This window comes from Coregonus lavaretus (genome assembly GCF_964263955.1).
Source record: "Coregonus lavaretus genome assembly, chromosome: 24".
Taxonomy (NCBI): domain Eukaryota; kingdom Metazoa; phylum Chordata; class Actinopteri; order Salmoniformes; family Salmonidae; genus Coregonus; species Coregonus lavaretus.
In genome coordinates, this window is record NC_140011.1 from 32,641,893 (window position 1) to 32,692,444 (window position 50,552).

General features: G+C 42.5%; 1 protein-coding gene across 1 annotated transcript; it reads left to right on the forward strand.

Annotated features, from left to right (window-relative positions):
• Window positions 1-10,656: 10,656 nt before the first annotated feature.
• Window positions 10,657-49,718, forward strand: tmem164 (transmembrane protein 164). The gene is made up of 6 exons (XM_084140958.1): window positions 10,657-11,838; window positions 25,471-25,520; window positions 35,970-36,036; window positions 43,059-43,137; window positions 48,548-48,648; window positions 49,292-49,718. The coding sequence occupies exons 1-6, from the start codon at window positions 11,401-11,403 to the stop codon at window positions 49,496-49,498; spliced, it is 942 nt and encodes a 313-aa protein (XP_083997084.1). The 5' UTR covers window positions 10,657-11,400; the 3' UTR covers window positions 49,499-49,718.
• Window positions 49,719-50,552: the final 834 nt, after the last annotated feature.

Below are 50,552 nucleotides of genomic sequence, written 5' to 3' on the forward strand. Positions count from 1 at the left end.
TGTGTTCATGGACTCCAAGTACTGGACAGGTGAAAACTACTCTTTGAGTTAGAATAGGCCTATTTCACAGGTATGTTTGAAAACTTTTTTGTTTTCGTTATGAATTTATCCATGGTGTGAAAGGATGGAAAAGTTATAAGGGGAAGTAGAGCAGAGGACATTGTTTAGGTTAAGGTTGCAGCTAAGTAGATTCCTCTTCTCATCTCTGTCCCTTCATCACACTGGCATGGCAGACACCATGCAGAGCTCCCTTGCAAAAGAGACATTGGTCTCAATGGGGCTCCCTTCTAAAATAAAAGTATAATAAAATCTGCACTGATCTGAAATAACTGGACAAGCCCAGTGCCTTTTAGGCAGGGTTTCCCAAACTCAGTCCTCCGGTGGTGTACGTTTTGGTTTTTGCCCTAGCACTACACAGCTGATTCAAATAATCAACTAATCATCATACTATGAATCAGCTGTGTAGTGTTAGGGCAAAAACCAAAACGTGCACCACTTGGGGTCCCGAGGACCGAGTTTGCGTTGGTGGGAAAAGTACCCAATTGTCAGACTTGAGTAAAAGTAAAGATACCTTAATAGAAAATGGCTCAAGTAAAAGTCACCCAGTAAAATACTACTTGAGTAAAAGTCTAAAAGTGTTTGTTTTTAAATATACCTAAGTGTCAAAAGTAAATGTAATTGCTAATATACTTAAGTATCAAAAGTATAAATAATTTAGAATTACTTCTATTAAGCAAACAAAACGGCACAATTTTCTTGTTTTTAACATTTATTTATCAGTAGCCAGGGGCACCCTGCAACACTCAGACATCATTACAAATGAAGCATTTGTGTTTAGTGAGTCCGCCAGATGGTAGGGATGACCAGGAATGTTCTCTTGATAAGTGTGGGAATTAGACAATTTTCAAATTCAAAATGTTCGCATTCAAAATGTAACGAGTACTTTTGGGTGTCAGGGAAAATAATGGAGTAAAAAGTACATAATTTTCTTTAGGAATGTAGTGAAGTAAAAGGAAAAGTTGTCAAAAATATAAATAGTATAGATCAGTGGAGGCTGCTGAGGGGAGGATGGCTCATTAAAATGGCTGGAATTGAGTAAATGGAATGGCATCAAACACATGGAAACCATGTGTTTGATGTATTTGATACCATTCCACTGATTCTGCTCCAGTCATTACCATGAGCCCGTCCTTCCCAATTAAGGTGCCACCAACCTCCTGTGGTATAGATACCCAAAAAAACGACTTAAGTAGTACTTGAAAGTATTTTTACTTAAATATTTACACCACTGTGAGTTTGGGAAACGCTGCATTTAGGCGTCAAATCAATCAGTGCAGATGAGAGCAAAGATACAAAGAGAGGAAGCTTCTATAGATTATTGAGATGCACTTATGATAAATCCAACCATCCTCATTCCATCCAAAAAAACCCAGAGCCATATATTATACATATTTAGACATTGTGTAGGCCTACCACTTGTACAATACTGAACAGCCAACTGAAAAATACAGCTACAGGCTACATTGAGACAGCTTTATTAACTTTTATACCAGACACCTTTTATTGTTAATATAATCCCTGATTATCATGTATGGCATGATGATGAATAAGTAGAACAAAAGTCACATTTTTTATTCCAAGAAATAATGAACCAACCCTATACTTAGTCGAAGGTGTATTTTATTAAACAAGAATACAGTTGGTATAACGGTCCATATACCTATTGAGGTGTTCTGTTTGGGCACATGCAGCTTATAACGTCATTACTGACCCAGTAATCAGATGTAGCTCTACTTTGATCACACAGACCTTACACTGAGTACTGGGTGAGCATTGGACATCTTGGTGTGAGTGACCCATGTTGAGAGTCCAGATCTATCTGGAAGATCCATCTTGAAGTTGACCACAATGGAAACAAGTCTTTTGACTTTTTGGTGTATATTATCCTTGACATTTTTGGTATATCTATCTGTTGCCTGGTGTAACATTTGTATGTGTTTTAAATTGTCAAATAAAATAAAATAACGAGTGCAGGGCTGCAGCTAATTGTCCATTTAAATATGTCCAATCTTTGGACTGTGAAAATCAAACCATTCCCTTGAATAAAAATAGATACCAATACACATATTTCACCCATGTTGACCTGCCAATTTCAAGGCAAGTGTTTGCCTTATTGATTACAAACAGCCACTTCTTGACACCCATAAAGACACAAGAATAGATCATTTATTAAACCTGCATCCAGTTTTACATCTCAGTCAACTCAGCAGGGTTGGTCTTAAGCTCCATGTCACATGTTGTGTTTTACATGCTGTTTAAAAAAAACATTATGTAAAAGTGAAAGTGTCTATAACTCTGTGTAAAAGTGAAAGTGTCTATATCTCTATGTAAAAGTGAAAGTGTCTATATCTCTGTGTTTGTATGACGAAGAGGGAAATGTCCTATTCGTTATAAGCATTCATGAGTGATGTTTATGTTTATTGGCTGGTTAATGTAAACATTAAATTGACAAAATGTGACAGTTGACAGCACAACCACTACTTCCATACTGAATGTAGGTTGTCACAATCTTATCTTTCACCTTTCTACAAATCATCTACATTTTATTCTAACTATATGGAATCAAAAACTTACGCTCCATATGGTTTCATATACCAATACCATACCAATATCATGGCCAATACTCATAAACATAAGATCCAAAGAGAATAAGCCATAGCTCATTGTTTGTTTTCAAGGTTTTGTTGTAAAGTGTGATAGTCTGTTGGGCTATACAAGAAGCTGAATATATATACCTCTGCCTATATACAGTGGGGAGAACAAGTATTTGATACACTGCCGATTTTGAAGGTTTTCCTACTTACAAAGCATGTAGAGGTCTGTAATTTCTATCATAGGTACACTTCAACTGTGAGAGACGGAATCTAAAACAAAAATCCAGAAAATCACATTGTATGATTTTTAAGTAATTCATTTGCATTTTATTGCATGACATAAGTATTTGATCACCTACCAACCAGTAAGAATTCCGGCTCTCACAGACCTGTTAGTTTTTCTTTAAGAAGCCCTCCTGTTCTCCACTCATTACCTGTATTAACTGCACCTGTTTGAACTCGTTACCTGTATAAAAGACACCTGTCCACACACTCAATCAAACAGACTCCAACCTCTCCACAATGGCCAAGACCAGAGAGCTGTGTAAGGACATCAGGGATAAAATTGTAGACCTGCACAAGGCTGGGATGGGCTACAGGACAATAGGCAAGCAGCTTGGTGAGAAGGCAACAACTGTTGGCGCAATTATTAGAAAATGGAAGAAGTTCAAAATGACGGTCAATCACCCTCGGTCTGGGGCTCCATGCAAGATCTCACCTCGTGGGGCATCAATGATCATGAGGAAGGTGAGGGATCAGCCCAGAACTACATGGCAGGACCTGGTCAATGACCTGAAGAGAGCTGGGACCACAGTCTCAAAGAAAACCATTAGTAACACACTACGCCGTCATGGATTAAAATCCTGCAGTGCACGCAAGGTCCCCCTTCTCAAGCCAGCGCATGTCCAGGCCCGTCTGAAGTTTGCCAATGACCATCTGGATGATCAGGAGGAGGAATGGGAGAAGGTCATGTGGTCTGATGAGACAAAAATAGAGCTTTTTGGTCTAAACTCCACTCGCTGTGTTTGGAGGAAGAAGAAGGATGAGTACAACCCCAAGAACACCATCCCAACCGTGAAGCATGGAGGTGGAAACATCATTCTTTGGGGATGCTTTTCTGCAAAGGGGACAGGACGACTGCACCGTATTGAGGGGAGGATGGATGGGGCCATGTATCGCGAGATCTTAGCCAACATCCTCCTTCCCTCAGTAAGAGCATTGAAGATGGGTCGTGGCTGGGTCTTCCAGCATGACAACGACCCGAAAACACAAAGCCAGGGCAACTAAGGAGTGGCTCCGTAAGAAGCATCTCAAGGTCCTGGAGTGGCCTAGCCAGTCTCCAGACCTGAACCCAATAGAAAATCTTTGGAGTGAGCTGAAAGTCCGTATTGCCCAGCGACAGCCCTGAAACCTGAAGGATCTGGAGAAGGTCTGTATGGAGGAGTGGGCCAAAATCCCTGCTGCAGTGTGTGCAAACCTGGTCAAGACCTACAGGAAACGTATGATCTCTGTAATTGCAAACAAAGGTTTCTGTACCAAATATTAAGTTCTGCTTTTCTGATGTATCAAACACTTATGTCATGCAATAAAATGCAAATTAATTACTTAAAAATCATACAATGTGATTTTCTGGATTTTTGTTTTAGATTCCATCTCTCACAGTTGAAGTGTACCTATGATAAAAATTACAGACCTCTACATGCTTTGTAAGTAGGAAAACCTGCAAAATCGGCAGTGTATCAAATACTTGTTCTCCCCACTGTACCTCTGCCTTGAATTAATTATAAAGCTTGTCACAAGTCAATGGATCACTTTATAAATATTCTCACACCATTAAAACATTCAAAATGAAGCTTTTTTTTCTTCATAGACCTACCTGCTGGTTTGTGTGGACCTGTCTCCACTGAACCCCTCGTTTGGTGCCTCTCAGCAGCACTGCCTATTGCTCCACATCCTTCCTGCTTCACTAGACCCTGAATTCTAAGAATCAGAAGAAAAAGGTTACTTCCTTGGTTGCAGAAGAGAGTAGTTTAAACATTGAGTTGCCTTATGTTTGTGTTGTCAGGGAGGACAGGTTCCTCTGGGTCGCCTTAAAAAGTGTGTGTGACAGAGGAGGGGACAGCTGTCACATTCGATCAAATTTCCCCTGGGTCTCTCCCGGCACCTGGATGGGAATTATGAATTAGTCACCTTTTAGGGACTGTCCCCACAGCCAATTCTTGCAGCTCTTTGACACACTCTTACTCTCAATATTTACATAACTTGTGTGTCATTATGAACTTTATTATCATGGAGTATAATTAAGCAGGACGCAACGCAGAGTGCCTGGACACAGCCCTTAGCTGTGGTATATTGGCCATATATCACAAACCCCGAGGTGCCTTATTGCTATTATAAACTGGTTACCAACGTAATTAGAGCAGTACAAATAAATGTTTAGTCATACCCGTGGTATACAGTCTGATATACCACGGCTGTCAGCCAATCAGCATTCAGGGCTCGACCCACCCAGTTTATAATAACCACATTTTCTTTCAAACATTACCAGGATTCATATTTCTGTCAAGATAAGAGAACAGTGTTTAATTTGACATCTTCTACGGATTGTGTATTATGACTTCTGATTTGAGTGCTTTTTAAAAATGTTCTGCTGTCTTTTTATTCCATATGAACAGCATACAACAGCAGTGATAATGTGCTTTGTTCCAGACAATGGATCATGCTAGCGAAAGTTTTTGTTTTGTTTTCTGATCTCTCTTGCAACTACGGTATCAGAGCCATATTAAAAATAAAAAGAGGATTTGGTCATATGATGAAGGCTATGTGAATTTCTTTATAACATTTTTACATTTACATTTTAGTCATTTAGCAGACGCTCTTTTCAGGGCGACTTACAGGAGCAATTAGGGTTAAATAACTTGCTCAAGGGCACCTTTTTCACCTAGTCGCCTCACATTTCTTTGCAAAAGATCTGTTGGAGAAAGAAAGGACCACTTTATTTCTTGAATGCATTTCATATTAAAATGTGAATATAATTTGACTTTCAGAAAGATCACAAAACAAAAATGGTTCTTGTCATTAAAACTTATTTCTCAAAAGTTCAGAGAATTATAAACTTTTATGACTTATTTTTTAAACTAAGTACAGTACTGGTGTTGTGTTCTGTGATGACAATTTTTTTATGTGATTTATTTGACCATTTTAAAACACAATACAACCACACACGTGGATACAGTACAATGCCATTAAAATCATTGAGGATGACACAAAAAAGTTTTTAAACGTATTTCCATTGTGGTCCTCATGAAAATACATGAAAACAAAATACATCTCATCAATAGGGAGGAAACCGTAAAAGGAATCAAATAGATTACCATGTAATGTTCATTGAAAACAATTATACTTTCTTTAAGCCTGTGCAGTTTTAAATCATTTTGTCCATAAACCATTAAGGTTTATCTTAAAACTCCCTAGCGTAGGGATGGATTTTATAGGGTTTGGTACACCATTGCATTCCTATGCACCAATGTTAAGGAAAGAGCTTTTTCCAGCCTTGCTCCTATAGTGCAGTGGTCTGATATTGGCAACACTGTCTCTGGTGTAATGGCTATGACAGTCTCTAATGAAATACAAATAACCAGACAGTTAACTGGGAGCAAGGTGTTAAAAAACACCAACAGTTTGATCTGCACCATCCGGAGATCAACTGGAAGCCAGTTCAGTTCCCTGAAATGATAAGGACCAATGTGCGTCCTTGGGATGAGCTTGAGTATAATTCTCATTAGTTTGATTTGGGCCGTTTGAAGTTTGTACTTCATATTTTTTCTTATGCCACTGAACAATGAGATACAAGCATAGTCATAGTGGCACTGTATCAGAGATGTTGCCAGGGTCCTCATAGTCTCTGTATCCAGGAACTTGGCTACCCTTGCCAGGAAATTTGTCCTGGAGTGAACCATCCCAATGTCCTTCAGAGCCATGAGTTCACCTGTCGTGTTGGTCCAGTTCACATCCCAAGTATGTAACAGAGCATTTTTCCTTCACCACTACACCATTACACTTGACCTAGAAGTTGGAAGAGTTTCTCACGTTGTGTTTGGAACCAAACAGGATACATTTTGTCTTGCCTAAATGCAGAGACAGTTTGTTGTCGGATAACCACTTACAGACTTTAGTCAGTTCGCTGCTTAGGGTCTCCTTATTCTTATGTGAAACCATGAGGGCAGAATCATCCGCATACAGGAACAGAGGGCATGAAAAGGCAGAATCTATGTAATTTATGTAGACATGACCACATGATGACAGGCTCGTAACACATTTGCCAGAGATCCATAGAACTGACCCTGATGGTTGATGTAGAGACAGTATTGATGGAAAGGATATCTTAATATTAACTTATTACCAAAGTTTACGCCTTTGATATGGCTTGACATTCCCAAGTATGGATACTCTCCATAAAAAACATATTAGTTAACATAAAAACTATTAAAACAGAGAGTGTGGTGGGTGGGGGCGCAGTTCATCTCTTAGCGCTGGAGTGATCTCATAATCTTTTCAGGAAATCTGAATGTCATTATTTTCGCTGTGCACTCCATTAGAAGTTTTTCATTTGCATAAACATTTTGGTGAATCATACTGACACCAACATCCATTGAGGGGAAACGTTTTAGTGTTTTGAAGCCCAAAGTACAGGAAGTAACTGCTCATCACTACCCCCACCCCCAGAGGGTGGGTGGGGCTTTTTTCTGTCTGCATGTACATTGTCTTGATGTTTACTGAGACAGTATTAGATCACACTAAAAAATCCAGACCACAGTGGTTCTTTTGGCAGTTTAAGTCAAGACAGGGTTGCACATTTACCTTTACATCTTGATTGCATTCTCTAATCCTAGCAATTTACAGTCCAGTGGCAGTCAGTGCCGTTTAAGGTGAGGGAGGACGATATATTTTTGTTAATGGGCATGGCCTTATTTCTATTACAGCATATTGGATGACTGTCATTCATATTCCATTCACCCAGTTCAATGTAACAGCGATAGGTTTAGGCTACTACATGATACTCGAATTTTCCCTATACCCATCATGAGGTTGCAACAAATTAGCCTATGAATTAAAGTTTACAACGTAGGTGCACACAGGTCGAGAGACAATGTAGAGGTGACAGACAGTGACACATGGGCTCTTGCCTGCATCTAGCTGATATAGGGTGTAATCATTAGTCCAACAGTTTCAAACAAGAGTTTCTATTGGACAAATTCAGGTATGTTTATCCCCATTTTGTTCCGAATACACCCCTGATCATGTGTAAACAAAGTTCACTTTCATAGCAGCCACGTTGTATTCCTTCTCGCATCTATGCACTCTCCTCCTCCCACCTTTTCCCTTCGCTTGTGGACTTCAATGCACATCACATCTGCTGTATGTGACCAGGCTAAAAAACCTTTCCATGGCAAACTGTTGTCACCATATTAGCTAACGTAACAATCATGCAGTAACGTTACAGTGTACAGTCAGTAAGCAATTCAGCACACACACCAGCAGGCCCCGGTGGCAATACATTTGTAAAACCAAAAGCTTACCTTGACTTGGAAGAGTTCCAGTGTTGTGTTGGATAGTCATAGCCAGCTAGCTAATGTAGCATCCCTCTGTTTGAACAGGATGTTTGAGTAGACTAAACTAGCTAGCTGCATTTGCTAGCTAAGTAAGTGAACCTGAAAAAAAATGACAATCTCTCTCTCTCTCTTGCTTCTACTTAATTTTGGAAGAAATTAATTTGTTCAAAGCTGTTCAACTATTGTCTTTCTCTCTCTTTGAGTCAACTACTCACCACATTTTATGCACTACAGTGCTAGCTAGCGGTAGCTTATGCTTTCAGTACTAGATTCATTCTCTGATCCTTTGATTGGGTGGACATGTCAGTTCCTGCTACAAGAGCTCTGATAGGTTGGAGGACGTCCTCCGGAAGTTGTCATAATTACTGTGTAAATCTATGGAAGGGGGTGAGAACCATGAGCCTCCTAGGTTTTGTATTGAAGTCAATGTACCCAGAGGAGGACAGAAGCTAGCTGTACTCCAGCTACACCATGGTGCTACCCTACAGACTGCTGTTGAGGCTACTGTAGACCATTGCAAAATAGTGTTATTTATTTATTAACAGTCCATTATTTGGTTATATTTAGTATAGTTTTATCGAAAAAATTATAACTTTTTGTTATGTTTAAAAACATATATTTTTATGAAATTCACTGAGGAGGATGGTCCTCCCCTTCCTCCTCTGAGGAGCCTCCACTGTTACAGTCAGTGAATATTATACAGGTTCTGAGCAAAAAATGATATTCTCCCCAGAAACTACAAATCAATTGTATGAATTAACCATCTCCTGTAGCTTCTCTATATGGGCAGGTGGGAAAGCACATAGCTTCTGGGAGGGGAGTGCAGACATGGGGTATAGAGAGAAATAGTAATGTCATCTTTTTGTAGGCACTAACTCAGCCACAGTTCGTTGGACAAAGCCTATGGAAAAAATGAATGGCATTTTTGTAGGGTTTTTGGATAAACGCCAAAAATAAGGTCTGATAAACACAGGCTTATGAGATTGTGTATGTTTTGTTCTATGAGATAATCTTCATCAGCTAACGTATGTTTTGTGATTTATTTTAATTTTAAAAAGCACATAACGTATGTTTAGTGAATGTTCTAGAATTGATTTATTTTAAAAAGCACATAAAGGCTTCATAATTATTAAAGGTCATGTTAACTGACTGCTATTATATCATAGAACAAAACGTATAAGATCTCCTAAGCCTGTGTTAACCTCAGATCTTACTTTCGGTGTTTATTCCAAAACCCTATTCTTTCCTCATTCATTTTCCCATAGGGATGGGTGAACGAACCAGAGGTAACTTATTTCCGGGTTTTAGGACTACAAGCTGGGGAGCTCAATATGTACCATAGACTGATATCAAATATATTTATAACGAACCCAAGATAGACCAGAGCCTGTCGTTTCCAATGGGAGCAAATGAATCATAGTGGTCAGAACAAGCAAGGAGGTGGGCAGAGCCAAGCACGAGTTAGTGATATCCTATTGGCGCGTTCTTGCCTTTATTTGCATATTTCCGTTAGGGAATGCTTAACTCTGTTAAATGCGCGTGTGCAATAACTAAATTCGCCCTTGCACAATTCGCCCAAACAACGCACTTTTGTTTTGTTTTAACGTTGACAAAGGGTAACGTCTACAAAACACAGTCCACTCTGTTTGTTACAGATTTTAGTTTTGGAAACAGAAACTGTATGGAGATCAAATGTTTCATCAATGATAAAATTAGCAGAATGTCTGCCAAAATCCATCTCGCTCCATCTTCTCCCACTGCCGGTCACTGGGCTTCCTCTCATCACCATTTTGGTAGTGAGTGGAAACGCCAACCGGATGCTTCACATTTATACATTCGGTAAAATATCTGCCTCATTGTTCTATATGTGCTGATATGTACCCCTATCACATTTCCGGGGGTCACTTCTTCAGCGGTGATGAAAAACCACTAGAGGGCGAGCCCGCACTTATATTAATGAGGATACTGCGAGAGCAACACCCTATGGATACACCCAGCATAGGTCCATTAAAGTGTCACTTATTGTTGACTGAAATAATGATGATAAACTTTATTTGCACAGCTTAATAGATTGGTTTCCATCTCAAACTACATTTAAAACCTCAATGGTGTTTGCCGCTCTTACCTGACAGGGCAAGCTGTTCCATAAATCCATAACACTGTTGTTAATGTCAATTAATGTTTTGTTTTTTTAACACATCATATCAGATAAAGCAGATTGTAAATGTATTGACATATGTATATACAAATAGGGGTCTAGTAGTTAGGGGTTAACTGAAAGAGGCGGGGTTTATACGCAGCTGTCCCCTAAGTAATTTTCCTAGTCGTGTGTGTAGAGAGGAACGTTGAAATGGGTTTGAAGGAACTTGATGGATAGAGCTAAACTGGTTTGGTGAACAAAGCTACACCATATTATTTAATACAAAATATCAGAAAGAAGACGGCGTTGCAGGCAGCAAGAACTGTATCTTGCAACTCACGTGGACTCGCATATCAGTTGTAATGTAACCAGTTAGTAAGCTACCTCCACACTCGTGCTTGATCGATTGATGTTAAATCTTCGCTAAATAGTGCAACTGGGGACCAACGATGACCTCTCTTGATGAGATATAACAACAGAAGATCTACAACTGGACTTTTTAGAGAGTTTGGTACTATTTATCCTACTGGTAACCATATCTTTGGATACTGCTGCCAGCTAGCTACTGTAGCTAGCTAACGTTAATTTCTTGCAACTAATTAATAGCTAAACGCCTTAATTGCCACTGCAAATTGGTGACTTGGTCGACATACCGTGCGCTAATCACGTGGTTACTTGTAGGTACAGACATAGCTTTAATGTTGCTACGTGTTTATGTTTATAGTCAATGTTTTAGCTAACCAGATATTATTATTTTCTTATATGAATGTCCACGTTTCCATATTATTGAGAAGCAGCTATAGTTAACTAGCTACTCCCACACTGCAATTTGGTCTCGCACAGACGGCCTCTAAGTTAAAGTCCAGGCAGCTAGCTAGCTGAATCGCTACTAGTACTACGTCTACCTGTCAAGAATAGGAGGCGGTGGCAGCTGTGGTGTACATTTCTGCCTCTTCATTATAGAGATCACTGCCGAGGTGAAATACTGCAGTTCATGTTTCGACAAGAAGTCAGTGTACTATCTTTTATTCCGTCTTGTTCTTACCTTTTCCAAAACGAGAAGAGGAATATGTCTAGATATAACATTTACAGTCTTTTAGACTGGTTGTATGGCGGCGTGGATCCAAAGTTTGAAGGCAACGGGGGCCCAGAATGTGCCGCCTTTCTTGCACCCCAACAACGTATCGGCGAGAGTTTTGTCATGGTTCTGATTTCCATCGTGGAAGTTGCCGTCGCACTGAGAAAAATCAACATTTCTAAAGAACTCAAAGAGATCGCGAAAGATGGTCCAAGGACAAAAGACGACAGTTTGGGCAAGAACCTGTTGCTGGTTGCTCTGTGTATGACGTTTGGAATGGAGGTTGGATTCAAATTCGCCACCAAGACAGTGATATACCTACTGAATCCTTGTCATGTTATGACCATGCTGCAGGTAAGATTGCTACAAGGCTGGGCAAACTAGGGGCAAACACTTTTTGCAAACATGTATGGTATTATTCACACAGGATTGAAACGTACTTTTAAAGGGGCAATCTGCTGTTGCATGCATACATTTTTGCATTTATACATTAATGATATGTACCCATTTGATTCTTGAAGAATGTAACTTATAAATGACTCATGAGCTTAGTTTAACTGTTGTAACCCATCAGAACCCAAACTATAAGCTTGTTTTACTCCAATGTTTGTAAACAAAGTAAATGTAAACCAACACTATAGCCTCCAAACATGGTTAAAACTATAGTTTTGATATCATGGATGGTCAGTCCTTGCATCCATAGCTCTGTCTTTTAAATATGAGTGGTTACATTTCTACAGCCCCATCCCTCAGCTTTTTTACTGAAACAGGGGATTTGCTATTGTTTCAACAGCTGATTGCCCTTTTAAGTTGCTTTTGTCTTTTGGGGATTCATCTCTCAAATTTAAGTGTGAACTGGAGATGGGCCTACAATTTTTTTTGTGTTGAATGTGTATTGAGCATTTCTGTGTAGAGAGTAGACCTACGCAATGTACACTGAACAAAAATATAAACGCAACATGTAAAGTGTTGGTCGCATGTTTCATGAGCTGAAGTAATAGGTCCTAGAAATTTTAGATACGCACTAAAACCTTATTTCGCTCAAATTGTGGACAAATTTGTTTACATCCCTGTTCGTATTTCTCAGTTGCCAAGATAATCCATCCACCTGACAGGTGTGGCAAATCAAGAACTGGCCTCACAACCACAGACCACATGTATGGCGTTGTGTGGGTGAGCGGTTTGCTGATGTCAACGTTGTGAACGGAGTGCCCCATGGTGGGGTTTTGGTATGGGCAGTCATTAGCTACAGACAACAAGCACAATTTAATTGTATCGATGGCAATTTGAATGCACAGAGATACCGTGACGAGATCCTGAGGCCCATTGTTGTGCCATTCATCTGCCTCAATCACCTCATATTTCAGCATGATAATGCACAGCGCCATGTCGCAAGGATCTGTAAACAATTCCTGGAAGCCAAAAATGTCCCAGTTCTTCAATGGCCTGCATACTCACCAGACATGTCACTCGTTGAGCATGCTTGGGATGCTCTGGATCGACGTGTATGACAGTGTGTTCCAGGTCCCGCCAATATCCAGCAACTTTGCACAGCCATTGAAGAGGAGTGGGACAACATTCCACAGGCCACAATCAACACCCTGATCAACTCTATGCGAAGGATGTGTCGAGCTGCATGAGGCAAATTCCAGCTTCTGATTAGGCTAATTGACATCATTTGAGTCAATTGGAGGTGTACCTGTGGATTTATTTCAAGGCCTTCCTTCAAACTCAGTGCCTCTTTGCTTGACATCATGGGAAAATCAAAAGAAATCAGCCAAGACCTCAGAAAACAAATTGTAGACCTCCACAAGTCTGGTTCATCCTTGGGAGCAATTTCCAAATGCCTGAAGGTACCACGTTCATCTGTACAAACAATAGTACGCAAGTATAAACACCATGGGACCACGCAGCTGTCATACCGCTCAGGAAGGAGATGCGTTCTGTCTCCTAGTGATGAACATACTTTGGTGCGAAAAGTGCAAATCAATCCCAGAACAACAGCAAAGGACCTTGTGAAGATGCTGGAGGAAACCGGTACAAAAGTATCTATATCCACAGTAAAACGAGTCCTATATCGACATAACCTGAAAGGCCGCTCAGCAAGGAAGAAGCCACTGCTCCAAAACCGCCAGCAACATCTCAAGACATCATTCAGGAAGTTAAAGCTTGGTCGCAAATGGGTCTTCCAAATGGACAATGACCCCAAGCATACTTCCAAAGTTGTGCCAAAATGGCTTAAGGACAACAAAGTCAAGGTATTGGAGTGGCCATCACAAAGCCCTGACCTCAATCCTATAGAACATTTGTGGGCAGAACTGAAAAAGCGTGTGCGAGCAAGGAGGCCTACAAACCTGACTCAGTTACACCAGCTCTGTCTGGAGGAATGGGCCAAAATTCACCCAACTTATTGTGGGAAGCTTGTGGAAGGCTACCCAAAACGTTTGACCCAAGTTAAACAATTTAAAGGCAATGCTACCAAATACTAATTTAGTGTATGTAAAATTCTGATCCACTGGGAATGTGATGAAAGAAATAAAAGCTGAAATAAATAATTCTCTCTACTATTATTCTGACATTTCACATTCTTAAAATAAAGTGGTGATCCTAACTGACCTAAGACAGGGCATTTTTACTAGGATTAAATGTCAGGAATTGTGAAAAACTGAGTTGAAATGTATTTGGCTAAGGTGTATGTAAACTTCCGACTTCAACTGTGTGTGTATGTATATGTGTGTGTGTATGTGTATATATATATGAAATGTCTATTTATAAAAGGTAAAACGAAAGGAAGTGCAGCTACTGTAGTTTGCAGTCTTTCCAGCTTCAGTTTGAAGTGATTGTGTTAGCTGTGTTGTTGGCTAGCTCCTCTGAACAAGTGTTCTGACGTGTGAGTGCATTTTCTCTGGCAACCGAACCAATAGAAAGGACGACCAGCCATCTTGGGTAGCAACCCTAGATTTATGTCGGAACTATATCTTGTGGAAGGATGAAATAGTAATAATAAATTGATCAAAATCATATTTTGATTGAAAATGTGTCAATCATTATTTGAATATGTTGGTAATCCGTTGTATAAAAGTGATAATGCCCTCGAAGCCGGTGTTTTCGACTTCGTCTTGGGCCTATTGTGTACTGATTCAGGAACATCTTTCATGTGGCTATGGCGATCCCTATGTAGTTTACAACGGAACCCGTCTTTACTTGCAGTGGCATCCAGAAAGATCATATCACTTATGAACGCATTAGTGATGGGGGAAATTGTGAAATCAAAGTGATGTGTTTTAGTAGGAAGAAACATTCCTTAACCAGTGAAAGCTGCAAGCACAATCTGACATGGGAAACCAATTCACTAGCCTCTCCCTATTACTTGACTTATCATGTTGTAGCTTCAACTAAGGGAGTCCCGATGGTGAGGAGGGGACTAGAGAGATACACATGGTGAAGAAAAGGAATAGAGAGAAACCCCTGAGGGGAGGGGGTATGTATCTTGACTAGCTGCCCACCTGGTACACAATGAGGGGTTTGTTTTTCAGTCAGCCTCAGTCCGAAAATGAGGTGTGGGCAGTGTGTGTCTGCTGAACCACAGCCAACAACATTTGGAGAGCACTCAACACAGTTTGTTGAGAAGGTGGGGGCTCATCTGTTGTAATGTTGTGCATGAGTATCCCCCTCTTCCCAAAGGGGTGCACTGTAATTGTCTGATTTTATCCCACTCAAATTAACTGTGAGAGGATCATGTCAAATCATGTAATGGGCAATGTCACCAGTTTCAGATCATTGAACAGAAAAGGGGCATGTTATGATGACAATACTGCAGTCATCAAGAAAGTCTGTTTTATTGGGCACTGAAGCCCAAGGCTATCCAAAGTGTAAACGGAAAGATTGCTTAGAACTCACTTGTTGCTAGGTGTAAGTGAGGACTTGGTGGACTGTATATTCTTTAGGTTAGGTTTTACTTCATGTGTTTGCTCCCGTGTGCTGGTAAGGGCACAGATGACAGAAAGGTAAGATTCCAGGTGAGGTGCTTTAATAACGCTGAATATCCACAGGCACAGAACAGCACAGCACAGTGTATGTAGTATGGATGGGCTAAGGCACTTAGTGGTCTGGCAACTTGCTTCAACCAAAGTTTGTGTGTGTGTGTGGTCTGCAAGTAAAGAGAGAAATAAAGATACAATAGTGATTGACAGAATACAATCCAATTCACATCTCTTATAAACAATATGCATGGCTATAACATGACTATGATGACTTAATGCTATACAGGACCATACAGCGCAATACAAGGTGACTGTGACTGCACTAATTGAGATCAAAGGGGTGCTGCCGCACGTGTACTACAAGGCATAGTGCCATCATCTTCAGTACAAGGCTACAACTGCACAATGAACTTGAATACCTCTAAACGGTGAATTACAATGTAATACCCGTATAATGATGTACCATACACCTATACAATTACAGGGCATATAAACAACGCACTGGGGGACATTATCCTCTACAAATACAGGGTTAAATGTCCGAAATGATATGACAACCTAACCAGAGCTAGCCAGCTCACAATAGCTAGCTCGCAGAAGAAACTACTAATTAGCATAACCATAAATATGACATTATCGTAAGAGTGCATCTTCAGACATAAACACCTGAAAGATATGAAATATGTACTTACATATCAACAAGGACGCACACCGGCCTTGGCTAACACAATGAAAGCTAACTGTTGGGAAAACAAAAGGATGGCTGGAACTTACTCTCAATTTACTTCTCTCAAGCTGATCTTCTCTAAGCTGGAGATTGCCCAGCATGCTCTGCTCCACTTCACGGGTGGGTGGAGCTACAGCTCTGATATAATTAACTACCATTAATGATATGATTAACTACAAATACTTCACAGCCTTTTGTACGCTAGGGCTGACCCCATTTAGTCGACTGGTTGATTTGTTTGGTCGATAAGCAAAAAAAATAATAATGTCATGGTGTACAAGACACCTGTCTGATTGGCGCCTGTCTGAGTGGACTGATCCATTGTGGAGACTGTTGGGATGGCACTGTCTATCAGTCTAAGACGTGCTACTGAAATTGTATATGGTTCTATTAAGTAAGACCAATGGTCCAAAAATTATATTTTATAACATGCGCTTTCTCCCGCGTTGGATATTGGTCGCTGTCCACGGTTCTGAAACGCATAAGCGCACAGTGGCTATGATTTGCATAAGTATTTGGTCACCTACAAACAAGCAAGATTTCTGGCTCTCACAGACCTGTAACTTCTTCTTTAAGAGGCTCCTCTGTCCTCCACTCGTTACCTGTATTAATGGCACCTGTTTGAACTTGTTATCAGTATAAAAGACACCTGTCCACAACCTCAAACAGTCACACTCCAAACTCCACTATGGCCAAGACCAAAGAGCTGTCAAAGGACACCAGAAACAAAATTGTAGACCTGCACCAGGCTGGGAAGACTGAATCTGCAATAGGTAAGCAGCTTGGTTTGAAGAAATCAACTGTGGGAGCAATTATTAGGAAATGGAAGACATACAAGACCACTGATAATCTCCCTCGATCTGGGGCTCCACGCAAGATCTCACCCCGTGGGGTCAAAATGATCATAAAAATGTTGAGCAAAAATCCCAGAACCACACGGGGGGACCTAGTGAATGACCTGCAGAGAGCTGGGACCAAAGTAACAAAGCCTACCATCAGTAACACACTACGCCGCCAGGGACTCAAATCCTGCAGTGCCAGACGTGTCCCCCTGCTTAAGCCAGTACATGTCCATGTCACGATCGTCAAATGAGGGAGACCAAAGCGCAGCGCGTTGAGCGAACATGATAGACTTTATTTAATTAAAGTACCAAAACAAAATAGACGAATCGTAAAGTCCACAGTAACACAGACTGACAAGGAACAAAAACCCACAAACACAAGGTGAACACCGGCAGTTTAAATATGGCTCCCAATCAGAGATAACGAGCCGACAGCTGACACTCGTTACCTCCGATTGGGAGTCACATGAACAGACAAGACACTACAACCAAAACCAAAACACAACCAAATGAACACACCCTATACCCAACACAACCAAATGAATACACCCTGGCTCAACCTACACAGTCCCGGAGCCAGAGCGTGACAGTACCCCCCCCTAAAGGCGCGGACTGCGACCGCGCCTCAATACGGGCTAAACAAGGGAGGGCTGGGCGGGCATACCTCCTCGGCGGTGGCTCTGGCTCCGGCCTTGATCCCCACCTCCTCTCCAACCCCCCAAAGTACCCCTGGTCCTGTCTAGCCCCGCTGGCCGGAGCCGAACTGACGACACGCGCCCCTGGCTTGGTGCGTGGAGGACGAACGGGCCTTACCAGGCTGACGACGCGCACCACTGCCTTGGCGCGGGGAGCAGGAATGGGCCGGACCGGGCTGACGAAGCGCACCCTTGACTTGGTGCGGAGAGCGGGACCGGGCCGGACAGGGCTGACGAAACGCACCACAGACTTGGTGCGGGGAGCAGGAACGGGCCGGACAGGGCTGACGACACGCACCACAGACCTGGTGCGGGGAGCAGGAACGGGCCGGACAGGGCCGACGAAACGCACCCTAGGCTTGATGCGTGGAGCCGGAACGGGCCTCCCCAGGCTGACGACTCGCATCCCTGGCTTGGTGCGAGTAGCAGGAGTGGGCTGGATCAGGCTGACGGCTCGCACCCTTGGCTTGGTGCGAGTAGCAGGGACGAGCTGAACCAGGCTGACGACTCGCACCCTTGGCTTGGTGCGAGTAGCAGGAACGGGCTGGACCAGGCCGACGACTCGTACCCCTGGCTTGGTGCGAGTAGCAGGAACGGGCTGGACCGGGCTGGCGACGCGCACCGTAGGTTTGGTGCGAGTGGCAGGAACAGGCCGGGTCGGGCTGGCGACGCGCACCGTACACTTGGTGCGGGTGGCAGGAACAGGCCGGACCGGGCTGGCGACGCGCACCGTAGGTTTGGTGCGAGTGGCAGGAACAGGCCGGGTCGGGCTGGCGACGCGCACCGTAGACTTGGTGCGGGTGGCCGGAACAGGCCGGGCTGGGCTGGCGACGCACACCGTAGGTTTAGTGCGTGGAGCAGGAACAGGTCGGGCTGGGCTGGCGACGCACACCGTAGGTTTAGTGCGTGGAGCAGGAACAGGCCGGGCTGGACTGGCGACGCACACCGTGGGTCTGGTACGTGGAGCAGGAACAGGTCGGGCTGGGCTGGCCACGCACACCGTAGGCTTTGTACGTGGAGCAGGAATCGGCCGGGCTGGACTGGCGACGCACACCGTGGGTCTGGTACGTGGAGCAGGAACAGGTCGGGCTGGGCTGGCCACGCACACCGTAGGCTTTGTACGTGGAACAGGAACCGGCCGGGCTGGACTGGCGACGCACACCGTGGGCTTGATGCATGGAGTAGGAACAGGCCGGTCCGTACTGGGAACACACACCACTGGCCTTAACCGGGGATCAGGAACGGGCCGGACCGGACTGGTAACACACCTCAGTCTCTTACGCCGTGCCTCAACTACTTCCCTCCCTCTACTCGCCAATGGCTCCCGTAATCCGGTAGCCTTCTCTCCACGTCTCCCTGTGGCAGCCTCCTGCTGCCCAGCCGCCCAAGCCATGTGCCCCCCCCCAAAAACTTTTTGGGGTTGCCTCTCGTCCCTCCGACGATGGCCCTGCTGACGCCGTTGCTCCTCTCTCGCCAGGGCCTTGATCCTCCCCCAAGGTCCCTTGCCCCCGAGCATGTCCTCCCAGGACCACGATTTGCCCACCTGGGCCATCGCCAGCCTCTCGATCTCCTGGCTTCCCATTGTTACACACCACTGTGTCGTCTCGCTGGAACCAAAGCACAGCATGCACTCAAATAACGAATGCTTTGCCCTGTCATTATCTCATTAGATATATATCAAGATGATGGCCCTGGAAAGAGAATTTCAGAGGTGTATGTCTCGGGATGTTGGATTGAATGGGAACTTAACCATTCTCTGGAGATCGATTATCCTGGGCTGTCCTGAGAATGGATGCTTCTTTAATTGGTCTCGGGGGGGGTGGGGGGGGAGAATGGGTCCACCTATGGTTTCCGTAAGGGTCTACTGCACTGAACATCACAACTAATTAGATGACAACATGGCATAGCCAAGTCAAGATAAGAGTAGAATGCTATAGTGTTCTAGTACATGGAAACTTGGTCCTGGGGCCCACACTGGGTGGAAATGAAGCTGACTCAAATAATCAAAGCTTGATGATGAGTTAGTTATTTGAATCAGCTGTGTAGTGCTAGAGGGGGGGCGGGGGGGCAGGACCGAGTTTGGAAAACACTGCTCTAGTATCACAGCCCCACACAGAAGAGATCTGCCCGCAGGGCCTAGCATGAGGCCTCCGGAATGGTTAGTTCTCTTGGTGCTACATATTCAATTAGGCTACCTGCGTCGACATGCAAGTAAGCATGCACCAATCCTTACATGCCTTGGCCAAAAACTGTTTGTTGTCAGATACCATACCAGTGAGGAAACCTGCAAATATGTATGACAAAACCCTCATTTACATGAAGACATGCTTGTTCCTGTTTTGTGGTAAAACATTTACAAAACCCATCCAGAAAAACATTTCCTGTGCCACAGTGGTGAGCAGGCAGGCAGCGCTGTGGCTGGAGAAGGATGAGTGTGTGAAATGGCCTATTCTTCTTGAGGGAAAGAGCCTCTTCCTGTCTGTGGATCAGTGAGCAGCATGGGAGCACAGGGTTCAGGCAGGGGTCTAGCTCTGGCCTTGACAGACCAAGATAATCAGAATGTCACATCTGGCTGAGAAAATGTCCACCAAGCAAGACAAAACAGAAACACTACTAGCAGTCTAGCACAATACTCACTAATACGAAGGCATGCTCATACAAGTGCAATGAACAAATGTTTGCAAACTGGTAATTTTACATTTTTACATTTTATTCATTTTGCAGATGCTCTTATCCAGAGTGACTTACAGTTAGTGCATTCATCTGACCCGGGGGAAGTAGATGAAGGGCCTCATTGCCAAAATCCTGAAGTATCCCTTTAAGTTAGCTTGGTGGAACAACAACATCTGTCATAATAAGTACATGTTTCCTCAATAAAGTAGCTGTCAGCGCTAGTAGTGGGGGAAAAGGTTGTGCGAGTTTACGAAAGGCAAAAAAAAAGTTGGGGTGAGGGAAGGTGCTGTGGGATTATTTAAAATACTATTTGAAGAGGTAGGGCTTCAGATGTTTTTGGAAGATAGGCAGGGACTCTGCTGTCCTAGCTTCAGGGGGAAGCTGGTTCTACCGGAGGGGTGCCAGGACAGAGAAGAGCTTGGACTGGGCTGAGCGGGAGCTGCCCCCCCGTAGGGGTTGGAGGGCCAAGACACCAGAGGTGCCAGAACGGAGTAGTCAGGTTGTAGGATTTGAGCATAAGGTAGGGAGGGGCAGATCCTCTTGCTGATCCCTAGGCAAGTACCATGGTCTTGTAGTGGATGCGAGCTTCGACTGGGAGCCAGTGGAGTGTGTGGAGGAGCGGGGTGACATAGAAGAACTTGGGAAGGTGGAACACCAGGCAGGCTGCTGCATTCTGGATAAGTTGCAGGGGCTTGATGGTAATAAAATATTCATACTAATGTTTCCTTTAGGCTCAATCATTCAGAGCTTCTTTTGTCATTTAAAATAATTTAGAGTGCATCTGCTTTAGGTTAGTAGCTTATGTAGTAAATGACAGTTGAGAAGGTTGTAAGTGTTCACTTTATCCATTGTTCGGTATATTTACATGCACACAATAATACGATTATTGTGAATACTCAGATTTATTATAATAGTTTGATAAAAACGTGTACCTGCTTTGCAAGAAGAACGATTTCCCTCGAAATCCTGATTACATGGACACATCTGAAATCAGACTACCTGATGGGACTTTGCCAATTTTCTACATTTATCAATCAAAATTAACATTATCACAGCGATGTGAGAATGCAATACTTTCAGTTTTTCCGAACTCACTTCACTCGCTCAAAAGAGGGTGGCTCGAGCTGCTGGTGCTAGCATGTGCGCAGATCATACACGGCTGGAACTGATATGTAGTTATCTTTTAAGAACTTCCCTGACTAATTGACAGTAATGATTCGATAAGAGTATGGTCCCAAAATGTTTTTAATGTCAGCAATCAAGTTTTCAAGATGTATAACTTAAGAAATACAGCCGGTATGATGCATTTTGCATCATATAATGCTGCTTTTTAAATCATATGACATTTTGCAGTGGTGGAAAAAGTACCCAATTGTCATACTTGAGTAAAAGTAAATATACCTTAATAGAAAATTACTCAAGTGAAAGTCACCCAGTAATATACTACTTGAGGAAAAGTCTAAAAGTATTTGGTTTTAAATATACTTAAGTACTAAAAGTAAATGCAATTGCAAAAAATATACTTAAGTATCAAAAGTATAAATAATTTCACATTCCTTATATTGAGCAAACCAGACAACACCATTTTTTGTTTTGTTTACGGATAGCCAGGGGCATACTCCAACACTCAGACATAATATACAAACTAAGCATTTGTGTTTAGGGAGTCCGCCAGATCAGAGGCAGTAGAGATGACCAGGTATGTTCTCTTGATAAGTGTGTGAATTTGACCATTTTCCTGTCCTGCTAAGCATTTGAAATGTAAGGAGTACTTTTGGGTGTCAGGGAAAATGTATGGAGTAAAAAGTACACTTTTCTTTAGGAATGTAGTGGAGTAAAAGTAGTCAAAAATATAAATAATAAAGTAAAGTACAGATACGGTCAAAAACTACTTAAGTAGTACTTTAAAGTATTTTTACTTAAGTACTTTACACCACTGACCATTTGGGACTATATCAACAATGGACCTTGAAGCAATTTTCCTTTTTAAGGTGTTTACATGTCCTAATAATTTGAAAGGTAACTCAGAAATCCAGGTGTTTTATCCCCCTAAGGTAGATGTCCGCACCGCCATGGACATTTAATTAGCATAATAAAACAATCCCCATAAAAATGTGTCAGTTTAAGCTAGAGGTTGTTTATTTTTGCATTGGATCCGTCTCAATTCATTGCATCCGCCTATGTCTCACTTCCGCATCTGCGGTGAAAGACCATGAGACATCCCGAAAATCGGTCTTCTCACAAAATCGTGTGTAGCATCCGAATGGTTTGGCCTACTAACTATTGTGATTGTTCTACGACCCCAACAAGCATCTTGGGACTTGTCTGAAGTCGGTACAGCCGATCTGCCAACTTCTGTCTGTAGGGTCTGAACAGTTTGGGCTACACACTAATATGTTTGGGCTACACACTCTGTGCAAAGGTGAAACTCTCACGAACACGTACATGTCGATTGTTTTGATCTAGGATGACCACAGGCCTCACAAGACCCGTTCTGAAGGTCCCCCGGTACAAAAATATAAATGCAACATGTAAAGTGTTGGTTTCATGAGGTGAAACAAAAGATCCCAGAAATGTTCCATACTCACAAAAAGCTTATTTCTTTCATTTTGTGCACAAATTTGTTTACATCCCTGTTGGTGAGCATTTCTCCTTTGCCAAGATAATCTATCCACCTGACAGGTGTGGCATATCAATAAACTGATTAAACAGCATGATCATTACACAGGTGCACCTTGTGCTGGGGACAATAAAAGGCCACTTTAAAATGTGCAGTTTTGTCTCACAACACGCCACAGATGTCTCAAATTTTGAGGGAGCATGCAATTGGCATACTGACTGCAGGAATGTCCACCAGAGCTGTTGCCAGAGAATTTAATGTTCATTTCTCTACCATAAGCTGCCTCCAACATCATTTTAAAGAATTTGGCAGTACGTCCAACGGCCTCACAACCACAGACCACATGTAACCACACCAGCCCAGGACCTCCACATCCGGCTTCTTCACCTGCGGGATCGTTTCAGGGGTGGGGGGGTTCCCTCTAAGCTGAGGAGCAATGTTCCCTCTTAGCTGCACGTGTGCGCAGGCACACAGGACTGCCGCGGAGAAGAAATATCAGCCTGCGCAGAGAAGCACGATATTGAACTTCACTCAACTTTCTAGTTTTCCCCTTTTAGTTAACCTCTACGTGATCGGTGTCCCGTATACGGGATGGTTGAGCTAATGTGCGCTAATTAGCATGACTGTTGTAAGTAACAGCAAACTTTCCAGGACATAGACATGTCTTATATGGGCAGAAAGCTTAAATTCTTGTTCATCTAACTGCACTGTCCAATTTACAGTAGCTATTACAGTGAAAAAATACCATGCTATTGTTTGAGGAGAGTGCACAACAACAACAAACGTATCACGGCAACTGGTTTGATACGTTCACCTCCGAAGGTAAACAAAGTACTAACATTCAGTAATCTTGCTCTGATTTGTCATCCTAAGGGTCCCAGAGATAAAATGTAGCATTGTTTTGTTTGATAAAATCAATTTTTATATTCAAATGTAGGAACTGGGTTCTACAGTTTGAACCCCTACTGTCTCTGGCTCCACACCCACCCCGCCCGGCCATCTAGATGTGTGAAAGTTAGTGTATAAGCTAATGATCCATCATGTATGACATTCCTGGGAGTGTGTAAACTTACATTTTGTATTACCATATTATTTTTGTATGTTCTCTATAGTTATGTACTTGAAAATGTATAAATTGACCAATTCGGCACAGTTGGGCAGACTTCATACAAAATAGTCCAGTATTGTGATGCGTCACTGGATCAATCTGAAACGTTGCACACACTGCTGCCATCTAGTGGCCATAATCTAAATTGCGCCTAAACTGCAATATTATATTGTGGCCTTTCTCTTGCATTTCAAAGATAATGGAACAAAAAAACTAAAGAAAACGCATGTTTTGTTTGTTTGTATTATCTTTTACCAGATCTAATGTGTTATATTCTCCTACATTAATTTCAAATTTCCACAAACTTCAGTGTTTCCTTTCAAATAGTATCAAGAATATGCATATCCTTGCTTCAGGTCCTGAGCTACAGGCAGTTAGATTTGGGTATTTTACATTTTAGTCATTTTAGCAGACGCTCTTATCCAGAGCGACTTACAGGAGCAATTAGGGTTAAGTGCCTTGCTTAAGGGCACATCGACAGATTTTTCAGCTAGTCAGCTCGGGGATTAGAACCAGCGACCTTTCGGTTACTGGCCCAACACTCTTACCCACTAAGCTACCTGCCGCCCATTATCCATTGATAATGACAATAGTTCCTCAATGCATTTTAGGCGAAAATTGAAAAAAAGGGTCCGATCCTTACGAGGTTAACACCATCAATGTTTCCCTCTACTGTTGGATAAAGTGGATAAGCAGGTTCATGTCAAGCCCTGCATATTTTTTCCAAAAGTCTCATTGAATGTAGGCCTACATTGAACACCACACATTGGCTGCTACTGTAGGCTGAATGATCGAACAGCTATTGCCATGTTAAAATATTATGGGATGCATTTTCTCCATAGTTTTTTATGGTAAGCCACTGATAGGCCTACATTATGATCAAATAGCCACAGTAGCCTACTTGGCCACTGTTATAACTGTAACTTAAAGTGGGTACAGCCTCAGTTCCATAGATTTAGGGCCTAATGAATTTATTTCAATTGAATTATTTCCTTATGTGAACTGTAACTCAGTAAAATCTTTGAAATTGTTGCATGTTGCGTTTATATTTTTGTTCAGTATAATATTGGTGGTCAGTCTGATATATAACCTGTTGGTGTCGGGTGTCACTAAAAACCTATTCACATTCTTTGACTTTTTTAGGATGCAGCTTTTACAACAACTCTCAAGGAAGCACCACGGCCTATCCAGTATCTCATGTAGCACCACGGCCTATCCAGTATCTCATGTAGCACCACGGCCTATCCATTATTCTCCACAGCAGCATATAAAGGACCCGACTTGGAGTTGAATATATCAGTAGTATGTTTATGAGTGTTCTATCATCTTTTTCCACAGATCTTCTTGCTGGCCTGTCCGCCATGTAAAACAGCCATGGTCCTCTTTAGGTGAGTACTTACATTCTACACACTCCGACTGCCATGAAATCCCAACCCCACCTCAACAGGACACCATCCTCAAATACTCATCCAACCACCCTCACACCAAGAACCACCCATTCTATCCTCCTGACCACACCACGTATAAAGGTGTCATGCTGCGTTAGCTATGTGAGAACACAGACTAGCTAGTGACGATGTGGAATTTCCTAATCATATGAGGCATTACTTCAACTGAATGACCAAGTGCTTCTTAAAATAGACCATCACCTTGTCAACACCTCAGTGCTCCTGTTATGACAGAGTCCCAACGCAGTAGGACACTGAGCTTAACCAGGAACTGGATGTACAATATGTGAAGCTGAGGGGAAATCTCAGGGTTTACCACAATCTGTTACATTTACATTTTTGAATCAGTTCTCTTCCTTGGAAAGTTGCACTAGCTGGTTGCATGCTTTAGGCTACACTAAAGAGAAGAGGAGGGAGATCCAATGAAACTGACTGGAGACTGGCTTCATGGCTCCACAAAACTGTTAAATAGATTAGGGAGTAAATCTCTTTAGACTGATGTATGGTCAGTCAGAGGGAGGAAGGTAATGGATAGCTGAGATGTCACTGTCATTTATCTGCTCTGGCCTGGTTGCAGGACAAATGCACTTTCCCTGTTCCTATCTTCCACGTAGGAGAGAATAGCCTAGACAAGGCGAACATCCTCATAAACAGGAAATCCTGGTTTGCGTTTTTGGGGTTATGTATATTTTTGTATCATGTTCTCCACACACAGGCTACTTTTAAGTATGCTCTGTATTTCAGCAATTCTCATATAGGTGAGTTGGGACTCGTTTGGAGGCCTTAGTGCATTTTTACAATGTCAGTGGGCTTCAGAAAGGAAAGGTTGAGGACCCCTTTCTTCTGGTTAGCACTTTAATGACAAATTAACAGGGTAGGAATGAGAGAGCTGTTTCTTCATTCAGAACATACTGTAGGCCAGGGATAGGCAAATAGTCAACTGCTGGCTGATTTTTGTCGGAGCGGATGGTCATCATTATAATAATTTGTACACTGCTAGTTAACCACAACTATGCCCAAAAATAGATTGTATTTGAAAATGGCAATCATTTCATAGCTAGATGTGAACAGATTTCCTAAATCAAACTCACCTTTAGGTGAATTCCTGGGCCCTCATTTATCAACTGCGCATACATTTCTTACTAAATTCTAGCGTACGTGGAGATTCTATGATTTTCGTGCACCATGAATTATTGGGATTTATCAAACTGTCGCACGCAACATATACGCATCAGAGCCATATTATATTTGTGTGGTCATGAACAAGCGCTACAACCCTGCCTGGGAAAACACACTCATTCACCTTTTATGGTAACAAAAATGCCCTCATTTGCTGTATGATTTGGAGATGTTGGAACTGGGCCATGATAGTTCCTAAAAGAAAGAACAATGGTAAGTTTTATCACATTTCTGTAGATGTGTGGGCAGAATGTTGCAGTGACTTTTCCAAACAAAAAATGCATGCCGTCTATAGTGCCAAACACTGGCCGCGCATTCTGCAAGATTGATTGTCCTTTTGAACAATTTAAAAGTAAATGTTAGAGCCCACACTTCTATGCAAAAGATGAATTGTTGAATATTTTGTTGATCAATACATGATTTGTTTCAATTTACTGCCTTGGCTCTGAAATTAAATAGGCTAGGCTATGACTTCACTCTCCTAATCCTATCGCACAGCAATACTGTATGCTACCCATACGGTCTCATGCTTGGCGACTGATAAATTGTAGCCTACCATTTGATGTGTAGAGGGAATAATTTAAAACAGTTGTCAGAAATGTCCTGCAGTATGATTATGATTTAGGCCTATTTAATAAAAGTACAAATAAACATATTAGACGACATGCTGCTATGCGATCTCCTTACCAACGGCAAATGCATCTGTTTTATTATTAGGCCTACATTTTATTATAATTCCCGTCCATCATACACCTCCCATTTCCCCCAAACGAACAATAAGCCTATTTGCTTGCAATACGTTTAATCAACCTTCGAAGTTGTGCGCACGCATGGTTTGAGTTTTGCGGGCAGATATGCACACTTTCCCATCATTTATAAATACCTACCTTTTGCTGGAAAACTGGCGCATGCAAGATTTAGTATTTTTTGTGTGCACGCACCTTGATGAATGAGGCCCCTGGTGATTTATTTTTTGACCAGAAAATAAAATCTCCCCTTAGAACATTTCTTCTAAAAACATTGGGGTGCCAAGAAAAATCACTCAACTGGGCCGCCTGTTATGCCGAACCCTGGTGTAGGCCATTCTCGTAGTCATTTATGAGGCCAGATTTGATGTTGCCACATTTATGAAGCAAGTGTAGAATGTCACATCTACGAGAAGATAGTGCTGCGCAACTGATGCTGTCTTTTACTCAACAGTTTATGATCAAGTTCTCTGTGTTTTGGAATATCCCTGTGAATGAGAACAGGGTGGGGGGATGACCTCACTGTGCTAATTTATAAAAATGGATGTACACTGAGTATACCAAACATTAGGAACACCTTCCTAATATTGAATTGCAGCCCCACTTTTGCCCTCAGAACAGCCTCAATTCGTCAGGGCATGGACTCAACAAGGTGTCGAAAGCGTTCCACAGGGATGCTGGCCCATGTTGACTCCAATGCTTCACACAGTTGTCAAGTTGGCTGGATGTCCTTTGGGTAGTGGATCATTGTTGATACACACGGGAAACTGTTGAGCGTGAAAAACCCAGCAGCGTTGCAGTTCTTGACACAAACCGGTTCACCTGGCACCTGCTACCATACGCCGTTCAAAGGCACTTAAATATTTTGTCTTGCCCATTCATCCTCTGAATGGCACACATACACAATCCATGTCTCAATTGTCTCAAGGCTTAAAAATCCTTCTTTAACCTGTCTCCTCCCCTTCATCTACACTGATTAAAGTGAATTTGACAAGTGACATCAATAAGGGATCATAACTTTCACCTGGATTCACCTGGTCAGTCTGTCATGGAAAGAGCAGGTGTTCTTAATGTTTTGTACACTCAGTATGTATGTTTTATTTTCACATAGGTGCAGTGAAATGTGTTGTTTCACAGGGTCAGCCATAGTAGTACGATAGGTGCAGTGAAATGTGTTGTTTCACAGGGTCAGCCATAGTAGTACGATAGGTGCAGTGAAATGAGTTTGTTTTACAGGGTCAGCCATAGTAGTACGATAGGTGCAGTGAAATGTGTTGTTTTACAGGGTCAGCCATAGTAGTACAGCACCCCTAGAGCAAATGAGGGTTAAGTGCGTAGCTCAAGGGACACATCACCATAGTTTCTCTGAGCCCAGATTATTCCATTGAGACTAGGTAGGCCACACAGCAGTGGAGAATTCCCCATGCGAAATACTGCTGTGCTAGGGAGGGACATGCTGTGCAGTCAGGCCTGAACACTGCAGTAGATGACTACGCCATCTTTTACAGTCATACTGGACTGTATGCTCCTGTATGCTTATTCAAGGAGAAATGGGTAGATGGGGGGTGTCAGGAATTCAATATTCAAAAGGAGGGACTCCCAAGTATATAGACTACACTGTCTGACTTCAGTTTTGTTGTGCCATTTGTGTCCATTGTTTCTGAATCTGTGTTGTGCCTTGCTTGTAATGATGCCCTCTTGTGTCTGGTCCACATTTGAATGATGGCACCAGTTAGCTATATGAGCAGCTCTCTTCCCCTTTACTGTAGGAACTTACAGGTAGAAGCCAAAACATTTTAACATGAAGTTTTTCCTATTATAGCAGCTTTTTTCAACATGAGCTTCAATAATGATAGTCCACTTACGTTTTTGAATTACTGTACTAACAAAAACACTTGTGGGATGTTGATTACGAAATGTACTGAACCTCAGCCTGACCGCCAGATGATGGAACAAAATTAGCATGGCATTGGTTTGAAATGTAATACTCTGGTGTGGTAATATGTGCACAGTGGTCATATGTCAACAGCGTAGTCAACTGTTGCTTGTGACATTCAAAACCACAATGTTCTTTTCACATTTGTGGCATTGCAGAAGTCCTGACAAGGATAGTAAAACAAGGAAAATTCAGACAAGTGGGGACATTTCGCCGGTCCCCATAAGGGAAAAAGGTTATTTTTGGGTTCGAATTAAGGTTAGGGGCTAGGGAAAATAGGCTTTTGAATGGGAATAAATGTTTTTGGTCCCCACAAGGATAGTAAAACAAATGTGTGAGTGCGTGCTATGTAGGCACCTGAGCTGAGCCATAAGGGAGACTAGGCATCTACCACCCCACTACCACTATCACATATAGGAGGGACAATGTAGCCTATGTTTTTTTTGTCCCCCCACTTTGGTTCTGAAATCACCATCACCCACTAATTAACTTCAAATTTTTGCATATTAAGTATTTGAGCTAGTAATTTATCAATATTTATTGTTTACAAATTAGCTATGACATAGCACATCTCTCCAGAATGCGCTCTCTCCTGCCAATTTGTGCACATTCATTGTTTCATAACTTAATTGTGTGAATTGTTAGTGTTTTTTTGTTAGTGTCTATCAATTCCCCATTACATACAGTGCTTTCGGAAAGTATTCAGACCCCTTCCCCTTTTCCACATTTTGTTACGTTACAGCCTTATTCTAAAATTGATTTAAATAAAAACAATTTCTCATCAATCTACACACAATATCCCATGATGACAAAGCAAAAACAGGTTTTAGACATTTTTGCAAATTTTATAAAAAATTAAAAACACATACCTTATTTATGTAAGTATTCAGACCCTTTGCTATGAGACTCGAAATTGAGCTCGGGTGCATCCTGTTTCCATTGACCATGCTTGAGACATTTCTACAACTTGAATGGACTCGACCTGTGGTAAATTCAATTGATTGGACATGATTTGGAAAGGCACACACCTGTCTATACAAGGTCCCACAGTTGACAGTGCATGTCAGAGCAAAAATCAAGCCATGAGGTCGAAGGAATTGTCCGTAGAGCTCCGAGACAGGATTGTGTCGAGGCACAGATCTGGGGAAGGGTACCAAAACATTTCTGCAGCATTGAAGGTCCCCAAGAACACAGTGGCCTCCATCATTCTTAAATGGAAGAAGTTTGGGACCACCAAGACTCTTCCTAGAGCTGGCCACCCGGCCAAACTGAGCAATCGGAGGAGAAGGGCCTTGGTCAGGGAGGTGACCAAGAACCTGATAGTCACTGACAGAGCTTCAGAGTTCCTCTGTGGAGATGGGAGAACCTTCCAGAAGGACAACCATCTCTGCAGCACTCCACCAATCAGGCCTTTATGGTAGAGTGGCCAGACGGAAGCCACTTCTCAGTAAAAGGCGCATGACAACCCGCTTGGAATTTGCCAAAAGGCACCTAAAGGACTCTCAGACCATGAGAAACAAGATTCTCTGGTCTGATGAAACCAAGAGCGAACTCGTTTGCCTGAATGCCAAGCGTCCCGTCTGGAGGAAACCTGGCACCATCCCTACGGTGAAGCATGGTGGTGGCAACATCATGCTGTGGGGATGTTTTTCAGCGGCAGGGACTGGTAGACTAGTCAGGATCGAGGAAAAGATGAACGGAGCAAATTACATAGAGATCTTTGATGAAAACCTGCTCCAGAGTGCTCAGGATCTCCGACTGGGGAGAAGGTTCACCTTCCAACAGGACAACAACCCTAAGCACATAGCCAAGACAAGGCAGGAGTGGCTTCGGGACTAGTCTCTGAATGTCCTTGAGTGGCCCAGCCAGAGCCCTGACTTGAACCCGTTCAAACATCTCTGGAGAGACCTGAAAATAGCTGTGCAGCAACACTCCCCATCCAACCTGACAGAGCTTGAGAGGATCTGCAGAGAAGAATGGGAGAAACTCCCCAAATACAGGTGTGCCAAGCTTGTAGCGTTATAGCCAAGAAGACTCAAGGCTGTAGTCGCTGCCAAAGGTGCTTCAACAAACAGTAAAGGGTCTGAATACTATATTCTGTTTTTATTAGCAAACATTTCTAAAAACCTGTTTTTGCTTTATCATTATGTGGTATTTTTTGTAGATTGAGGGGGGAAAAACAATTTTGATCCATTTTAGAATAAAGCTGTTAAGTAACAAAATGTGGAAAAAGTCTAGGTGTCTGAATACTTTCCGAATGCACTGTATATCACCAGTAGTACATTTACCTTTTTAATATGTATAACTTCTAATCTACAATGTTTGTTTGGTTACTGTAATTTCTGTTAATTCATTCAATATATTATTATTCCAGTCTTTTACTGTTCTCATTGTCATAGTGGACGCATTGTTTGCAGAGCGCACAACCTATGTGTCACGCCCTGACTCAGGGGACTCTTATATGTTGAGTCAGGGTGTGAATGTTCTATGTTAATATTTCTATGTTTCTATCTAGTATGTGTAGTGCTATGTTTGGCCGGGTGTGTTTCCCAATCAGAGGCAGCTGTTGCTCGTTGTCTCTGATTGGGGAGCACACTTAGGCAGCCTATTGGCAATTAGGGGTGGTGGGATCTTGTTCCGTGTTAGAGGCTTGTTCTGTGTGTAGCCTTAGGACTTCACGTTTGGTTTGTTGTTTTGTCGTGTGTTTATCATTTAAATAAACATGTACGCATTTCACGCTGCGCCTTGGTCTGACCCGTCCTTAAACGAACGTGACACTATGCTACAGTTCTGAGAAACAAGTTTTGGTTTATTTCATTCCATTTACGAGTTTTGTCAATTTAGTAATTTACTTTTGTTTGGAGCGCTCCTGTCGATGTTGAGTAAGGACCCGCACCTGATTTAAGCATAGAAGTAGATCTATAGGCTACCTGGCCTGCGTGCAATTGTAGGCATATAAATGTGCCCAATTGGGGATCTGATAGTATTTCTGATTGGCATAATGCACCACCACTAATGAGCTGTGGAGCTTCTCAAAGTAATGTTTTCTTCACCCCAAACAGCAAGCAAACAAAGTCTGTTTTTACATTACATTTTTACATTTTAGTCATTTAGCAGACGCTCTTATCCAGAGCGACTTACAGGAGCAATTAGGGTTAAGTGCCTTGCTCAAGGGCACGTCAACAGATTTTTCACCTAGTCGGCTCGGGGATTAGAACCAGTGACCTTTCGGTTACTGGCACAACGCTCTTAACCACTAAGCTACCTGCCGCCCATTATCCATTGATAATGACAATAGTTCCTCAATGTATTTGAAAAATCTTTCCAGCTCTCTCCCTTTCGATAACCACTCAGCATGAAAGGGAAAAATATCATGCTCTGATCCAGTGAAAATGTCATAAAATAGACCTACCTGATTACTTCTTATCCCTTGTGCAAATAGCCTAAAGCTGTGTCTGTCCCGAGCTCACTGGCGCAGGAAACTCTGAGGGCCCAGAATATTTTATACAATGTTGCAAGTTTGCTAGCGCATGTCAGGCTGGACCCAAGTTAATAGTTGATACAATGTTTCAAGTTTGTTGCAGACAGGCCATGCATAGCCAATGTGATTTATAGGATATTTATTTTTATCAGGATATTTTCTACCTGCAGGCTGCAATGTTTTTATTTGTTGGCTTTGTAGGCTCTTTTTACATAGTTGGCAATGGCAATTGAAGTTACTTTTTAGGTTTGTATAATTTTCATTTAGATTTGGATAGAATTTTGATGAACAACATGACAATTATTTTGAAATACGGAGACTATATTAGAAATTAAATGAAACTGTTCCACAAAAATGTGCATATGAAAACAATAACTGGCACGCAGATCGGTAGAAATGGTTAGATAAATTGGCATTCTACATGAGAAAGGTTGCCGACTCCTCGTGTAGCCTATTACCGGCAACTTCAGGAGAGTAACGGCAGAATCTGCAAAAGCCAGTAGGAGCGGGAGTAGGATCATCCGGTTAAGTATTTTTTTCTTCTGGTTATCTTGATCTCTGGCTCCCTCTTGAGTCTTTAGTGTCTTATTTCATCAAACAGCTCAATGCATATATAGTTGATTTATTAAAACACAGTGTGTCTATACAGTACCAGTCAAAAGTTTGGACACCTACTCATTCCATGGTTTTTCTTTATTTTTACTATTTTCTTTTTACTATGAAATAACTCATATGGAATCATGTAGTATCCAAGACAAGGTTAAACAAATCAAAATATATTTTATATTTGAGATTCTTCAAAGTAGCCACCCTTTGCCTTGATGACAGCTTTGCACACTATTGGCATTCTCTCAACCAGCTTCATGAGGTAGTCACCTGGAATGCATTTCAATTAACAGGTGTGCCTTGTTAAAAGTAAATCTGTGGAATTTCATTCCTTAATGCGTTTGAGCCAATCAATTGTGTTGTGACAAGGTAGGGGTGGTATACAGAAGATAGCCCTATTTGGTAAAAGACCAAGTCCATATGGCAAGAACAGCTCAAATAAGCAAAGAGAAACGACAGTCCATCGTTACTTTAAGACATGAAGGTCAGTCAATCTGGAAAATGTCAAGAACTTTGAACGTTTCTTCAAGTGCAGTCGCAAAAACCATCAAGCGCTATGATGAAACTGGCTTTCATGAGAACCGCCACAGGAAAGGAAGACCCAGAGTTACCTCTGCTGCAGAGGATAAGTTCATTAGAGTTACCAGCCTCAGAAATTGCAGCCCAAATAAATGCTTCACAGAGTTCAAGTAACAGACACATCTCAACATCAACTGTTCAGAGGAGACTGCGTGAATCAGGCCATCATGGTCGAATTGCTGCAAAGAAACCACTACTAAAGGACACCAATAAGAAGAAGAGACTTGCTTGGCCTCCACAATCAACTGACCTCAACCCAATTTGAGATGGTTTGGGATGAGTTGGACAGCAGAGTGAAGAAAAAGCAGCAAACAAGTGCTCAGCATATGTGGGAACTCCTTCAAGACTGTTGGAAAAGCATTCCAGGTGAAGCTGGTTGACAGAATGCCAAGTTTGCAAAGCTGTCATCAAGGCAAAGGGTGGCTACTTTGAAGAATCACAAATATAAAATATATTTAGATTTAACACCTTTTTTTGGTTACTACATGATTCCAGATGTGTGATTTAATAGTTTTGATGTCTTCACTATTATTCTACAATGTAGAAAATAGTACAAATAAAGAAAAACCCTTGAATGAGTAGGTGTCCAAACTTTTGACTGGTACTGTATCTGGAAAAATACACGTTTAAAAATGTTGACCAATCGATTAGTCGAAAGAACAGTCGACCAAGGGACAGGCCTAGTAATATGAGCAAAAAATGTTAGTGAACTGGCGATTCTTAACGTTTGAATCGATTTTCTGACCGACGTATGCTACATTTGGATCAGTTTGGGGTTCGCGGATTGATGCACTTCGGGGGCCGATGCGTATTAGTGAATCATTCCATCCCTAAAGGCTCCCCATAGAGAAAAGAGCAGAGCCATTTAGTTCTAAATAACAAACCATTGAGACTCCGACTAGGATCTGTATCACAGCACCAATCACTGCCAAAGTGCAAACATGCCTGTCAGCCTCTACTTATGTGGGTAGGGTCTTATAGCAGGGCCCTGTTCTCTGGCCTCTACTCTCATTAGGAGGACTGGGGCTGGAGCTGGACCACAGCCATGCTGGCCTCCACAAACCCTCCCTGTTACAATCAGGACCCTGCCTTGTCCTTCTACCACGGAGTCAGAGGAGGATTGAAATGTAGCTGATCGAGTCTGCATAGGAACAAAATGACTAAGGATAGGTAGACTAACCTGGGTTCCCTGTGGGAAGAGAACCAGACGTAATGCACAAGCTACAGGAATATGTCATGTCACATGGGCCATGCTGAAAATGATCAACAACCAGATGTAGGGTGCACTACAAAATGAGGATATATACTAGTATATGAGATACACAAACAATGAATCGACCTAAATTATAATCTGAGGATCCCCAAATTCATTGCAAGTCTCCCGAGTGGCGCAGTGGTCTAAGGCACTGCATCGCAGTGCTAGCTGTGCCACTAGAGATCCTGGTTCGAATCCAGGCTCTGTCGTAGCTGGCCGTGACCGGGAGACCCATGGGGCGGCGCACAATTGGCCCAGCGTCGTCCAGGGTAGGGGAGGGAATGGCCGGTAGGGATGTAGCTCAGTTGGTAGAGCATGGCGTTTGCAACGCCAGGGTTGTGGGTTCGATTCCCACGGGGGGCCAGTATGAAAAATATAATGTATGCACTCACTAACTGTAAGTCGCTCTGGATAAGAGCGTCTGCTAAATGACTAAAATGTAATTAAACCACCGGTAGCACGTTTCCATACTAGCCTAGCACTGTGACAGGTGCTGGTTGGTATCATATGGTATAGCTACAAGCCAAATGCGTCTGTCTTAAGCAAACTCTTATTTGGTTTTATTGATTATGGAGTTAAGTGTGTGATGTGTACTCTCTGTCCGCAGGCTTCAGGTCCATATGCTGAACGGTGCCCTACTGGCACTCGTCTTCCCTGTGGTCAACACTAGGCTGGTAAGAAACCATCACCTATCTGTTAAATTCACTATAATAGTGAGCACTGCAGTCACTCACAATTAGACTTCCACTCTTTCATAGTTTCAAAGATCATATTTCATGATGCATATCAAATGCAAATATTTACCTAGTATGTGAAACACAGAAAAACACATCTTGCATTGCTTATGGTAAAAATGCCGCATTTATTTGAAAAATACTGTATCAGGAAGCTGAAATACCATATTTGTTTGTTTGAAAAATACAGTATCAGGACATAGAAAAACCCCAAGGTTGCATCTCCTAGCCTTGTGGGATAGTAACATAACAACTGTCCTTTGTGCAGAGGGTGAACATAGCAATAATGACGTCATACTGTTCTCAGGGACTTGATTAACTGTTTTTCTGTAACCAAATGTAACCGTCTCTAGTTGACAACGGCAGATCGTGTGTAATGCATCTCGGAAAATATCAACTTGTCTCAATCCAATGTAACCATGGTGACGTGGTCACAGAATAGGATCGGGGAGAAGATATTCTTTTTATGAGCCTTCCGGACTCTCAGTAATTGAATGTGAAACAGTGAAAGTAGAGCCCTACAGTAGCTGTACTTGGCTGCTGCTGACAGAATAACTGTGAAACTGCCCTGTCACAACCCCCACGTGCTCTCTTTCTCTCTGTCCTCAGGCTGTTCTTATTGCTGCATTTCACTTTTCCTCAAGAGAGTAGCTCTGCTCCCTACTCTGGAATAATGTCTATTTTGCTGCTAATCACATCTCAGCCATGGAAACCAAGCCCAAATTCAATTAGGCCTATTCGACCCATTCCACATTTCATTACAACCTTCCCAAACATTCATCCATCAATGACTCAAAAGCACTTCTGTTTCTCTTGCACAAAAAAGCACAGTTTGAGTCTGACCCAGCCTCTGAAATGACTCTGACAACATTGTATGCGAGGATTCTTTTGGCTTCCTCTAGAATTCGGTCTTATTGGTATTGTTCCCATCCCCCTACATACCTCTGGGAAGTAGAGGTGTTGTGATTACATCCTGCAGGTCTGATGATCTGATTTGGAAGTTCACTTTTACCGTATGCTATGGGTCAACAACTCAGCTTTTGAATACCACAGGTCAGATGGTTATAAGAGTTCAGTCTCTTGGTTCCTATCCTGCTTTGGTGAGGTACTCACTATATGGGGCATGTTCTCTAGGCTATGGACTTCCTCTGTTTTAGTGTGAAGTCCTCTGTTTTGTTTTAGTGTCAAGTCATCGTGTATCATTCACATGCAACAGACATCATTTCATGTGTCAATGACACCTGCTCATGGGCAGTGTGGAAGAAGTGTCAGTCCCACACTGATCATGCATCAGGACGTACCTAGGGCCTGTTCAGGAGGGTGCAACATTACATAACGTTCAGATAGAATGTACCTCAACTACTCCAGAATCCCTGCACACTGTACATTTGGTACTTGCACTGACCCTGTATATACACTGAACAAAAATATAAACCCAACCATTTCAAATATTTTACTGAGAATAAGGAAATCAGTCAACTGAAATAAATTAATTAGACCCTAATCTATGGATTTCACATGACTTGGAGTACATGTATGCATCTGCTGGTCACAGATACCTTTAAAAAAAGGTAGGGGCGTGGATCAGAAAACCAGTCAGTGTGACCACCATTTGCCTCACACAGCGCGACACATCTCTTTCGCATAGAGTTGATCAGGCTGTTGATTGTGGCCTGTGGAATGTTGTCCCACTCCTCTTCAGTGGCTGTGCGAAGTTGCTGGATATTGGTGGGAACTGGAACACGCTGTCGTACGCATCAATCCAGAGCATCCCAAACATGCTCAATGGGTGACATGTCTGGTGAGTATGCAGGCCATGGAAGAACTGGGACATTTTCAACTTCCAGGAATTGTGTACAGATTCTTCCGACATGGGGCTGTGCATTATCATGCTGAAACATGAGGTGATTGCAGCGGATGAACAGCACAACAATGGGCCTCAGGATCTCGTCACAGTATCTCTGTGCATTCAAATTGCCATCGATAAAATGCAATTGTGTTTGTCTGTAGCTTATGCCTGCCCATACCATAACCCCATCGCCACCATGGGGCACTCTGTTCACAACGTTGACATCCGCAAACCGATCGCCCACACGACGCCATACACGCTACGCTGTCTGCCATCTGCCCGGTACAGTTGAAACTGGGATTCATCCGTGAAGAGCACACGTCTCCAGCATGCCAGTTGCCATCAAAGGTGAGCATTTGCCCACTGAAGTCGGTTATGACGCTGAACTGCAGTCAGGTCAAGACCCTGGTGAGGATGACGAGCACGCAGATGAGTTTCCCTGAGACGGTTTCTGACAGTTTGTGCAGAAATTCTTCGGTTGTGCAAACCCACAGTTTCGTCAGCTGTCTGGGTGGCTGGTCTCAGACAATCCCGCAGGTGAAGAAGCCAGATGTGGAGGTCCTGGGCTGGCATGGTTACATGTGGTCTGCGGTTGTGAGGGCAGTTGGACGTACTGCCAAATTCTCTAAAATGACGTTGGAGGTGACTTATGGTAGAGAAATGAACATTCAATTCTCTGGCAAAAGCTCTGGTGGACATTCCTGCAGTCAAAATGCAAATTGCATGCTCCCTCAACTTGAGACATCTGTGGCTTTGTGTTGTGTGACAAAACTGCTCATTTTAGAGTGGCCTTTTATTGTCCCCTGCACAAGGTGCACCTGTGTAATGATCATGCTGTTTAATCAGCTTCTTGATATGCCACACCTGTCAGGTGGATGGATTATCTTGGCAAAGGCGAAATGCTCACTAACAGGGATGTAAACAAATTTGTGCACAACATTTGAGAGAAATAAGCTTTATGTGCGTATGGGAAATTTCTGATATTTTATTTCAGCTCATTAAACATGGAACCAACACTTTACATGTTGCATTTATATTTTTGTTCAGTAAAGCTTACACTCCTGTTTTTTTTGTTTGTTATTTCTCCTGTTTATTTTTCTAGTTATACTTTTTGATATTGAATACTGGGTTGTTGGGAAGGACTTGCTAGTTAAGCATTTCACTGTACTTGTGCATGTGACAAATAAAACTTTAAACAATTGTGTAGAATATGATTTTCTGTCATGTAGAATAGTAAATTGTCAGCTCTATTCATTACATTTCTATCTGCTACATTTGGAACGTTTCACCTCACTGAATACACCCCGTGTATGATGGATCCTTGCCAGGATTTAACCAAAGGGAGGTGGCAGTGAAGCATACAGATTCATATCGCCCATCTCATATTCCCAGTACTTTTATTGTTTGAAAGGTCAATACCAATAGCATTACAAAGCACAGATCAGTGTGAAAGAAAACTTTGACGCAGCGTCAGTGTATGTGTGTGAACCCTCATTCACCTCACCATGTAGCTCAGATTTACCAAACTCGGTCCTGGAGAACCCAAGGGATGCATGATTTGTTTTTTTGCCATAGCACTACACAGCTGATTCAAATAATCAAAGCGTGATGATTAGATAATTATTTGAGTCAGCTGTATAGTGCTAGGGCAAAAACCAAAACGTGCACCCCTTGGGTTCTCCAGGACCAAGTTTGGTAAATCTGAGCTACATGGTGAGGTGAATGAGGGTTCACACACATACACTGACGCTGCGTCATCAAAGTTTTCTTTCACACTGATCTGTGCTTTGTAATGCTATTGGTATTTCTCAATGGTCACACGCTCACCAGAGATCATATGGCTGATACTGTACTTAACCTTACAGCAATGTTAGTGTGTTGATTGTTTTTAACAGATGTGTTAATGTTGTACATTTAGATAGGCCTATTTGGTGTGTATTTGAAACATGTCACTTCCCAAACATTTAAACAGTACTGTATGTGTAAGGCCTGTTATAGTGACTGTGTTGGTGAACCATTTCCCACACTGTGATTATAAGATCACTGTCATCTTCCTGTGTATATCCAACTATCTGATGTCTATCCAGAACACACATCAAGCACCTTCTCATTTATATCTCAATACCAAGGAAAGTATGGCCACACATTTATACTTTATTTCAAACTATTTTCTAAATAGTTCAACAAAGCACACAACATGGTGGTAAATAGCCAGACCGTACAAGACATTCATTTTATTTTAGTCCAGTTCACAATACCGGAATGGAATTAGTTTATTTCCTGGAGATTGATCATCTATGCCGTCCGGTTTGAACGGATGGTCATTCTGATGAGCAGTAAGGATTTAGAATCGTTTTAGTTCATACAGAAGATTTGTCTATCTTTTAGAAAGTGAATGCACCCTTTTGAGTTTCTCAAGTCAAGAATTCCAGCCATACTGTGTCAACTGTATTGAATGTTGAACAGCAGTAAAGACAAATACTACTTGCGTAACTAAGGCCTCATTATGTGGCTTTGCCCTTGTTCAGTACGCTTGAGTCCTCTTGACCTACTCTGGGCCTGTGACTGCCAATTCTTACCTCTTTTACTGCTGCCTGGCAGTCGACAGACAGACAGACAGACCAGCAGGCATGCCGGCGGGGTTTATTGTGTTGTTGGCCCAGTAACAGCAGCAGCACGTGACAGGCGGCTCTCAGGAACCCTTGACAAACAGTGAGGCTCCTCTCACACATACAAATTTGTCATTTAGCAAATCCTCTTACTTACAGTTAGTGAATTCATGTTAAGATAGCTACTTTGAGGAAAAATGTACTTACTATGACTGAGATGTGGTTGTCCCACCTACAGTTGAAGTCGGACGTTTACATACACTTAGGTTGGAGTCATTTAAACTCATTTTTCAACCACTCCACACATTTCTTGTTAACAAACTACAGTTTTGGCAAGTCGGTTAGGACATCTACTTTGTGCATGACACAAGTAATTTTTCCAACAATTGTTTACAGACAGATTATTTCACTTATAATTCACTGTATCACAATTCCAGTGGGTCAGAAGTTTACATACACTAAGTTGACTGTGCCTTTAAACAGCTTGGAAAATTCCAGAAAATGATGTCATGGCTTAGAAGCTTCTGATAGGCTAATTGACATCATTTGAGTCAATTGGAGGTGTACCTGTGGATGTATTTCAAGGCCTACCATCAAACTCAGTGCCTCTTTGCTTGACATCATGGGAAAATCAAAAGAAATCAGCCAAGACCTCAGAAAGAAAATTGTAGACCTCCACAAGTCTGGGTCATCCTTGGGAGCAATTTCCAAACGCCTGAAGGTACCGAGTTCATCTGTACAAACAATAGTACGCAAGTATAAACACCATGGGACCACACAGCCATCATAATACCGCTCAGGAAGGAGACGCGTTCTGTCTCCTAGAGATTAACGTACTTTGGTGCGAAAAGTGCAAATCAATTCCAGAACAACAGCAAAGGACCTTGTGAAGATGCTGGAGGAAACAGGTACAAAAGTATCTATATCCACGGTAAAACTAGTCCTATATCGACATAACCTGAAAGGCCGCTCAGCAAGGAAGAAGCCACTGCTCCAAAACCGCCATAAAAAAGCCAGACTACGGTTTGCAACTGCACATGGGGATAAAGATCATACTTTTTGGAGAAATGTCCTCTGGTCTGATGAAACAAAAATAGAACTGTTTGGCCATAATTACCATTGTTATGTTTGGAGGAAAAAGGGGGTGCCTTGCAAGCTGAAGAACACCATCCCAACCGTGAAGCACAGGGGTGGCAGCAGCATGCTGTGGGGGTGCTTTGCTGCAGGAGGGACTGGGGCACTTCACAAAATGGATGGCATCATGAGGAAGGAAAATGATGTGGATATATTGAAGCAACATCTCAAGGCATCAGTCAGGAAGTTAAAGCTTGGTCGCAAATGGGTCTTCCAAATGGACAATGACCCCAAGCATACTTCCAAAGTTGTGGCAAAATGGCTTAAGGAGAACAAAGTCAAGGTATTGGAGTGGCCATCACAAAGCCCTGACCTCAACCCTATTGAAAATGTGGGGGCAGAACTGAAAAAGCGCGTGCGAGTAAGGAAGCCTACAAACCTGACTCAGTTACACCAGCTCTGTCAGGAGGAATGGGCCAAAATTCACCCAACTTATTGTGGGAAGCTTGTGGAAGGCTACCCGAAACGTTTGACCCAAGTTAAACAATTTAAAGGCAATGCTAGCAAATACTAATTGAGTGTATATAAACTTCTGACCCACTGGGAATGTGATGAAATAAATAAAAGCTGAAATAAATCATTATCTCTACTATTATTCTGACATTTCACATTCTTAAAATAAGGTGGTGATCCTAACTAACCTACGACAGGGATTTTTTCCTTGGATTAAATTTCAGGAATTGTGAAATTGAGTTTAAATGTATTTGGCTAAAGTGTATGTAAACTTCCGACTTCAACTGTAGCTATCAGCAAAGTCAGTGGTGGGGGGGTGGAAGTGAAGTGATGGGTCACAAAAGGCAAGGGTCTGTATGCTACAACAGAGACACCGTAATCTATAGGTCATAGCCGATCATCTAAGGCGGGGATGGGCAACTTTTGATGGGGGTGGGGGCCACATAAAATCTGAACTCATCATGGGGCGGCCGCAGTGACTGGCATGACAAGTGAAAAACTGCTGATGCACCACCAGATTACGTTTCCCCTGTGGGTTTCCAGTGCTTTACCAACAGACCTCTCCCTTTCCGTTCCAGCTCACTATCTCATTCACAGATCCTTTTACTGTTAAGGCTGGCTGGCAATTTACAGAGTGGTTAGACTCATGCCTAGGGAATGGTTCTCTTTGTTTTCTACAGAAGTTAGCCTAACTGAATCCAAAACACCAGTCATGTTTTGATCCAATTGTGCTCTCACACAGTTTCAAACATTTCCATAGCCAAACAATGTAAATTGCAGGAGCAGGGCATTGTTTAACATGCAATATAGTAAGGCAAACACTAATTGTTGACATTTATGTATCTGTACATATGCTATAATAAAGCTGATGATGATCATGTAGATACTGAACACTGGTCCATTCTGTTTGTCTTCAGCTTCCATTTGAGAAGGAGGTCTACTACATTCAGCATTCCATGCTCTACCTGGTGCCTGTATACCTCTTCAGGAAAGGAGGTACGTGCCGGCTTCTTTTGCACTTATGGAATTCTGTGCTTTGTTGTCTCCATTCCATGGATGCTTCACTTCCACCAAGAAATTGAACCATCTTGAGTTACTCATCACTACTACCTTAACTCAACCAACCAAAACTCTCCTCCCAGTTGAGATTGTTGCAGTGAGAGTGAGGCGGAGACCTGGGGAAAACTAGACTGCCATCTAGTGTTGCGATGCCATTCTTGCAAACACTGTGGACATTCCATTTCTTTTTCTTGAGAAGATGTGATAATTATCCATGTTTAACACTAAAACAAAACATAATATGGCAATAAAGAAATATACATATTTAGCATGACAATTCAGAAGAATAGAGACTACGGTGGCCTATGTTAGAATTAGCTCCAATACATAGTGAAATGGATCTGCCCCAGTCAACAACAGACTAGGATACAATTTGAACAAAGAGAATGGAATGAGCTCTCCATCCGTGATCTACCATTTCTCTCCCAAAAATCGATAAGATCTCACACTACCCTGGCTCCTAACAAATTCACACTAATTTGGAACAACAAAGTCTGTTGACGTATCACACACATATATACAGTTGAAGTCGGAAGTTTACATACACTTAGGTTGGACTCATTAAAACTTGTTTTTCAACCACTCCACAAATTTCTTGTTAACAAACTATAGTTTTGGCAAGTCGGTTAGGACATCTACTTTGTGCATGGCACAAGTAATTTTTCCAACAATTGTTTACGGACAGAAAATGTCACTTATAATTCACTGTATCACAATTTCCAGTGGGTCAGAAGTTTACATACACTAAGTTGACTGTGCCTTTTTAAACAGCTCGGAAAATTCCAGAAAATGATGTCATGGCTTTAGAAGCTTCTGATAGGCTAATTGACATCATTTGAGTCAATTGGAGGTGTACCTGTGGATGTATTTCAAGGCCTACCTTCAAACTCAGTGCCTCTTTGCTTGACATCATGAGAAAATCAAAAGAAATCAGCCAAGACCTCAGCAAAAAAAGTGTAGACCTCCAAGTCTGGTTCATCCTTGGGAGCAATTTCCAAATGCCTGAAGGTACCACGTTCATCGGTAAAAACAATAGTATGCAAGTATAAACACCATGGGACCACGCAGTCGTCATACCGCTCAGGAAGGTGACGCATTCTGTCTCCTAGAGATGAACGTACTTTGGTGCAAATCAATCCCAGAACAACAGCAAAGGACCTTGTGAAGATGCTGGAGGAAACAGGTACAAAAGTATCTATATCCACAGTAAAACTAGTCCTATATCGACATAACCTGAAAGGCCGCTCAGCAAGGAAGAAGCCACTGCTTCAAAACTGCCATAAAAAAGCCAGACTACGGTTTGCAACTGCACATGGGGACAATGATCGTACTTTTTGGAGAAATGTCCTCTGGTCTGATGAAACAAAAATATAACTGTTTGGCCATAATGACCATCGTTATGTTTGGAGGAAAAAGGGGGTTGCTTGCAAGCCGAAGAACACCATCCCAACCGTGAAGCACGGGGGTGGCAGCATCATGCTGTGGGGGTGCTTTGCTGCAGGAGGGACTGGTGCACTTCACAAAATAGATGGCATCATGAGGAAGGAAAATTATGTGGATATATTGAAGCAACATCTCAAGACATCAGTCAGGAAGTTAAAGCTTGGTCGCAAATGGGCTTCCAAATGGACAATGACCCCAAGCATACTTCCAAAGTTGTGCCAAAATGGCTTAAGGACAACAAAGTCAAGGTATTGGAGTGGCCATCAAAAATATAGTTTTTAGAGCTGTTTGAAGCTGATGGACCAAAAGTGGAAGGCTCAAGCGCGAGTCTCCGCCATGTTACGGGAAAATGAGATGAGGGGGAGATTTGTTTTGAATGCAGCCTAGTGCTGTTGCAATTCACCTAACTTCCACATAGAATTTATCAAAATGTATCCCATATGTGTAGCACCTTTAACGCTATACTGTAGAGGAGTTAAGTTTGACTTAATGCTGTACTGTAGAAGAGTTTACAGTATGACTTAATGCTGTACTGTAGAAGAGTTTACAGTATGACTTAATGCTGTACTGTAGAAGAGTTTACAGTATGACTTAATGCTGTACTGTAGAAGAGTTTACAGTATGACTTAATGCTGCATTTAGACAAGTGATGCAAAAACGGTCATACCAGTCCGCATAGCGGGACAAGAAAGCAAGAAAGACGTTAATTGCAAAAGCAAGCCAGCACGACGGTATGCGTTGCTATGGTGATTTTAGTAAACAAACAGTGCAAATCAACAGCCGGTAGAAAACAACGGTACGGCTGACTGCATTCACCGCCAGCCTCAATGACATTAACTGTCATTCTCTCATTGAAAACAATGACATCCGGTTTGCCGTCTACCTCGTGCCATCTAACCGCACCATTAATGCTGTACTGTAGGAGTTAACAGTATAACTTAATTCTGTACTGTAGGAGTTAACAGTATAACTTAATGCTACCTGGTGATAACATCTGTATCTGATGGGACACTGCTCTGCCAATTATACAGTGGAATTTGTGAGTCACTCTCTGCCCAGAGTCCCAAACCCGGTGAGGGGAACCCCATGCCTCTGCACTCTGCTCCACTGGCTGATGTGAAATTGCAGTGAGACAGAGAACTCAGCTAAGGGCATGATGGATCTATGATAAGGCGTCTCTGTGTATCTGGTGTCTGTAGTGGCTCTCTGTGCATTTGGATGACAGAGTGCTAGCTAGTCCACAGGGCTCTCGGTTGAGAGCAAGCAAGGGAACAATGAATGGCCTGTTTGTCCCCTCTGCTCCACCTCCCCTCCCCTCTGGGGGGGGGGGGGAGTCTAGGGTGGGAAGGGCCTCATTAATCCAAAGGCTGCATTTGATTATTATTGTGAAACCGAAAAAAAAACTTGATGCCACCATCCCTACTCAGTACTGTTTTCTTAAATGTTTATTACGTTCAAGCAACAGCATTGGACAAACAACAATTGCATTGTTAGCGTACATTTTCACATGATATTCAATAAAACTCAATCAAAAATGTTATACAAATACTAACATTCATAGTACATGCACAACCTATCTACTTAGGACTGTTTTTGAACATAGTGAACAGTAAGGCTGTGCTTACTTGGACAAAACGAGTATCGAAATGGATATGGAGACTTTTCCGAATACGATTGTGACACGAGTACTTTCTTTTGTAGTTATCCGTCATCGGGAAAAGGTCATTTTCAGATGACGGCACGCATCACTCTTTCACTCAAACAGTGTGAAGCGCTGGGTGCTCTAAACAACTATTGGCTAGTTCTTGTCTGTAAATAAAACGGGCGGGGTATCGGTTGAGCCTGCTGCAACGATTGGAATAGAACAAGCCGCTCTCCCTGCTCTTATTTTCCCAGACAGACACGCGTGGCTCTGTCACTCACTCGTCTCCCCTTCTCCGTGTATGAATCAGAATCCGTAGCAAGTCATTGTTGTTCAATCAAGTTATTTCCTGTTGATTTTGCTGAGGCCATATGGTTGTTTTTGTCTGTCTACTTTGCGTTGTTTAGTAGGCCTACTTTCTGTCCGTATAATTATTATATTGCTGAAGTCACGTTATTTCGTGATCCAAGCCCATGCTTGCTTGCTATTTCTTCTCGCCCAGGCATGTTTACCACGCAACAAATCATTAGAAAATAAAATCACAAATGTAAGTCGTTTATTTTGATTGTACAAATGTTGTGGCGTAAGTGTTGGGAGATAGGTTTTGCTCTTCTCGAAAGTGAAACGATATATGGGGCAAGCGAATTAGCCTAACTTAATCTTCACAGTCCCCGCTGTTCCATAAGGTGTATTTTTATCTGTTTTTAAATCTAATTTTACTGCTTGCATGAGTTACTTGATGTGGAATAGAGTTCCATGTAGTGTAGTTATGGCTCTATGTAGTACTGTGCGCATCCCATAGTCTGTTCTGGACTTGGGGACTGTGAAGAGACCTCTGGTGGCATGTATTGTGGGGTATGCATGGGTGTCTGAGCTGTGTGCCAGTAGTTTAAACCGACAGCTCGGTGCATTCAACATGTCAATAACTCTCTCAAATACAAGTAGTGATGAAGTCAATCTCTCTTCCACTTTGAGCCAGGAGAGATTGACATGCATATTATTAATGTTAGCTCTCTTTGTACAGCCAAGGGCCAGCCGTGCTGCCCTGTTCTGAGGCAATTGCAATTTTACTAAGTCCCTCTTTGTGGCACCTAACCACACGACTGAACAGTAGTCCAGGTGCGATAAAACTAGGGCCTGTAGGACCTGCCTTGTTGATAGTGCTGTTAAGAATGCAGAGCAGCGCTTTGTTATGGACAGACTTCTCCCCATCCTAGCTACTGTTGTATCTATGTTTTGACCATGACAGTTTACAATCCAGGGTTACTCCAAGCAGTTTAGTCTCCTCAACTTGCTCAATTACCACATTATTCATTACAAGATTTAGTTGAGGTTTAGGGTTTAGTGAATGATTTGTCCCAAATACAATGCTTTTAGTTTTTTAAATATTTAGGACCATACTTATTCCTTGCCACCCATTCTGAAACTAACTGCAGCTCTTTGTTAAGTGTTGCAGTCATTTCAGTCACTGTGGTAGCTGACGTGTATAGTGTCATCCACATACATAGACACACTGGCTTTACTCAAAAAGTAAGGGGCCTAGACAGCTGCCCTGGGGAATTCCTGATTCTACCTGGATTTTGTTGGAGAGGCTTCCATGAAAGAACACTGTGTTCTGTTAGACAGGTAACACTTTATCCACAATATAGCAGGGGCTGTAAAGCCATAACACATACGTTTTTCCAGCAACAGACTATGATCGATAATGTCAAAAGCCGCACTGAACTCTTAACAAAACAGCCCCCACAATCTTTTAATCATCAATTTCTCTCAGCCAATCATCAGTCATTTGTGTAAGTGCTGTGCTTGTTGAATGTCCTTCCCTATAAGCGTGCTGAAAGTCTGTTTTCAATTTGTTTAGTGTAAAATAGCATTGTATCTGGTCAAACGCAAGTTTTTCCAAAAGTTTACAAACGGTTGGTAACAGGCTGATTGGTCGGCTATTTGAGCCAGTAAAGGGGGCTTTACTATCCTTCGGTAGGGGAATAACTTTTGCTTCCCTCCAGGCCTGAGGGCACACACTTTCTAGTAGGCTTAAATTGAAGATATGGCAAATGGGAGTGGCAATATCGTCCGCTATTATCCTCAGTAATTTTCCATCCAAGTTGTCAGACCCCCAGGGCTTGTCATTGTTGATAGACAATCACCATGAACATTAGTGATTACTCAGCCATAAAATGGAAGCAATCCGTAACTGTATTTTCAGTTCTGTTTTGAATAATGTTTATACATTTACTATCCCCCCCCCCCCCCCCCCTGCAGGCGTGTACAAGCCGGAGCCCCTGGGGGACATGTGGTGGGCTATCCTCTCCACTGGCATCCTGTTCCTTTATCACTTCCTGTTCCTGCAGGGCCTGGGCCTGGTAAGACTGATGGAGGGAGCCCTCTACTGGATACTCAACTCCTCCCCTCTTCACTCGCTCTTAAAGGAGAGGCCAGTAACAAGACACATGACACAGATATAGGAGTCAGACACTGTAATGTACAGGTCCCAGATGTTGACAAGATTGTACCCCACAGACTGATCATATAGAGATACAGCAATGTACAGAACACAGGCAGTGAAGTAGCATACAACAAAGAATGTGTAGGACAGTGATTTAAATAAGTTGCAACGTTAAAACGCGACGCTAGATGGATATAGGAGCTGGATTAGAGAGCTTGCGTGACGTACGTGAGTAAAGATGCATGACACACTAGCATGACTAATGAGCTGCATGACACAGCGGACTGCTCTTCTCCCGCACTGCCTGACTGATGGCATGAATGAAACAAACACCAAGCAAGGCCGCCTTCACAGTAGGCTGCTGAAAGGAGAACAGCTCATAATAATGGCTGGAACGGCGTAAATGGAATGCATTAAACACCTGGAAAGCATGTGTTTAAAGTATTTGATTCCATTACACTAATTCCACTCCAGTCATTACCACGAGCCAGTCCTCCCCAACCTCCTGTGGTCCTTCTACATAGTCTCTCACTTTTGTCTCTTTCTCTTCCTCTTCCCAGATGACAGAGGTCAACCTCAACAACATGCTGTGTCCAGCAGTGTCCGACCCATTTTACGGGCCTTGGTACCGGGTTTGGGCTGCGGGTCACCAGACCCTGTTGACCCTGGTCCATGGGAAGGCCCTGACCCTCCTCTCCCACCACACCGGCCCCACCTGCAGGTACCTGCTGGACACCGCCAGACTGCGTAGCAAGAAGATTGACTGAACGTTCACACACACATACAGAGACTCACACGAACGTAGCCTTTTTCAATCCAAATGCCTGTTCTTATGTTGGGATTTTCTATCCACATTTTTTATGCATCTTGTACCACTTGTACCATATTTATTTTTACTGTAAAGATATAAGCATTTCAGGTCATACCAGTCCGCATACCGGGGTGGGGGTGGGGGGGCTTGACTTTTTTTGGCGCCGTTGTTTTGAAGCGCCATCACCATGAACATAAAATAAATTAACTTGTTCCAGCAGCGTACATATTTGATAAAAATAGGGTAGAAATGGCTTATTTGATCAATATTACTTACCAAGCCAAGCACACAGACCCGGCGCCAGGACAGCCTTAAAGTGACTAAGCGGGGCAGTTGAAATCGGTGAGGGGGCACCATTTTTGGGGGTTCTTGCATTGGAATTATATTTAATTATTATTTTAGCGAAATCTCCGCTGTGCTCTATCAGCACCATGTAAAGCGCCCTACACACTAAGCAATCCCGCTTTGGCAATGAACATGTATTTGCCATTCCATAAAACCAACCAGCTAGATTGTTTCTTACCTTTTCAGAAGAGTTGCAGCCTCCTTGATGCTCTGTGGAACTTCCTGAGTAATCGATCATTCCATTCTCCCTGAAATCTTCTTGTAAGATCCCCCTCAAATGCCAGTTGGATTAGTTGAGCTTTCCTTGGGTGTAGCATGCTTCATCTGTGCTGACTGAACACATTTGTCAAAGTGGAAAATGGGTTCTTGCCAGTTGCCTATCATTAACAAGTGTTGACACCTCAGTTCCCATAGCACTTAAAACTTTATTTTCTTTCCACATTCCTAGCGAATCCTTTGGTTCTATCAATAGCATGCTTCCAGTTAGAATACCCGCTTTGGGTGAAGGCCTTGTCTGCGTTAGCATTGGACCCAATACAGAACTTTTGACATGGGAACCGAAATGCTGCATCTGTAATAACCGAGTATTGCAGCCACTCTCATCCTTTGAAACAGTTGCTATTAATTGAACGTTTTTGGACAGAAAGCCTGCAGCTAGAGTAGGA

Bases quoted from the DNA above. Each gene is read 5' to 3' on its own strand.
- tmem164 (XM_084140958.1), top strand. From the start codon at position 11,401: ATGTTTCGACAAGAAGTCAGTGTACTATCTTTTATTCCGTCTTGTTCT. The intron at 11,839-25,470 runs GTAAGATTGCTA...CTTTTTCCACAG, and splicing joins ATGTTATGACCATGCTGCAG to ATCTTCTTGCTGGCCTGTCC. The intron at 36,037-43,058 runs GTAAGAAACCAT...GTTTGTCTTCAG, and splicing joins CTGTGGTCAACACTAGGCTG to CTTCCATTTGAGAAGGAGGT.